Genomic DNA, 66,691 nt, shown 5'->3' with positions numbered 1-66,691 from the left:
AGGGTTTAAACACTGTTTCCCATGCATGTTCAATGAACCATGAATAGTTAATGAACATGCACCCGTGGAACGGTCATAAAAACACTAACAGCTTACAGACAGAGGCAATTAAGGTCATAGTTATGAAAATGTAGGACTCAAAAGAGGCCTTTCTACTGACTCTGAAAAACACCAAAGGAAAGATGCCCAGGGTCTCTGCTCATCTGCGTGAATCTGCCTTAGGCATGCTGCAAGGAGGCATGAGGACTGCAGATGTGGCCAGGGCAATAAATTGCAATGTCTATACTGTGAGACGTCTAAGACAGCGCTAGAGGGAGACTGGATGGACAATTGATCATCCTCGCAGTGGCAGACTACGTGTAACAACACCTGCACAGGATCGGTACATCCGAACACCACACCTGCGGGACAGGTACAGGATGGCAACAACAACTGCCTGAGTTACACCAGGAATGCACAATCCCTCCATCAGTGCTCAGACTGTCCACAATAGGCTGAGAACGGCTGGACTGAGGGCTTGTAGGCCTGTTGTAAGTCAGGTCTTCACCAGACATCACCGTCAACAACGTCGCCTACGGGCACAAACCCACCGTCGCTGGACCAGAAAGAACTGTCAAAAAGTGCTCTTCACTGACGAGTCGCGTTTTTTTCTCACCAGGAGTGATGGCCGGATTTGTGTTAATCATCTAAGGAATGAGCGTTACACCGAGGCCTGTACTCTGGAGCGGGATCGATTTGCAGGTGGAGGGTCCGTCATGGTCTGGGGCAGTGTGTCACAGCATCATCGGTATGAGCTTGTTGTCATTGCAGGCCATCTCAAAGCTGTGCGTTACAGGGAAGACTTCCTCCTCCCTCATGTGGTCCCCTTCCTGCAGGCTCATCCTGACACAACCCTCCAGCATGACAATGCCAGCAGCCATACTGCTCATTCTGTGCGTGATTTGCTGCATTACAGGAATGTCAGTGTTCTGCCATGGCCAGCGAAGAGCCCGGATCTCAATCCCATTGAACACGTCTGGGACCTGTTGAATCGGAGGGTGAGGACTAGGGCCATTCCCCCCAGAAATGTCCGGGAACTTGCAGGTGCCTTGGTGGAAGAGTGGGAAAACATCTCACTGCAAGAACTGGCAAATCTGGTGCAGTCCATGAGGAGGAGATGCACTGCAGTGCTTAATGCAGCTGGTGGCCACACCATATACTGACTGTTACTTTTGATCTCCTCTTTGTTCAGGGACACATTATTCAATTTATGTTAGTCACATGTCTGTGGAACTTGTTCGGTTTATGTCTCAGTTGTTTGCTGAAAATAAACGCAGTTGACAGTGAGAGGACATTTCTTTTTTTGTTGAGTTTATATATTAGTATTGTCATAACGTTGGCCTGGGGGTAGGTTTATGACCGTCATAAATACCTCTCCCCCCCTTTTCCTCTCTCTAACCTACTGATGTGACATTTGAAAATCCTTTGGTTAACAGAGATTCTGGGAACATCAGAAGGTGGGGGGAAATTAACTATATTCTGGTAATCTGACCAATTGAACATATGCGGTGGTACTTAATGAATATGATGTCAGTTCAGTTGTCATCTGAGATATTCTCATCAATAATAGGATGACATAAACTCTACAGTGGAAAGTCTGCACATAGTAGTTATCGGATTCACATGGAATTGTTGTTCAATTTAAATGTTGGAATATAAAATTATTGGTGAAGAGATTAAATGTAATTTTAGCTTACAAATGAGAGATTTGGGTTTTCATAAGGTTAGGGCTCGGCTCAATCAGTGGCCCGCCCCTGTGAAGAGACACGGGTTATAAAACGTTTCAAACACACCCTTCTCGCACCACTGTATAAAGCCTTGACGAAAATGTAATCTGCTGTTCCGAGGATGTGAGGACGACGGTCCATACGTTAAAAGGACTAACATGTCAACTACAGAACTAAGCCAACCTCAGAATGAGCTTTGGTTGCGAATGGTATGAACTTTGAACTACAGAAGTGATACCTCCTAGCCGTTGAGTTAGCAACAGCAGCAACAAACGTGGGCTAGGAAAGAACAGAGAGTATCCCGTCTACCTAACAACGACGTTACTACAACGTATCCAATTTACCACCAGAGACATTCTTCAAAGACAAAGGACTTGGTTGGGCAACACGGCCTTCCATCTCCCACCAACCTACCGAAGCACAGCTCAGAGTAAATATGTATTGCATTTTCCTTTTCCAAATGGGCTGTAATTTAGAATGCATAAGATACTGTATTTACGATAGAGACATCGCTTCTCCCTTTGTTCCTCAGTCTTCCCACGCTTTCACTAAAACCCAGCCCCTTTTCTTTGTGTAACTAGCTGTCATATCTGTTCCCTCCGCTAGGGACGTTTTCCTTCATGATATAATTTGTAATCAAGGTATGATTCATTCTGTGTATATGTAATTATGTGTGATTAGTTAGGTATTTAGTAAAGAAATAATTAAACCCAATTTTGTATTGCTGATTCAACTTGTTAGCCAGGGTTCGTGAAGATAACCAAGAATTTACAACTTTCAGATGAGACTGAAATAAGGTGACGATTAATATTGACTGCTATTGATGTAAAATATTACTAAGTCTTTAGGGGGGCGCATTGGGCTATGCAATGAAAAGTTGACAGGCAAGTCTTATTTTTTTAACCGGAAGGCTAGCCAACTAGTCAACTATCTAGTAAACACTTCAGATACGAGGTTGTCTCTTTTTTGAACAAAATTAAACAGATATATATCTTGTAATTGAACAAAATAGTAAGGTGGCCAGTAACTGGGGACCGTATGCAGATAATATTTCCACTGAAATGTCAAACATGCTAATTGCTAACTCGTTAGCTAATATTTTTACAACACCAATAATCACAAAATATTGATGGCTTGATCACAAGATAACACTGTTGAAGGTAATATATTTATTAAACGCTGTTGAATATGCCGATAATACTAGGGCTACTAACTTCAAAGAGGGAACTTTAGCTAGTAGCATGAAACCCACATGGAAAACTGAGATTCGGCAAATAACATATAAAGAGTGGCTTATTTGACGCCAAACCAAGAACAATAGTTACTAATAACATAATTGCTAATGTACGATGCAAAAGGTGGATTTCATACATTTATATCCTGGGACCACTACATTTTCAACTCGCCCACATCAATTCTACATAAATCTGCTGGGGATTACCGAGAATCCCATACTTATATCACTGATTGTATTAGACAATGTAAACACACTAATCTACCAGGAGGTGGCATAATACCCATTTTATGCAATACCCATTTGAACATTTAATTACACTGTTACATAGGCACACTTCAAACTGCAAGACAGGTCATTTACATATCCCCTTGACCTTCAACCTCGAGTGATACTGATTGGCTGTTAAACACAAGGGAGTTATCAGGGACTATCATTAAAAGTGTAGAGCTCCATATATTACAATTTTTTAAAAATACCTTTATTTAACTAGGCATGCCAGTTAAGAACACATTCTTATTTACAAAGACGATATAGGAACAGTGGGTTAAATGCCTTGTTCAGGGGCAGTAGGACATATTTTTATCTTGTCAGCTCTGGGATTTGATCGAACAACCTTTCCGTTACTGGATCAACTCTCTAACCACTCGGCTACCTCCCACCCGAAAGCAGTCCTCCCTCCTGGTCGGGAAATTGAACCCGTCTCCCGCGTGACAAGCGGGGATACTCACCACCATGCTAATGAGGAGCAGGTGGTACAATACCAGGAGTCACTGGTATATTTGACAGCGCATAATTCTACCTCCGATACAACCAAAACAACTGCTATGCGGATGTCGGTTCAAGCGGATGTGATTGAATAGAGCCCCCGGTTTTCAAGCTGTCATCAAGTTCTCTTTGGATGATTTGATATGTTACTATGGAGCTATATATCAAATCAAAGTTTATTGGTCGAGTACACAGATTTGCAGGTGCAGCAAAATGCTTATGTTTCTGCATTGTTGCTAGAAACAAGCTTTTCGCTGCACCTACAATAACATCTGCAAATCTGTGTACACGACCAATAAACTTTGATTTGATATATAGCTCCATAGTAAAACTTTGCACTTGTGCTAGTATCAGGCAAGTTGGCTATGTAACTGTTGGGATTTCCTAAATGACTGGGGCTTTTCCTAGAGGGAGGTGGCACATTGTGTAAGTGTAAATGTCACAATGTCTGACATCATTGGGAAGAGATTATCAATTATAACTCCAATGTCAAGAGTCTGTTTATTTGTCTACACTCTTAGAAAATAAATGGTGCTATCTAGAACCTAAAAGGGTTCTTCAGCTGTCGCCATAGGAGAATCCGTTGAAGAACCCTTTCCACAGAGGGTTCTAAATGAAACCTAAATGGTTCTACCATGAACCAAAACAGTTTAAAATGTATAAGGACTGCCAAAGAAACCTTTTGGAACCCTTTATCATAAGAGTGTATAAATAAACCTATTACACTTCTGCTCCTACCCCACTGCTCTCAGTGAGCGCTTTGCCATCTGCTGCCCAGCAACCGGCGGGTAGTTCCTACTCAGGTACATCTTCACCTGCTTAACTGCTATTCTCCTTATAGAGCCTTTTGATGTGGTCCTGTTTACATATATAAGGTAATATCTTCAGACACAATATAGCAGAAATTATTACAGTTACATGGAATGTGTTTGTTATGTCTGCTCTTCCTCTTCAGAGCCCTGTGTGCTGCATCAAGAGGTGAGTTCAGGCTTCTGGCAGGCCGCCCTCAACCTGTCCACGGAGGTCCACCAACACCAGCACACCTCTACCCTCTTCCAACATCAGCCCCCTGGCATACTACCCACACCTGTTCCACCAATGCTGGCGACACCAGACAGAAATGTATGGAGAAGTACTACTGTTTTATCACTGTTTTATATCAATTATATCGATGATGCCTGTTTAAGCCAAGATACAAATTTAATGAACACATTTGTTTTTTATTCTATAGCTGCCCCATCCCCATGTGATGCTGAGGTTGGCCCCTATGGCAGCCACCGTTGTCCCCCTCCTAGGACCCTTCGGCTCCCTCCATGGGGCCTTCCAGCCAAAGACATGCCCTCCCCAGGTACCAGGGGAAAAGGGAGTGATGGGACTAGGAAGTTGGGGCTGAGGAAAAATACATAGTATTTATGTATCATCACATTATGGTATAATCAGTGGTGGCTGGTGCTATTTAAGATGAGGGATGACACTTTGTTTTACCAGCATGGCCTTATTTATATTACAGCATATTGGATGACTGTCATTCATATTCCATTCACCTGGCTCAATGTAACGTCGATAGGTTTAGGCAACTACATGATGATCGAATTTGCCCTATACCCATCATGAGGTTGCTACAACCTAGCCTAAGAATGAAAGTTTACAGCCAGGGTTGGGTAGGTTACTTTCTAATTTGAATCCATTATAGTTACCTGTCCAAAATTGTAATCAGTAACATACATTTTGGATTATCCAAACTCCGTAACGTAATCTGATTACATTCAGTTACTTTGAAATTACTTTCCCCTAGAAGAAGACGACACAAATGTATGTTACCAATTGAACCATGTCTATTGCAGGATAAATCAATGTTACATTTTACATAGCTGGCCATATATGGATGTTAAATGTTCTTTATGGGTTGGTTGTGTAGGCTTCTTCTTACCCATCGCTTTCTACTACGTATAATAATATGATTACAGAAGAAACAGGAGACAAAGAGCTGTGAGACAGGTTAAATCCCAGACACATGAAAAGTGGGATGTACACGGAGCGTGTGGGGCAGCAGAAGACGAACAGCAGAGGGGCTAAGGATTTTTTAGATGGGGAAAGGGACGATGAAACGGGAGAAAGTTTACGGGACTCCACCCGGAGGGGCAGGTCCTGAGTGGAAAGCCATACCCTCTGCTTCCAGGTACGGCGACAGCGGCGGACGAACATCTGGAAGAGGGTATGTTGACTTCTTGCTCAGGGAAGAGCGCGGACTGATATCCCAAGGAACACTCGAAGGGCTAGAGACCAGTGGCAGAGCAGGGAAAGGTGAAATGGGTGAATAACAGGGCCTGACGAGCCTGCCTAGAGTTCAGGCGCTTGGCGGTGCAGAGATATTCCAGGTTCTTATGGTCAGTCCACACAAAGAGTGGGTGTTCCACCTCCTCCAACCAGTGCCTTCACTCCTCCAATGCCATCTTTGATGGCGAGGAGTTCTCAATTTCCCACATCATAGTTCCTCTCAGCAGGGGTAAGACGATGGGAGAGAAAAGCTCAGGGGTGAAGCTTTTTGTCCTGGGCAGAACGCTGGGACAGGGCAGCCCCCACTCTGACATCCGAGGCTCCACCACAAACTGACGGGACGGGTCGGATGGATTAAGATGGGGGCTGTAGTGAATCAATGTTTGAGAGCCGAGAACACCTGGTCAGCTGCTGGAGACCACATGAATGGAACCTTGTTAGAGGTGAGTGCTGAGAGGGGGAAGCCAGGGTGCTGTAACCCCAGATGAAGCAGCGGTAGAAGCTAGCAAAGTTGACCAGGGCCTGGAACACAGCGGGAGCATTAGTCAGTCCAAATGGCATAACCAAGTACTCATGGTGCCCGCTAGCCGAGTTAAAGGCTGCCTTCCACTCGTCTCCTTCCCGTATCCGAAGCAGATTGTAGGCGTTCCGAAGGTCCAACTTTGAGAAGATGAAGAAAAAAAAGCCCCCGATGTGGTGTAGTGCCCAGGAGACGGTCAATGGCACAGTCGTAGGGTCGATGCAGAGGGAGAGATGCCAGGGGGCTGATGTTGGAAGAGGGTAGAGGTGTGCTGGTGTTGGTGGACCTCCGTGGACAGGTAGAGGGCGGCCTGCCAGAAGCCTGAACTCACCTCTTGATGCAGCACACAGGGCTCTGAAGAGGAAGAGCAGACATAACAAACACATTCCATGTAACTGTAATAATTTCTGCCATATTGTGTCTGAAGATATTACCTTATATATGTAAACAGGACCACATCAAAAGGCTCTATAAGGAGAATAGCAGTTAAGCAGGTGAAGATGTACCTGAGTAGGAACTACCCGCCGGTTGCTGGGCAGCAGATGGCAAAGCGCTCACTGAGAGCAGTGGGGTAGGAGCAGAAGTGTAATAGGTTTATTTATACACTCTTATAAAAAAGGGTTCCAAAAGGTTTCTTTGGCAGTCCTTATACATTTTAAACTGTTTTGGTTCATGGTAGAACCATTTAGGTTTCATTTAGAACCCTCTGTGGAAAGGGTTCTTCAACGGATTCTCCTATGGCGACAGCTGAAGAACCCTTTTAGGTTCTAGATAGCACCATTTATTTTCTAAGAGTGTAGACAAATAAACAGACTCTTGACATTGGAGTTATAATTGATAATCTCTTCCCAATGATGTCAGACATTGTGACATTTACACTTACACAATGTGCCACCTCCCTCTAGGAAAAGCCCCAGTCATTTAGGAAATCCCAACAGTTACATAGCCAACTTGCCTGATACTAGCACAAGTGCAAAGTTTTACTATGGAGCTATATATCAAATCAAAGTTTATTGGTCGTGTACACAGATTTGCAGATGTTATTGTAGGTGCAGCGAAAAGCTTGTTTCTAGCAACAATGCAGAAACATAAGCATTTTGCTGCACCTGCAAATCTGTGTACTCGACCAATAAACTTTGATTTGATATATAGCTCCATAGTAACATATCAAATCATCCAAAGAGAACTTGATGACAGCTTGAAAACCGGGGGCTCTATTCAATCACATCCGCTTGAACCGACATCCGCATAGCAGTTGTTTTGGTTGTATCGGAGGTAGAATTATGCGCTGTCAAATATACCAGTGACTCCTGGTATTGTACCACCTGCTCCTCATTAGCATAGTGGTGAGTATCCCCGCTTGTCACGCGGGAGACGGGTTCAATTTCCCGACCAGGAGGGAGGACTGCTTTCGCGTGGGAGGTAGCCGAGTGGTTAGAGAGTTGGTCCAGTAACGGAAAGGTTGTTCGATCAAATCCCAGAGCTGACAAGATAAAAATATGTAAAAAGTTTATTGGTCGTGTACACAGATTTGCAGATGTTATTGTAGGTGCAGTGAAAAGCTTGTTTCTAGCAACAGGCCTTATTGACGACCTCGTCAAGGTCCGTGTACTCCGCGGGAATGGCGGGGAGATCTGAGGCTTCTCCCAAGCCTGCAGGAAGACGTCCAGGGTCAGGCTGTGCCGACTTAAGACAATGCACATGGAAAAACGGGATCCAACCCAAGATAGAACCAGTAGCCCAGTTGATCAGGGGATTGTGCTTCTGGAGCCATGAATACCCAAAAACCACGGGTACATGGGGAGATTCTATGAGCAGGAACTGCATACACTCACTGTGATTTCCTTGATAGGAACCGTATTGCGGGTGACTCGACCAATAGAGCACCCATCCAGCGCTCTGACGTCCATGGGAAGGGAGAAGGGTTGAGTGGAGATAACGAGCTCCGACACCATAGCATCGATGAAGCTCTCGTCGGCCCCATAGTCAATCAGGACTCGGAGAGATTTGCCCCGGTCACCCCACAACAGGTTGACATGAAGAGGGGTACGAGTAATGAAAGATTGGAAAATCCCGTACGGCTCAGAGTCCTCGTACCTACTGATGAGCCTGGTATTTTTATTGGACAGGTAGAAATATAATGTCCTGTAGTCCTGAAATACAGACAGACAATCTGCGTGCATGTTCATCCGGAGGCAATCTAGCACTTCCTAGTAGCTTGGGCTCTGGAGGAGGTGAGTCGACCGCCCTTGGTGATTCTCGTGGGAACTCGGGTGACATTGGGAGTGGGCAAATGTGACCGGGAACAGACCTCTCCCTCCTATGTTCCCATAGCCGCCCATCGATCCGTAAGGTCAAGGCGATGAGGGAGTCAAGGTCCATGGGAAGCTCCTGGGCTGCAAGCTCGTCTTTAACCTCCTACAATAATTAGTGAATGAACGTGTCGAAAAGAGATTCCGGGTTCCAGACACTCTCAGCGGCCAATGTACGAAAATATACCACACTTTTTTTTTTTTTATTTTTTTATTTTACCTTTATTTAACCAGGCAAGTCAGTTAAGAACAAATTCTTATTTTCAATGACGGCCTGGGAACAGTGGGTTAACTGCCTGTTCAGGGGCAGAACGACAGATTTGTACCTTGTCAGCTCGGGGGTTTGAACTCGCAACCTTCCGGTTACTAGTCCAACGCTCTAACCACTAGGCTACCCTGCCGCCCCAACTCACTACGGGAGTTGACACAGCTGGAGTAGCTTCAGAGCAGCCGCTCTCCCGGACAGAGAGTCAAACACCTTCCTACCCTCTGCCACAACCTCCTCCATACTGAGGCTAATGGTGGATTGTTGCTCACACACTGCTGTCGCACAGGCGAGAACCCTCCCGGTCTTCAGCGTTATAAGATACTCTATCTTTGAGCAATCTGAGGCAAATGAAGAGGGCTGCAGCTCGAAGATGAAGGAGCACTGGGAGAGAAACGCTCTGCAGTTTCCTGGATCTCCAGCATATCGCTCCAGAGGAGGTAAAGCAGGGTTCTCGTAAATCTTGGATAGGCTGGGGAGAAGCGTCGCTGGTAGGGGGGTTACTGAAAGTCTGGGGGTAACCGTAGAGGCTTGCTGCCGAGTAGAATATCTGCGGAATTTCTCCAGCAATGCATTGAAAGCGCGGTCGTGGTTTTCTGCCAACTTCTGGAGTCCTTCCATGAGGTTTTGAAGTAACTCCTTGTGTCTTCCAATGGTGGCTCCTTGGGAGGAGACAGCGTTGCGAAGCTGGTCCGAGTCCGCTGCGTCAGTCAGGGCCAGTTCATACTATCAAGGCTCAGGCTAAGACCCAGATGAAGACAAAGGACGTGGATAGTACGAGTCTCAGAGTTTATTAAAGTACAAGGGGCAGGCAAAAGGTAAGTCAAAGCAGGCAAAGAGTCGTAATCCAAATCTGAGTCAGGCAGGTACAGGATGGCAGGCAATTGGTAGGTCGAGGACAGGCAGAGGTTCGTAACCAGGCCAGAGTCAGAAAGGTACAGGACGGCGGGCAGCTTGGGGTCAGGGCAGGCCGAATGGTGTGGCAGGCGGGCTCAGGGTCAGGGCAGGCAGAAAAGGTCAGAACCGGGAGGACTAGAAAACAGGGACTAGAGAAAACAGGTGTACGGAAAAACACGCTGGTAGGCTTGATGAGACGAACTGGCAACAAACAAACAGAAAATGTAACCACTCTCAGATCTATCTATGGATGCAAGGACTGACCATCCATGATATCAAAATGATTGTTTTAACCATGGTATGAGGCTATACAGTGTTTGTTTACAAACATTGGATAAAAACAAGCTCATATTTTGGGTTCTCATGGAGTTTGACAGTTGAACTAAGCTCATGAGGCATTTATATATTCTTCAAGAATCAATGGATATATATATATATATATATATACACACACACACACTACCGTTCAAAAGTTTGGGGTCACTTAGAAATTTCCTTGTTTTTGAAAGAAAATCCAAATGTTCGTCCATTAAAATAACATCAAATTGATCAGAAATACAGTGTAAACATGGTTAATGTTGTAAATGACTATTGTAGCTGGAAATGGCTGATTTTTAATGTAATATTTACATATGACACCAAAGGCCCATTATCAGCAACCATCACTCCTATGTTCGTTGTTAGCTAATCCAAGTTTATCATTTTAAAAGGCTAATTGATCATCAGAAAACCCTTTTGCAATTATGTTAGCACAGCTGAAAACTGTAGTGTTGTGATTAAAGAAGCAATTAAACTGGCCTTCTTTAGACTAGTTGAGTATCTGGAGCATTAGCATTTGTGGGTTCAATTTCAGGCTCAAAATGGTCAGAAACAAATACCTTTCTTCTGAAACTCTAGTTTCAGTCTATTCTTGTTCTGAGAAATGAAGGCTATTCCATGCTAGAAATTGCCAAGAAACTGAAGATCTCGTACAACGCTGTGTACTACTCCCTTCACAGAACAGTGCAAACTGGCACTAACCAAAACAAAAAGATGAGTGGGAGGCCTCAGTGCAGAACTGAGCAAGAGGACAAGTACATGTCTAGTTTGAGAAACAGACGCCTCACACGTCCTCAACTGGCAGCTTCATAAAATAGCACCTGCAAAACACCAGTCTCAACGTCAACAGTGAAGAGGCAACTCCGGGATGCTGGCCTTCTAGGCAGAGTTGCAAAGAAAAAGCCATATCTCAGACAGGCCAATAAAAAGAAAATATTAAGATGGGCAAAAGAACACAGACACTGGACAGAGGAACTCTGCCTAGAAGGCCAGCATCCTGCAGTCGCCTCTTCAATGTTGACGATGAGACTGGTATTGTGTAATATACAGTTGAAGTCGGAAGTTTACATACACTTAGGTTGGAGTCATTAAAACTCGTTTTTCAACCACTCCACACATTTCTTGTTAACAAACTATAGTTTTGGCAAGTCATTTAGGACATTTTCTTTGTGCATGATAAAAGTAATTTTTCAAACAATTGTTTACAGGCAGATTATTTCACTTATAATTCACTGTTTCACAATCCCAGTGGATCAGAAGTTTACATACACTAAGTTGACTGTGCCTTTAAACAGCTTGGAAAAGTCCAGAAAATGATGTCATGACTTTAGAAGCTTCTGATAGGCTAATTGACATAATTTGAGTCAATTGCAGGTGTACCTGTGGATGTATTTCAAGGAGTACCTTCAAACTCAGTGCCTCTTTGCTTGACATCATGGGAAAATCAAAAGAAATCAGCCAAGACCCCAGAAAATAATTGTAGACTTCTACAAGTCTGGTTCATCCTTGGGAGCAATTTCCAAAACCCCTGAAGGTACCACATTCATCTGTACAAACAATAGTACGCAAGTATAAACACCATGGGACCACACAGCCATTATACCGCTCAGGAAGGAGACCCGTTCTGTCTCCTAGAGATGAACGTACTTTCATGCGAAAAGTGCAAATCAATCCCAGAACAACAGCAAAGGACCCTGTGAAGATGCTGGAGGAAACAGGTACAAAATTATCTATATCCACAGTAAAATTAGTTCTATATCGACATAACCTGAAAGGCCGCTCAGCAAGGAAGAAGCCACTGCTCCAAAACCGCCATAAAATAGCCAGACTACGGTTTGCAACTGCACATGGGGACGAAGATTGTACTTTTTGGAGAAATGTCTTTTGGTCTGATGAAACAAAAATAGAACTGTTTGGCCATAATGACCATCATTATGTTTGCTGGAAAAAAGGGGAGGCTTGCAAGCCGAAGAACACCATCCCAACCGTGAAGCAAGGGGGTGGCAGCATCATGTTGTGGGGGTGCTTTGCTGCAGGAGTGACTGGTGCACAAAATAGATGGCATCATGGGGGATGAGAATTATGCGTATATATTGAAGCAACATTTCAGTCAAGAAGTTAAAGCTTGGTCACAAATGGCTCTTCCAAATGGACAATGACCCCAAGCATACTTCCAAAGTTGTGGCAAAATGGCTTAAATACAACAAAGCCAAGGTTTTGGAGTGGCCATCACAAAGCCCTGACCTCAATCCCATTGAAAATGTGTGGGCAGAACTGAAAAGGCGTGTGCGAGCAAGGAGGGCTACAAACCTGACTCAGTTACACCAGCTGTGTCAGGAGAAATGGGCCAAAAGTCACCCAACTTATTGTGGGAAGCTTGTGGGAGGCTACCCAAAATGTTCGACCCAAGTTAAACAATTTAAAGGCAATGCTACCAAATACTAATTGAGTGTATGTAAACTTCTGACCCACTGGGAATGTGATGAAATAAATAAAAGCTGAGATATGTCGTAGCTGAATCATAATTAGTTATGTAACATTGATAAATAAGATGTTTTATTTACTTTCATAATATGCTTATGTGAGATAGTCATTTGGGGCCCAGAGAGGGGAGAGGTCAGGATTGTCTTCATATTTGTGTCTGTAACTGTTCCTAAACCATGTGAAGGGCTCCACCGTCTCTGTATTCCAGTCAATCCCTCCTTTTCCCATTGGGGGGAGGAGTATGGCAGTGTCTGGAACCATTGTATTACCCCTCTGATGTTGCATGAATCTTGACCTAGTATATGACCTAGAGGCTCACTTCCCTCCGTGAGCTTGTCCAGGAGGGGGTGTATTTGAGATGGTAGTATCTAGAATTGATATATGCCATTGGATGAGGTAATGTTTTGGTATTATGAAGTACCAAGAACGAGAAGTAGAACCTCGTCTAAGAGACCAAACTGAACGATAATTTATAGCTAATGCTATCTGGCTATGGGATACTCCTCTCTCAAGTAAAAGGCCCTTTGTGATGTTCCTAAGATCTTTGGTTCATCATGTGAGTAGTTGAAGAGGGGTGTATCTTGGCTATAAAAGATACTAAGTATTATTTTGTAAGGACTCTGAGAGAATCCATTTATAGACAGAATTGATCTGAGAGTCACAGGGCTATGGTGAAGCTCATGTTATTAAAATATGAAGTTTAAGTATAACTCTGATTGGTGTGTGGTTTGCAACTCTGATCATTTAGTAATACAGGAAATTACCATGACAGATAATCATTCTATCTACTATTAATCTGACATTTCAAGTAAAGTGGTGATCCTAAGTGACCTAAAACAGGGAATTTTTACTTGGATTACATGTCAGGAATTGTGAAATTCTGAGTTTAAATGTACTTGGCTAAGGTGTATGTAAACTTCAGACTTCACTGTATATACAGTGGGGCAAAAAAGTATTTAGTCAACCACCAATTGTGCAAGTTCTTCCACTTAAAAAGGTGAGAGAGGCCTGTAATTTTCATCATAGGTACACTTCAACTATGACAGACAAAATGATTTTAAAAAATCCAGAAAATCACATTGTAGGATTTTTAATGAATTTATTTACAAATTATGGTGGAAAATAAGTATTTGGTCAATAACAAAAGGTTATCTCAATACTTTGTTATATACCCTTTGTTGGCAATGACAGAGGTCAAACGTTTTCTGTAAGTCTTCACAACGTTTTCACACACTGTTGCTGGTATTTTGGCCCATTCCTCCATGCAGATCTCCTCTGGAGCAGTGATGTTTTGGGGCTGTTGCTGGGCAACACGGACTTTCAACTCCCTCCAAAGATTTTCAAGGGGGTCGAGATCTGGAGACTGGCTAGGCCACTCCAGGACCTTGAAATGCTTCTTACGAAGCCACTCCTTCATTGCCCGGCGGTGTGTTTAGGATCATTGTCATGCTGAAAGACCCAGCCACGTTTCATCTTCAATGCCCTTGCTGATGGAAGGAGGTTTTCACTCAAAATCTCACGATACATGGCCTCATTCATTCTTTCCTTTACACGGATCAGTTGTCCTGGTCCCTTTGCAGAAAAACAGCCCCAAAGCATGATGTTTCCACCCCCATGCTTCACAGTAGGTATGGTGTTCTTTGGATGCAACTCAGCATTCTTTGTCCTCCAAACACGACTAGTTGAGTTTTTACCAAAAAGTTATATTTTGGTTTCATCTGACCATATGACATTCTCCCAATCTTCTTCTGGATCATCCAAATGCTCTCTAGCAAACTTCAGACGGGCCTGGACATGTACTGGCTTAAGCAGGGGGACACGTCTGGCACTGCAGGATTTGAGTCCCTGGCGGCGTAGTGTGTTACTAATGGTAGGCTTTGTTACTTTGGTCCCAGCTCTCTACAGGTCATTCACTAGGTCCCCCCGTGTGGTTCTGGGATTTTTGCTCACCGTTCTTGTGATCATTTTAAACCCCACGGGGTGAGATATTGCGTGGAGCCCCAGATCGAGGGAGATTATCAGTGGTCTTGTATGTCTTCCATTTCCTAATAATTGCTCCCACAGTTGATTTCTTCAAACCAAGCTGCTTACCTATTGCAGATTCAGTCTTCCCAGCCTGGTGCAGGTCTACAATTTTGTCTCTGCTGTCCTTTGACAGCTCTTTGGTCTTGGCCATAGTGGAGTTTGGAGTGTGACTGTTTGAGGTTGTGGACAGGTGTCTTTTATACTGATAACAAGTTCAAACAGGTGCCATTAATACAGGTAATGAGTGGAGGACAGAGGAGCCTCTTAAAGAAGAAGTTACAGGTCTGTGAGAGCCAGAAATCTTGCTTGTTTGTAGGTGACCAAATACTTATTTGCCACCATAATTTGCAAATAAATTCATAAAAAATCCTACAATGGGATTTTCTGGATTTTTTTCTTCTCATTTTGTCTGTCATAGTTGAAGTGTACCTATGATGATAATTACAGGCCTCTCTCCTCTTTTTAACTGGGAGAACTTGCACAATTGGTGGCTGACTAAATACTTTTTTGCCCCACTGTATATAATTAATAAGTCCAAAAATGGATGTAGCAACTACATATTGCGCCTTTAAGTCTATCAAAAGTTTGTGAGTTTAAGCATGTGTCCATTAGGCCTATGGATTTTTAAAATAATTTTTCATCAGCATGAATTAGATTGAGTAATAAAAGCCCCACTTTTATTCCATAGGCTGGGATCCGCACTATGCAGCTGTTGCAAGAGCACATTTTCCACTGGCTGTCCACTGGTTTCAAAAACAATTATTGATAGGCAGTTTAAACTTCTTAAATTCAACCATTATTGGGTTCAAATACACATTTAGATTTGTGAAAAGCCATCTACAACAATTACAATCCGTATGGCGCAAATAGCTAAATGAGAGAGCAGTAGTGGGATTCACATTTTTTATTTATTTTTTATTTAACCAGGAAGGCTAGTTGAGAACAAGTACTCATTTACAACTGCGACCTGGCCAAGATAAAGCAAAGCAGTGTGACACAGACAACAACACAGAGTTAACATGGAAAAAACTATAAACAAGCCAATAACACAATAAACAAGTCAATGACACAGCAGAAAAAGTAGAGTCTATATACAGTGTGTGCAAAAGGCATGGGTAGGTAGCCAATAAATAGGCCATAAAAGCGAAGAATTACAATTTAGCAGATTAACACTGGAGTGATAAATGATGATGTGCAAGTAGAGATACTGGTGTGCAAAAGAGCAGAAGAGTAAATAAAAACAGTATGGGGATGAGGTAGGTAGATTGGATGGGCTATTTAAAAAAAATATATATATTTATTTTTATTTCACCTTTATTTAACCAGGTAGGCTAGTTGAGAACAAGTTCTCATTTGCAACTGCGACCTGGCCAAGATAAAGCATAGCAGTGTGAACAGACAACACAGAGTTACACATGGAGTAAACAATTAACAAGTCAATAACACAGTAGAAAAAAAGGAGAGTATATATACATTGTGTGCAAAAGGCATGAGGAGGTAGGCGAATAATTACAATTTTGCAGATTAACACTGGAGTGATAAATGATCAGATGGTCATGTACAGGTAGAGATATTGGTGTGCAAAAGAGCAGAAAAGTAAATAAATAAAAACAGTATGGGGATGAGGTAGGTAAAAATGGGTGGGCTATTTACCGATAGACTATGTACAGCTGCAGCGATCGGTTAGCTGCTCAGATAGCAGATGTTTGAAAATGGTGAGGGAGATAAAAGTCTGGGGATGAGGTAGGTAGATTGGATGGGCTATTTAAAAAAAATATATATATTTATTTTTATTTCACCTTTATTTAACCAGGTAGGCTAGTTGAGAACAAGTTCTCATTTGCAACTGCGACCTGGCCAAGATAAAGCATAGCAGTGTGAACAGACAACACAGAGTTACACATGGAGTAAACAATTAACAAGTCAATAACACAGTAGAAAAAAAGGAGAGTATATATACATTGTGTGCAAAAGGCATGAGGAGGTAGGCGAATAATTACAATTTTGCAGATTAACACTGGAGTGATAAATGATCAGATGGTCATGTACAGGTAGAGATATTGGTGTGCAAAAGAGCAGAAAAGTAAATAAATAAAAACAGTATGGGGATGAGGTAGGTAAAAATGGGTGGGCTATTTACCGATAGACTATGTACAGCTGCAGCGATCGGTTAGCTGCTCAGATAGCAGATGTTTGAAAATGGTGAGGGAGATAAAAGTCTCCAACTTCAGCGATTTTTGCAATTCGTTCCAGTCACAGGCAGCAGAGAACTGGAACGAAAGGCGGCCGAATAAGGTGTTGGCTTTAGGGATGATCAGTGAGATACACCTGCTGGAGCGCGTGTTACGGGTGGGTGTGACCAGTGAACTGAGATAAGGCGGAGCTTTACCTAGCATGGACCTATAGATGACCTGGAGCCAGTGGGTCTGGCAACGAATATGTAGCGAGGGCCAGCCGGAGATGTTTGATATGAGTCTGGAAGGAGAGTTTACAGTCTAGCCAGACACCTAGGTACTTATAGATGTCCACATATTCTAGGTTAGAACCGTCCAGGGTGGTGATGCTAGTCGGGCGGGCGGGTGCGGGCAGCGAACGGTTGAAAAGCATGCATTTGGTTTTACTAGCGTTTAAGAGCAGTTGGAGGCCATGGAAGGAGTGTTGTATGGCATTGAAGCTTGTTTAGAGGTTAGTTAGCACAGTGTCCGAAGAAGGGCCAGAAGTATACAGAATGGTGTCATCTGCGTAGAGGTGGATCAGGGAATCGCCCGCAGCAAGAGCAACATCATTGATATATACAGACAAAAGAGTCGGCCCGAGAATTGAACCCTGTGGCACCCCCATAGAGACTGCCAGAGGTTCGGACAACAGGCCCTCTGATTTCACACACTGAACTCTGTCTGCAAAGTAGTTGGTGAACCAGGCGAGGCAGTCATTAGAGAAACCAAGGCTATGGAGTCTGCCGATAAGAATACGGTGATTGTCGAAAGCCTTGGCCAGGTCGATGAAGACGGCTGCGCAGTACTGTTTTTATCGATGGCGGTTATGATATCATTTAGTACCATGAGAGTGGCTGAGGTGCACCCGTGACCTGCTCGGAAACGGGATTGCACGGGTCCAGGTTTTGCAGCTCTTTCAGAACATCTGCTATCTGGATTTGGGTGAAGGAGAAGCCGGGGAGCCTCGAGTGAGTAGCTGCGGGGGGGGTTGGAGTAGCCAGGAGGAAGGCATGGCCAGCCGTAGAGGAATGCTTATTGAAATGTTTGATTATCATGGATTTATCGGTGGTGACCGTGTTATCTAGCCACAGTGCAGTGGGCAGCTGGGAGGAGGTGCTCTTGTTCTCCATGGACTTTACAGTGTCCCAAAACTTTTTGGAGTTAGAGCTACAGGATGCAAATTTCTGTTTGAAAAAGCTAGCCTTTGCTTTCCTGACTGACTGCGTGTATTGGTTCCTGACTTCCCTGAACAGTTGCATATCGCGGGGACTATTCGATGCTATTGCAGTCCGCCACAGGATGTTTTTGTGCTGGTCAAGGGCAGTCAGGTCTGGAGTGAACCAAGGGCTATATCTGTTCTTAGTTCTGCATTTTTTGAAAGGGGCATGCTTTAAAGAACAAGCAGGCATCCTAGACTGACGGGATGAGGTCAATATCCTTCCAGGATACCCAGGCCAGGCTGATTAGAAAGGCCTGCTCGCAGAAGTGTTTTAGGGAGTGTAATGACAGTGATGAGGGGTGGTCGTTTGACCGCGGACCCATAGCGGATACAGGCAATGAGATAATGATCGCTGAGATCCTGATTGAAAACAGCAGAGGTGTATTTGGAGGGCAAGTTAGTCAGGATAATGTCTATGAGGGTGCCCATGTTTACGGATTTAGTGTTGTACCTGGTGGGTTCCTTGATGATTTGTGTGAGATTGAGGGCATCTAGCTTAAATTGTAGGACTGCCGGGGTGTTAAGCATATCCCAGTTTAGGTCACCTAACAGAACGATCTCTGAAGCTAGATGGGGGGCGATCAATTCACGTATGGTGTCTAGTGCACAGCTGGGAGCGGAGGGGGGTCGATAACAGGCGGCAACAGTGAGAGACTTATTTCTGGAGAGATTCATTTTAAAATTAGGTCGGGTGATTGTGGAGGCCAGGTCATCTGATGCAGCACTCCATCACTCTCCTTCTTGGTCAAATATCCCTTACACAGCTTGTGTTTTGGGTAATTTTCCTGTTGAAAAACATGAGTACCAGTAAGCGCAAACCAGATGGGATGGTGTATCGCTGCAGAATGCTGTGGTAGACATGCTGGTAAAGTGTGCCTTGAATTCTAAATAAATCACTGACAGTGTCACCAGCAAAGCACCATCACACCACCTCAATGCTAAACGCTGGGAACCACACATGTGGAGATCATCTGTTCACCTACTCTGTGTCTCACAAAGACACGGCGTTTGGAACGAAAAATCTAAAAATTTGGACAGATCAGACCAAAGGACAGATTTCCACCTGTCTAATGTCCATTGTTCGTGTTTCTTGGCCCAAGCAAGTCTCTTCTCATTGGTGTCCTTCAGTAGTGGTTTCTTTGCAGCAATTTGACCATGAAGGCCTGATACACGCAGTCTCCTCTGAACAGTTGATGTTGAGATTTGTCTGTTACTTGAACTCTGGCACTGCAATCTGAGGTGCAGTTAATTGTCGATTTCTGAGGCTGGTCACAAATGAACTTATCTTCCTCAGCAGAGGTAACTCTGGGTCTTCCTTTCCTGTGGCGGTCCTCATGAGAGCCAGTTTCATCATAGTGCTTGATTGTTTTTGCAACTGCACTTGAAGAAACTTTCAAAGTTCTTGAAATTTTCCACATTGACTGACCTTCATGTCTTAAAGTAATGATGGACTGTCATTTCTCTTTGCTTATCTGAGTCTTTCTTTCCCTAATATGGATTTGGTATTTTACCAAATAGGGCTATCTTCTGTATACAAACCCTACCTTGTCACAACATAACTGATTGGCTCAAATGCATTAAGAAGAAAAGAAACACCTGTTAATTGAAATGCATTCCAGGTGACTACCTCATGAAGCTGGTTGAGAGAATGTCAAAGCTGTCATCAAGGCAAAGGGTAATTACTTTGACGAATCTCAAATATAAAATATATTTTGATTTGTTTCACACTTTTTTGGGGGTACTACATGATTCCATATGTGTTATTTCATAGTTTTGACATTTTCACTATAATTCTACAATGTAGAAAATAGTAAAAATAAAGAAAAACCCTTGAATAAGCAGGTGTGCCCAAACTTTTGACTGGTACTGTATATATACTTCAAAATGTTTACTTAACAAAAATATAAACACAACATGTAAAGTGTTGGTTTCATGAGCTGAAATAAAAGACCCCAGAAATGTTCTACACTCACAAAAAGCTTATTTCACAAAAATTGTGTGCACAAATTTGTTTCATCCAGTGAGCATTTCTCCTTTGCCAAGATAATCCATCAACCTGACAGGTGAGGCATATGAAGAAGCTGATTAAACAGCATGACCATTACACAGGTGCACCTTGTGCTGGGGACAGTTAAAGGCCACTCTAAAATGTGCAATTGGCATGATGACTGTCACCAGAGAATTTAATGTTAATTTCTCTACCATAAGCCACCATCAATGTCATTTTAGAGGAATTGAACAAAACCTTCAGCTGGTCTCCCAACCACAGACCACATGTAACCACGCCAGCCCAGGACCTCCACATATAGCTACTTCACCTACAGGATTGTTTGAGACCAGCCACCCTGACAGCTGATGAAAATGATGAGTATTTATGTCTGTAATAAGCCCTTTAGTGGGGAAAAACAAATTCTGGATTGGCTGGGCTTTGCTCCCCAGTGGGTAGGCCTGGCTCCTAAGTGGGTGGGCCAAATAAATCAAACACATGGTTTGCAGGTGTTTGATGCTATTCCATTTGCTCCATTCCAGCCATTGTTACGAGCCGTTCTCCCCTCAGCAGCCTCCTGTGGTGTAAGTGTGTGGAAGGTGTGAGAACCATGAGACTCCTAGGTTTGGTATTGTAGTCAATATACCCAGAGGAAGACAGAAGCTAGCTGTCCTCCGGCTACACCACTACAGAGTGCTGCTGAGGCTACTGTAGACCTTCATTGCAAATCAGTGTGTTTTAATCAATTATTTGGTGACTTGAATATATTTTGTAAATCTAAAGGGGATAACTTTTTTCATGTTTCACTTTTTATTTTATTTTAATTCTGAAATTCACTGAGGATTATCCTCCCCTTCCTCCTCTGAGGAGCCTCCACTGTGTGTCATGAGTTACTAGTGTGTAATCAACAGTCTATATTTCCTTGTCTTTGTCAGACATCAAACATTCTAGACATGGCACCTAGACCTAGGACTGGGTCACACAAGCTGCTCCAGAAGGATCCAAGAGTGAGTATCCTTTTGATTATTTGCAATTTAATATCTACATATATTGCCAAAATGTTCTCATTTGGAAAGTGTTTTGAGTTCTGTTTCTATTCTGACCTATTGAATTTGTTGTTCTCTCAGAGACCAGGAAGGTGGAATACAATGCATGTCCGCATTGCATGGCAGATCCACCACCATAAGCTGAGAGTTAAGGTATGAAAACATGTTGAACATCCACTAAAATGTGTATGAAACCCTATAAATATTATTTGTATCCAAACCAAACATTATAACTGAAGCTATTTTTCTGTCTGTCCGTCCTTCCATTTCTCAGCAGAAGATGCAAGTGGACACAAATGCAATCAACTTCGGTGTCAAACCGGAATTTCTGACTCAGCCTCCTGGTTCTGACCTGATTCAAGCCATCCCCCATCAGCGGGACCTTATTCAGTACTCCACCCCACTCTCTAACCCAGGTGAGGAAAGGGACCAAAGACTAAACCTTAAAAATATGACTTGTCTTACTATAGTACTGTCTAACATAGAGAAATTACTCAACATAGCATTTTTCCATTATTCTCCTGCTCCAGAGTCACACAGTAGACATCCTTTATTTGGAGGTTTGGGATCACTGAGGGTCTCAACCTTTGGTGGACTGCCAAACCTAGCACTAAGTGAGTAGCACCTTCAGTCTCCCTTCAGTGTTGGTTCAGTATTATGTTAAAGACAATATAATCATAAATGAGGGGATTGCGTTTTCAAGCTCACACATTTCTTTGACTTGCTTATTCTTCCTCCTCTTAAAAACAGACTATCCCATGATCTATCACAAAGACAATCTAAATGTACCAAGTGGAGAAGAAGGAGGAACTCCTGAGTGGTGGAGCAGGAAGCAGAAGACACCCCCATCCTCTGTATGTCAACCTGAACGCTCTACAGAACCTGAACAACCAGGAAGAGATTCGATCAGGGAACCTCAGGACAGAGAATGGGGACAGCAGCTACACCTAACCAGAGAGAAGATGGAGGAGAAACAGTACATAGTGGAGAAACACCAAGGCCACAATGCTGCAGGGACTCATGACAGTTCACCTGCTGAAGACAAGTCTGTTCCTCAGACAATAACCTTGGAACATGGTCAGCGGTCCAATGGCAGCTGGAGCTGGGAGTCAGGTGACAGGAAGAGAATGCTTGAGTGTAAGAACTACATAAAGGTCAAGAAGATTAAGCGGCAAAGAGAGGATGAACAGGAGGATTTCAATGAAGGTCCTCAACCCACAGAGAAACCATCCCTGGTCCCACTTACGCCAACACTCACGCCATCCTCCATGTCGATGCAGCACATGACCATAGGGAACATTATTCCAAGGCTCTACCCAGTAAATAGTGTATGTAATCTGGCCCGGACTCAGGTTGGCCCTCCTAATATGGGGCTCATCCCCTACCATGCACTTCCCTGGGACACCCCAAGAGACGCACTGTGGGATGTATACAGGGGTATGGACCTCCCTGTTTCCTCCTGTCAAGAGCTGGTCATGAGGGCTGATCCTCTGCATGGTGTGGTGGGCGCCAGGCTGTTGGAGGCAGCAGACTGTTCATATAGAGACCCTCATCACAGCTTTCCACACCCACCCCATCACTCCCCACTGGTCCTGAAGCAGCAGGAGAGGGCTTACCTCATGGAAAGAGAGCGTCTGCACCTGCGCAGAGAGGAATACTGCGAGCACAGCCTCTATTCTGCCACCATGGGCGACCATCTCCCCCATCCCAGCCTCCTGACCTCCACCTATTCCAGGTCACATATCTCCAGGGTGGGTCTCACCCAGAGTAGCCTCCCGAACAGAACTCTTACCCCTGGGTTCTTAAGCACACTGCCGCCTTTGGTCCCCTTCTCTCTCCCCTTGTCTGGTGCTCCCCACAGAACTACCTCGTAATGACAGAAATCAGAAGACCCTACTCTGTGTGCTTGCTTGCTTGCCTTAGAACTATAACTCAGTACTGCTTCAAGACAAATTCTGCCTCTATGACACAGATAAAAGACAAACTACTATGTTGAATTACATCCCTTAAAAACACCTGTAAATTGATGAACAATGACATTGCTCAACAACAAAGTGCGATCCAACAAATGAGTTCATAAAATGGACAGACAAAAAATACAAATAACTGACAAAACTTAACAAATGTAAAAATAAAAAAACAAGAACTAGGTCAAATAAAAAGCTATAGCATTAATTAAATCAGAATAAAGGAAAATCTAAGATCTATGACTTAATGGAAAAGCGTTTCAAAAACATCAGAAATATGACCTGACACCACAAAAGTTATTTCAAAACTGCTGTCAGTGGGGTCACATTCTGAGGCTGAACTAAAAGCGCAGACTATTAAAGCGCATTCTGTAAAACACTAACAAACAAAAACACACTTTATGAAAATAATACAATCTTGTCACATCTCAACCGGAGATACTAACGTTTAGTAAACTTTAATAAACAGTCCATCCCAGGTTAAGCCCAGCCATCATACATTCAGCACAGCTGTAACAGAGAGATTCAGTACTGCCACATTAGTGGTCTCCAACACTGGTACTGAGAAGATGCTGGATCTGATTTCGTTTTTTTTAAAGCTAAGCGCTCATTTCATAAATGAATGACATGGTGCGTTAAATATTAACGGCTGCATTGATCGGCTGAAATATTCCTATTCATTAAGATACAATTCAAGTTGGTATCATTACTTTAGTCAAGGTTGGAGACAACAATGGTGGCAGCGTTAAGAATGAACTTGGACTACTAGAATATTGAGGGTCAGTGTGTGTGATTACACCACATCCATCCCCAGACCCCTGGCCACCTCAGTCAGGGCCCTCACAGCACCTGAGGGCCCGCAGGAGTCAGAGCCGTCCCGGGTGGCGTCAGGGTTATCCCCCATATCAGACACATTACTCAGGACGCAGTACACAGGTGAGTCACTGCCCCTGGGGCTGGGCTGGCATCTCCTCCCCTGCAGAGAGCTCTGAGGAAGAGGTGGAGCAAGAGAAGGAGGAGGAAGGGGGAGACCCGTGACTCCTGGCTGCCCTGTTGGCAGCTCTCTTGGCTCGGCTGCTGGACCCGGGGCCCTGATGGAGCGTCCTCTTCTGAGCCATGTTCTTCATGATCTCCTGAGTCACCTCTACCGTCTCGTAACGCACCATGTTCAGCCTCAGGTAGCCATCTACAACCACCTCCTTATGGTAAAACTGAATAACTCATGTTAACTCATCACATAAGGGAAAGATAAAGTGTTGTTCATACCTGAAGCGAGAATGTCCAGAGGGCCATTTCAGGTGGTGTTTCTTGCGCAGGTGAAGAGTGAGTGTGTAAAGTTGTCACAGAGATGACACTTGTATTTCGTGACCATTCCACCCTACAGAGGAGAATTATGCAAGTGTCGAGTAGAGCACACTTGATCAAAATTCCAAAAACATTTTTGCAAATTAAAAAGTCTAGCTTTGACACGGATATTGATTCTGTAGTTCTATTGAGCACGGAGTGACTGTTTGGCGCCCCCTGCAGCCAGTCTGAAGTACCTAGTGTACTCTCTTGTAGTGCTGGTTCATGGAGTGTGCCATGTGGTAGTAGTAGTCACAGCCCTCTACAGAGCAGTGGTAGACCGCCCCCTCATTATGGGTCTCCATGTGCTTCCACAGGTCGTGCTGGTTCTTAAAGCTGGGAGACATACATTATAAACAACAGAGTGTAAGCAAAATAATATGTGCACAATATGTACAGTCCATAAGGGTCAGCAAGTTGTGGGGACTCTGATGAGTCTGTGGGACAACAACCTGCTCTCACAGAAGTTACAGGGAAAGGGTCGCTCGTCACAGTGGCGGAACTTGATGTGGATCTTCAGAGTGGCGAGAGAGGTGCAGGTCATGTCACACAGGGGACACTTGATATGGTTCACTGAAAGGCAGGATAGATCACTCATAAGGTTTACAGTGAAGGAAACTGGACACAGACAACAGCCATCATCAGCTAATCAAAATATCTTATTGATAGCAATACAACTAAAATAAATCTGCTTGACTAATAGAGGTACATGTCGAAGCCAGACTAGAAAAATGAGCTAAATATGAGCTAAATCAAGACAAAAGGAGATGATTGTGGACTACAGGAAAAAGAGGACAGAGCACGCCCCCATTCTCATCGATGGGGCTGCAGTGGAGCAGGTTGAGAGCGTCAAGTTCCTTGGTGTCCACATCACCAACAAACTAACATGGTCCAAGCACACCAAGACAGTCGTGAAGAGGGCACGACAAAACCTGTTCCCCCTGAAGATTTGGCATGGGTCCTCAGATCCTCAAAAGGTTCTACAGCTGCAGCATAGAGAGCATGGTTGCATCACTGCCTGGTATTGCAACTGCTCGGCCTCTGACCGCAAGGCACTACAGAGGATAGTGCGAACGGCCCAGTACATCACTAGGGCCAAGCTTCCTGCCATCCAGGACCTCTATACAAGGCGGTGTCAGAGGAAGGCCCTAAAAATTGTCAAAGACTCCAGCCACCCTAGTCATAGACTGTTCTCTCTGCTACCACACGGCAAGCGGTACCGGAGCGCAGAGTCTAGGTCCAAGAGGCTTCTTGTTACGGTGCGTGAATGAGGACCCAAAAGCGAATTAACTTAAACAGAGCTTCTTTAATTACCAAACATAGGTAGGCTCAGACGGACCGGCAGATTCCGACAGGACAAGACAAGGTTACAGCAAACATGACGACAGTCTGGTTCAGGCATGAAACACAACAAACAAGAATCCGACAAGGACAGGAGCAGAAACAGAGAGAGATATAGGGACCTAATCAGAGGGAAAAAGGGAACAGGTGGGAAAAGGGGTGACGAGGTGGTTAGGAGGAGACAAGGCACAGCTGGGGGAAAGAGGGGGAGAAAAGGTAACCTAACAACGACCAGCAGAGGGAGACAGGGTGAAGGGAAAGGACAGAGACAAGACACAACATGACAGTACATGACAGTACCCCCCCACTCACCGAGCGCCTCCTGGCGCACTCGAGGAGGAAACCTGGCGGCAACGGAGGAAATCCTCGATCAGCGCACGGTCCAGCACGTCCCGAGAGGGAACCCAACTCCTCTCCTCAGGACCGTACCCCTCCCAATCTACGAGGTACTGGTGACCACGGCCCCGAGGACGCATGTCCAAAATTCTACGGACCCTGTAGATGGGTGCGCCCTCGACAAGGATGGGGGGGGGGGGGGGGGAGACGAGCGGGGGCGCGAAGGACGGGCTTGATGCAGGAGACATGGAAGACCGGGTGGACGCGACGAAGGTATCGCGGAAGAAGAAGTCGAACTGCGACAGGATTAATGACCCGAGAAATACGGAACGGACCAATGAACCGCGGGGTCAACTTGCGAGAAGCCGTCTTAAGGGGAAGGTTCTGAGTGGAGAGCCAAACTCTCTGACCGCGACAATATCTAGGACTCTTAGTTCTACGCTTATTAGCAGCCCTCACAGTCTGCGTCCTATAACGGCAAAGTGCAGACCTGACCCTCTTCCAGGTGCGCTCGCAACGTTGGACAAAAGCCTGAGCGGAGGGGACGCTGGACTCGGCGAACTGAGATGAGAACAGCGGAGGCTGGTACCCGAGGCTACTCTGAAAAGGAGATAGCCCGGTCGCAGACGAAGGAAACGAGTTGTGGGCGTATTCTGCCCAGGGGAGCTGTTCTGACCAAGACGCAGGGTTGCGAAAAGAAAGACTGCGTAAGATGCGACCAATAGTCTGATTGGCCCGTTCTGCTTGACCGTTAGACTGGGGGTGAAAGCCGGAAGAGAGACTGACGGAAGCCCCAATCAAACGGCAAAACTCCCTCCAAAATTGAGACGTGAATTGCGGACCTCTGTCCGAAACGACGTCTGACGGAAGGCCATGAATTCTGAAAACATTCTCGATGATGATTTGTGCCGTCTCTTTAGCAGAAGGAAGCTTAGCAAGGGGAATGAAATGAGCCGCCTTAGAGAACCTATCGACAACCGTAAGAATAACAGTCTTCCCCGCTGACGAAGGCAGTCCGGTGACAAAATCTAAGGCGATGTGAGACCACGGTCGAGAGGGAATAGGAAGCGGCCTGAGACGGCCGGCAGGGGGAGAGTTACCGGACTTAGTCTGCGCGCAGACCGAACAAGCAGCCACGAAACGACGCGTGTCATGCTCCCGGGTGGGCCACCAAAAACGCTGGCGAATGGAAGCAAGCGTACCCCGAACGCCAGGGTGGCCGGCTAACTTGGCAGAGTGAGCCCACTGAAGAACGGCCAGACGAGTAGGAACGGGAACGAAAAGAAGGTTCCTAGGACAAGCGCGCGGCGACGGAGTGTGAGTGAGCGCTTGCTTTACCTGCCTCTCAATTCCCCAGACAGTCAACCCGACAACACGCCCCTCAGGGAGAATCCCCTCGGGGTCAGTGGAGGCTACTGAAGAACTGAAGAGACGAGACAAAGCATCAGGCTTGGTGTTCTTAGAGCCCGGACGATAAGAAATCACGAACTCGAAACGAGCGAAAAACAGCGCCCAACGCGCCTGACGCGCATTAAGTCGTTTGGCAGAACGGATGTACTCAAGGTTCCTATGGTCAGTCCAAACGACAAAAGGAACGGTCGCCCCCTCCAACCACTGTCGCCATTCGCCTAGGGCTAACCGGATGGCGAGCAGTTCGCGGTTACCCACATCATAGTTACTTTCCGACGGCGACAGGCGATGAGAAAAATACGCGCATGGGTGGACCTTGTCGTCAGAGAGGGAGCGCTGAGAAAGAATGGCTCCCACGCCCACCTCTGACGCGTCAACCTCGACAACGAACTGTCTAGAGACGTCAGGTGTAACAAGGATAGGAGCGGATGTAAAACGATTCTTGAGGAGATCAAAAGCTCCCTGGGCGGAAACGGACCACTTAAAGCACGTCTTGACAGAAGTAAGGGCTGTGAGAGGAGCTGCCACCTGACCGAAATTACGGATGAAACGACGATAGAAGTTCGCGAAGCCGAGAAAGCGCTGCAGCTCGACGCGTGACTTAGGGACGGGCCAATCAATGACAGCTTGGACCTTAGCGGGATCCATCTTAATGCCTTCAGCGGAAATAACAGAACCGAGAAATGTGAGAAATGTGACGGAGGAGGCATGAAAAGTGCACTTCTCAGCCTTCACAAAAAGACAATTCTCTAAAAGGCGCTGGAGGACACGTCGAACGTGCTGAACATGAATCTGGAGTGACGGTGAAAAAATCAGGATATCGTCAAGGTAAACGAAAACAAAGATGTTCAGCATGTCTCTCAGGACATCATTGACTAATGCCTGAAAGACAGCTGGAGCGTTAGCGAGGCCGAAAGAAAGTGCCCTAACGGAGTGTTAAACGCCGTCTTCCACTCGTCCCCCTCCCTGATGCGCACGAGATGGTAAGCGTTACGAAGGTCCAACTTAGTGAAAAACCTGGCTCCCTGCAGGATCTCGAAGGCTGAAGACATAAGAGGAAGCGGATAACGATTCTTCACTGTTATGTCATTCAGCCCTCGATAATCTATGCAGGGGCGCAGAGACCCGTCCTTCTTCTTGACAAAAAAAAACCCCGCTCCGGCGGGAGAGGAGGAGGGGACTATGGTACCGGCGTCAAGAGCTACAGACAAATAATCTTCGAGAGCCTTACGTTCGGGAGCCGACAGAGAGTATAGTCTACCCCGGGGGGGGGTGGTTCCCGGAAGGAGATCAATACTACAATCATACGACCGGTGTGGAGGAAGAGAGGTGGCCCTGGACCGACTGAACACCGTGCGCAGATCGTGATATTCCTCCGGCACCCCTGTCAAATCACCAGGCTCCTCCTGTGAAGAAGAGACAGAGGAAACAGGAGGGATAGCAGACATTAAACATTTCACATGACAAGAGACGTTCCAGGAGAGGATAGAATTACTAGACCAATTAATGGAAGGATTATGACAAACTAGCCAGGGATGGCCCAAAACAACAGGTGTAAAAGGTGAACGAAAAATTAAAAAAGAAATGGTTTCACTATGATTACCAGAAACAGTGAGGGTTAAAGGTAGCGTCTCACGCTGAATCCTGGGGAGAGGACTACCATCCAGGGCGAACAAGGCCGTGGGCTCCTTTAACTGTCTGAGAGGAATGTCATGTTCCCGAGCCCAGGTCTCGTCCATAAAACAGCCCTCCGCCCCAGAGTCTATTAAGGCACTGCAGGAAGCTGACGAACCGGTCCAGCGTAGATGGACCGACAAGGTAGTGCAGGATCTTGAAGGAGAGACAGGAGTAGTAGCGCTCACCAGTAGCCCTCCGCTTACTGATGAGCTCTGGCCTTTTACTGGACATGAAGTGACAAAATGACCAGCGGAACCGCAATAGAGACAGAGGCGGTTGGTGATTCTCCGTTCCCTCTCCTTAGTCGAGATGCGGATACCTCCCAGCTGCATGGGCTCAGCACCCGAGCCGGCAGAGGAAGATGGTAGTGATGCGGAGAGGGGGGCAACGGAGAACGCGAGCTCCTTTCCACGAGCTCGGTGACGAAGATCAACCCGTCGCTCAATGCGAATAGCGAGTTCAATCAAGGAATCCACGCTGGAAGGAACCTCCCGGGAGAGAATCTCATCCTTTACCTCTGCGCGGAGACCCTCCAGAAAACGAGCGTGCAAAGCCGGCTCGTTCCAGCCACTGGAGGCAGCAAGAGTGCGAAACTCAATAGAGTAGTCTGTTATGGATCGATTACCTTGACATAGGGAAGACAGGGCCCTGGAAGCCTCCTCCCCAAAAACAGATCGATCAAAAACCCGTATCATCTCCTCCTTAAAGTCCTGATACTGGTTAGTACACTCAGCCCTTGCCTCCCAGATTGCCGTGCCCCACTCACGAGCCCGTCCAATAAGGAGAGATATGACGTAGGCGACACGAGCAGTGCTCCTGGAGAAAGTGTAGGGCTGGAGAGAAAACACAATATCACACTGGGTGAGGAACGAGCGGCATTCAGTGGGCTCCCCAGAGTAACACGGCGGGTTATTGATTCTGGGCTCCGGAGATTCGAAAGCCCTGGAAGTGGCCGGTGGATCGAGGCGGAGATGGTGAACCTGTTCTGTGAGGTTGGAGACTTGGGTGGCCAGGGTCTCAACGGCATGTTGAGCAGCAGACAATTCCTGCTCGTGTCTGCCTAGCATCGCTCCCTGGATCCCGACGGCTGAGTGGAGAGGATCCGAAGTCGCTGGGTCCATTCTTGGTCGGATTCTTCTGTTACGGTGCGTGAATGAGGACCCAAAAGCGAATTAACTTAAACAGAGCTTCTTTAATTACCAAACATAGGTAGGCTCAGACGGACCGGCAGATTCCGACAGGACAAGACAAGGTTACAGCAAACATGACGACAGTCTGGTTCAGGCATGAAACACAACAAACAAGAATCCGACAAGGACAGGAGCAGAAACAGAGAGAGATATAGGGACCTAATCAGAGGGAAAAAGGGAACAGGTGGGAAAAGGGGTGACGAGGTGGTTAGGAGGAGACAAGGCACAGCTGGGGGAAAGAGGGGGAGAAAAGGTAACCTAACAACGACCAGCAGAGGGAGACAGGGTGAAGGGAAAGGACAGAGACAAGACACAACATGACAGTACATGACACTTCTAAACAGCTTCTACCCCCAAGCCATAAGACTCCTGAATACCTAGTCAAATGGCTACCCAGACTATTCGCATTGCCCCCCCCCCCCCCCCCTCCACTCACCACTGCCACTCTCTGTTGTCATCTATGCAGTCACTTTAATTAACTCTACCTACAGTGCCTTGCGAAAGTATTCGGCCCCCTTGAACTTTGCGACCTTTTGCCACATTTCAGGCTTCAAACATAAAGATATAAAACTGTATTTTTTTGTGAAGAATCAACAACAAGTGGGACACAATCATGAAGTGGAACGACATTTATTGGATATTTCAAACTTTTTTAACAAATCAAAAACTGAAAAATTGGGCGTGCAAAATTATTCAGCCCCCTTAAGTTAATAATTTGTAGCGCCACCTTTTGCTGCGATTACAGCTGTAAGTCGCTCGGGGTATGTCTCTATCAGTTTTGCACATCGAGAGACTGAAATTTTTTCCCATTCCTCCTTGCAAAACAGCTCGAGCTCAGTGAGTTTGGATGGAGAGCATTTGTGAACAGCAGTTTTCAGTTATTTCCACAGATTCTCGATTGGATTCAGGTCTGGACTTTGACTTGGCCATTCTAACACCTGGATATGTTTATTTTTGAACCATTCCATTGTAGATTTTGCTTTATGTTTTGGATCATTGTCTTGTTGGAAGACAAATCTCCGTCCCAGTCTCAGGTCTTTTGCAGACTCCATCAGGTTTTCTTCCAGAATGGTCCTGTATTTGGCTCCATCCATCTTCCCATCAATTTTAACCATCTTCCCTGTCCCTGCTGAAGAAAAGCAGGCCCAAACCATGATGCTGCCACCACCATGTTTGACAGTGGGGATGGTGTGTTCAGCTGTGTTGCTTTTACGCCAAACATAATGTTTTGCATTGTTGCCAAAAAGTTCAATTTTGGTTTCATCTGACCAGAGCACCTTCTTCCACATGTTTGGTGTGTCTCCCAGGTGGCTTGTGGCAAACTTTAAAATACACTTTTTATGGATATCTTTAAGAAATGGCTTTCTTCTTGCCACTCTTCCATAAAGGCCAGATTTGTGCAATATACTGACTGATTGTTGTCCTATGGACAGAGTCTCCCACCTCAGCTGTAGATCTCTGCAGTTCATCCAGAGTGATCATGGGCCTCTTGGCTGCATCTCTGATCAGTCTTCTCCTTGTATGAGCTGAAAGTTTAGAGGGACAGCCAGGTCTTGGTAGATTTGCAGTGGTCTGATACTCCTTCCATTTCAATATTATCGCTTGCACAGTGCTCCTTGGGATGTTTAAAGCTTGGGAAATATTTTTGTATCCAAATCCAGCTTTAAGCTTCTTCACAACAGTATCTCGGACCTGCCTGGTGTGTTCCTTGTTCTTCATGATGCTCTATGCGCTTTTAACGGACCTCTGAGACTATCACAGTGCAGGTGCATTTATACGGAGACTTGATTACACACAGGTGGATTGTATTTATCATCATTAGTCATTTAGGTCAACATTGGATCATTCAGAGATCCTCACTGAACTTCTGGAGAGAGTTTGCTGCACTGAAAGTAAAGGGGCTGAATAATTTTGCACGCCCAATTTTTCAGTTTTTGATTTGTTAAAAAAGTTTGAAATATCCAATAAATGTCGTTCCACTTCATGATTGTGTCCCACTTGTTGTTGATTCTTCACAAAAAAATACAGTTTTATATCTTTATGTTTGAAGCCTGAAATGTGGAAAAAGGTCACAAAGTTCAAGGGGGCCGAATACTTTCGCAAGGCACTGTACATGTACACGCTACCTCAACTAACCGGTGTCCCCGCACATTGACTCTGTACTGGCACCCCCCTGTATATATTGCTATTTTTTACTGCTGCTCTTTAATAATGACTTCTTGCTTTTATCTCTTATTCTTATCTGTATTTTTTGAAACTGTAAGGTCTCCTCCAACTGTTGTATTCAGCGCATGTGACTAATAAAATTTGATTTGATAATTTGATTTGAATAATACTGAACAGAGAAGTGGTGGAAAACAGCACACTCACCATGCTGTCGTACTTGGTCTCTCAACAGTCTCTCATTGGCAAATCCTTTGTCACAATGCTCACACACCAGGGATTCTGTAAGAATCAGAGGGCATTCAATCAAAATAAAATGTACATGTCTAAACCAATAACATATCTGCCTGTGCTGTAAAACAGTGACTTCTGGCCAGGCAGAGCTGAGACCATTCACCCTCTGGCTCGGCCTGTCTTTGGATGTGGTCTAAGAACTTGGTGTTGCTGGAGAACATGCAGCCGCAGGTGAGGCAGGCCACCAGGCGCTCCTGAGTGTGGCTGCGCACATGCTCCCGCAGACGGTACTTGATCTTAAAAAATGCATCACAACCCGAGGAAACATAAAGAGGGTATCAGCTGAAGCAGACCAACAAACATCAGTATATTCAATACAGCACTACAGCAGGAAAGGCTGTGCTGATACAGTGTCATTGGAAAGTATTCAGACCCCTTGACCTTTTCCAAATGTTGTTACATTAGCCTTATTTGAAAATGGATTGAATTGTTTTTTTATCCCTCTCATCAATCTACACACAATTCCCCATAATGACAAAGCATAAACAGGTTTTTAGAAATTGTTGCTAATTGAAGTATCATAGTTACATAATGTTAGGTTCTAGTTTGAAATACTTACTAGACTAGAAGTTAATAGTTACATGTATGAGGAATGTATATGGTGGGGTCAATGGAGGACACGAGACAATTGTACAAGAAACAACGCTTCTATTGCGTTTATATTCTATTTCTATAGCTTCTTCAAGGTTTCCAAGATGGCGTAGCCAGACGTCCTTTGTCCTCGTCTTGTCCTGGGTACATATGCTTTGTATCTTTTTGTCTTTTTCTTCGCATATCGTTTTATTTATTTTTTCTAAAAACTCAACCTCAAAACACTCTCCTGCAACCCACCTCACCAAATGTGGTAAGGATCTGTTTTTTTCCCAAAAGTATTATTCACCTCGTATCCGAAATCCACAACAGAAGCTAGCCAGAAGTTAGCCAGCTCACTAGCTAACGTTAGTATTCAGCTAACCACGGCTAATGGTCATCAGCTATCCTTTAGCTCGGAAAGCTATCGCCAGTTTTGTACAACGCGACTCAGACCAGAGCATACCGGACCCATTTTCTCTCCATATTCCCGGATTTCTACTGCAAGCTCTGGACATTTACAACTGGATCTTGCAGCTAACTAGCTACTATCCGAGTGACTAGTGGCTAATGTCGATTCCGTAGCAAACACCAATTATCCCGGAGCTAGCCAGCTGAAGAGTTCCATCAGCCACTCCTGGGCTACAATCACCTATCCGGACCCGTTTTACTGCCGATGCGGAGCCCTACTGGGCCTTCACGACTGGAATACCGATGTTATCTGCCCGAGGGAGTTATTCAACTGGAACCTCCATCGGACGTAACCTGAACGCCCATCTGCGAACTGCATCCCGCTAATCGTTAGCTGTCTTGAGCATATCGGCTGCTATCTGAACAGGTCTATTGAACAATCTTCTTGGGCCACTATAACTATAACTATTTTGACAATTGGATTGGTCCCCTCTACCACACGGAACCCACTAATCTACCGACGGAAATGCACAGGGTAGCTAAAAACAGACCTCCATCCTCTGCCAGCTTGCTACCCATGGTTCGGCTAGCTATCTGAATTGCCGTGACCCCAACTAACCTCACTACTCACTGGACCCTTATGATGACTCGGCTAAGCATGCCTCTCCTTAATGTCAATATGCCTTGTCCTTTGCTGTTCTGGTTAGTGTTTATTGGCTTATTTCACTGTAGAGCCTCTAGCCTTGCTCATTATACCTTATCCAACCCTTCAGTTCCACCACCCACACATGCGATGACATCACCTGGTTTCAATTATGTTTCTAGAGACAATATCTCTTTCATCATCACTCAATGCCTAGGTTTACCTCCACTGTATTCACATCCTACCATTCCTTTGTCTGTACACTATACCTTGAATCTATTTTATCGCCCCCAGAAACCTGCTCCTTTTACTCTTTGTTCCGGACGTCATAGACGTCCAATTCTCATAGCTTTTAGCAGTACCCTTATTCCACTCCTCTGTTCCTCTGGCAATGTAGAGGTGAATCCAGGCCCTGAAGTGCCTAGCTCCACTCCTATTCCCCAGGCGCTCTCTTTTGATGACTTCTGTAACCGGTTTCATGCATATTAACATTAGAAAACTCTTCACTAAGTTTGTTGTATTCACTGCTTTAGCACACTCTGCCAAACCGTATGTCCTAGCCGTGTCTGAATCCTGGCTTAGGAAGGCCACCAAAAACCCTGAAATTACCATCCCTAACTATAACATTTTCCAACAAGATAGAACTGCCAAAGGGGGCAGAGTTGTAACCTACTGCAGAGATAGCCTGCAGAGTTCTGTCTTACTATCCAGGTCTGTGCCCAAACAATTTGAGCTTCTACTTTTAAAAATCCACCTTTCCAGAAACAAGTCTCACCGTTGCCGCTTGCTATAGACCACCCTCTTCCCCCAGCTGCCCCCCCCCCATCTAACTTCAGAGCTTGTGCTGTTTTGTGACCTAAACTGTGACATGCTTAACACCCCAGCCATCCTACAATCTAAGCTTGATGCCCTCAATCTCACATAAATTATCAATGAACCCACCAGGTACAACCCCAAATCCGTAAACACGGGCACCCTCATAGATATTATCCGAACCAACCTGTCCTCCAAATACACTTCTGCTGTCTTCAACCAGGATCTCAGCGATCACTGCCTCATTGCCTGCGTTCGTAATGGGTCTGTGGTCAAACGACCACCCCCATCACTGTCAAACGCTCCTTAAAACACTTCAGCGAGCAGGCCTTTCGAACTCGACCTGGCCCGGGTGTCCTGGAAGGATATTGACATTCCGTCAGTAGAGGATGCCTGGGTATTCTTTAAAAAGTACATTCCTCACCATCTTAAATAAGCATTGCCCATTCAAAAAAATAAGAACCAGGAACAGATATAGACTTTGGTTCACTCCAGACCTGACTGCCCTTGACCAGCACAAAAACATCATCTGGTGAACTGCATTAGCATCGAATAGCCCCCGTGATATGCAATTTTTCAGAAAAGTTGGGAACCAATATACACAGGCAGTTAGGAATGCAAAGGCCAGCTTTTTCAAACAGAAATTTGCATCCTGTAGCACAAATTCCAAAAAGTTCTAGGACACTGTAAAGTCCATGGAGAGTAAGAGCACCTCCTCCCAGCCGCCCACTGAACTGAGGCTAGGAAACACTGTCACCACCGATAAATCAAAGATAATTGAGAATTTCAAAAAGCATTTTTCTAGCACGGCTGGCCATGCTTTCCACCTGGCTACCCCTACCCTAGTCAACAGCCCTGCACCCCCCACAGCAACTTGCCCAAGCCTCCCCCATTTCTCCTTCACCCAAATCCAGATAGCTGATGTTCTAAAAGAGCTCCAAAATCTGGACCCCTACAAATCAGCCGGGCTAGACCATCTGGACCTTCTCTTTCTAAAATTATCTGCGGGGCTTGTTGCAACCCCTATTACTAGCCTGTTCAACCTCTCTTTCGTGTCGTCTGAGATTCCCAAAGATTGGAAATCTACTGCGGTCATCCCCCTCTTCAAAGGAGAGACACCCTAGACCCAAACTGCTACAGACCTATATCTATCCTACCCTGCCTTTCTAAGGTCTTCGAAAGACAAGTTAACAAACAGATCACCGACCATTTTGAATCCCACCGTACCTTCTCCGCTATGCAATCTGGTTTCCGAGCTGGTCATGGGTGCACCTCAGCCACACTCAAGGTCCAAAACGATATCATAACCACCAAGAGACCATAACCATAAGAGGCAATACTGTGCGGCTGTATTCATTGACGTGGCCAAGGCTTTCGACTCTGTCAATCACCACATTCTTATCGGCAGACTCAACAGCCTTGGATTTTAAATGACTGCCTCGCCTGCTTCACCAACTACTTCTCAGATAGAGTTCAGTGTGTCAAATTGGAGGTCCTGTTGTCCAGACCTCTGGCAGTCTTTACGGGGGTGCCACAGGGTTCAATTCTCAGGCGGACTCTTTTCTCTGTATACATCAATGATGTCGCTCTTGCTGCTGGTAATTCTCTGATCCACCGCTATGCAGATGACACCATTCTGTATACCTCTGGCCCTTCTTTGGACACTATGTCAACTAACCTCCAGAAAAGCTTCAATGCCATACAACTCTCCTTCCCTGGCCTCCAACTGCTCTTAAATGCAAGTAAAACTAAATGCATGCTCTTCAACCGATCGTTGCCCGCACCTGCACGCCACTCCAGCATCCCGACTCTGGACGGTTCTGACTTAGAATATGTGGACAACTACAAATACCTAGGTGCCTGGTAAGACTGTAAACTCTCCCTCCAGACTCAAATAAAGCATCTCCAATCCAAAATTAAATCTAGAATTGGCTTCCAATTTCTCAACAAAGCATCCTTCACTCATGCTGCCAAACATGCCCTCGTAAAACTGACTATCCTGCCGATCCTTGACTTCGGCAATGTCATTTACAAAATAGGCTCCAACATTCTACTCAGCAAATTGGATGCAGTCTATCACAGTGCCATCTATTTTGTCACCAAAACCCCATTTACAACCCACCACTGCGACCTGTGTGCTCTCGTTGGATGGCCCTCGCTTCATATTCGTCGCCAGACCCACTGGCTCCAGGTCATCTATAAGTCTTTGCTAGGTAAAGCCCTGCCTTATCTCAGCTCACTGGTCACCATAGCAGCACTCATCTATAGCACGCGTTACAGCAGGTATATTTCACTGGTCACCCCCAAAGCCAATTCCTACTTTGGCCGCCTTTCCTTCCAGTTCTCTGATGACTGGAACGAATGACTGGAACGAATTTCAAAAATTACTGAAGCTGGAGACCCATATCTCCCTCGCTAACTTTAAGCACCAGCTGTCAGAGCAGCTTACAGATCATTGCACCTGTACATAGCCCATCTGTAAATAGCCCATCCAAATACCTCATCCCCATACTGTTATTTTTTTGCTTCTTTGCACCCCAGTATCTCTACTTGCACATTCATCTAATTGCACATCTATCACTTGTGTTTAATTGCTAAATTGTAATTAATTTGCCATTATGGCCTATTTATCTTACATCATTTGCACACACTGTATATAGACTTTTTCCTAGTGTGTTATTGACAACTCTGTTGTTGTTTGTGCCGTACTGCTTTGCTTTATCTTGGCCAGGTCGCAGTTGTAAATGAGAACTTGTTCTCAACTTGCCTACTTGGTTAAATAAAGGTGAAATAAAAAAATAAATTGACATCATTTGAGTGAATTGGAGGTGTACCTGTGGATGCATTTCAAGGCCTACCTTCAAACTCAGTGCCTGTTTGCGTGCCATCATAGGAAAATCCAAAGAAATCAGCCAAGACCTCAGAAAACAAATTGGAGAAAAAATTGGAAATTGGTTCATCCTTGGGAGCAATTTCTAAACGCCTGAAGGTACCACGTTTATCTGTACAAACAATAGTACGCAAGTATAAACACCATGGAACCACTCAACCGCCATACCGCTCAGGAAGGAGGCGCGTTCTGTCTCCTAGAGATGAATGTACTTTGGTGTTTAAAGTGCAAATCAGTCCCAGAACAACAGCAAAGGACCTTGTGAAAATGCTGGAGGAAACAGGTACAAAATTATCTATATGCACAGTGAAACGAGACCTATATCGACATAACCTGAAAGGCCGCTCAGCAAGGAAGAAGCCACTGCTCCAAACTGCCATAAAAAAGCCAGACTACGGTTTGCAACTGCACATGGGGACAAAGTTCGTACTTTTTGGAGAAATGTCTTTTGGTCTGATGAAACAAAAATAGAACTGTTTGGCCATAATGACCATCGTTATGTTTGGAGGAAAAAGGGGGAGGCTTGCAAGCCGAAGAACACCATTCCAACAATGAAGCACGGGACTGGCAGCATCATGTTATGGGGGTGCTTTGCTGCAGGAGGGACTAGTGCACTTCATGAAATAGATAGCATCATGAGACAGGAAAATTCTGTGGATATATTGAAGCAACATCTCAAGACATCAGTCAGGAAGTTAAATCTTGGTCGTAAATGAGTTTTCCAAATAGACAATGACCCCAAGCATACTTCCAAAGTAGTGGCAAAATGGCTTAAGGTCAACAAAGTCAAGGTATTGGAGTGGCCATCACAAAGCTCTGACCTCAATCCTATAGCAAATGTGTGGGCAGAACTGAAAAAGTGTGTGTGAACAAGGAGGCCTACAAACCTGACTCAGTTACACCAGCTGTGTCAGGAGGAAAGGGACAAAATTCACCCAACTTATTGTGAGAAGCTTGTGGAAGGCTACTTGAAACATTTGACCCAAGTTAAAACCTGTTAAGGATATGGCAGACATACGCCCCCTTTGGAGAGATTGGGTACCCCTAGTAAACTGGAAAAAAAATCTGTCAAAAATTGCTAATATATGCAAATTATTATTGGATAGAAAACACTCTAAAGATTCTAAAACCGTTGGAATTATGTCTGTAAGTATAGCAGAACTCACAGGGCAGGCATTCTTCCAAACTAGTTTTTGTGGCCATGAAAGTTGGAGCAACTTTGACGTCATGGCCCCCACCCTTCCCAACCAGCTATGATTCTGGGGACTCTTCCGCTAGATGTCCTCTTTCATTAGAGCTTCAAATCGTTCAAATCCCGCGAGAATTGACCCTATGGGAGTGAAATTAGTGCGTGCCACGAGAGAATAGGCTGTGCGTATGGGCGCGAATTGGTCCCAGCCATTCCTTTGTTTCCAGCACTCAAGAGAAGGGCAGACGATGGCCGATTGAATTGAAGTTTGTTTTGCACGTCTAAAACATCATAAAGCTTGCTTCTGCACTTAGTTTGACCTGTTTAGTCGACATATAATGTGTAATTTTGAAGTTTTGATGCGCAACTTATCCGGACCAGAGGACGTTTTGGGTGCATTTCAGCTGATGTTATTAGCAGTAGCCAATACAAAGACGCAAGACTTGAAACCAAACGATGTATTGGGTAAGTATGAAGCCTTCCAGAACATTCTGAACGAAGACCATCGAAGGTAAGGGAATATTTATGCTTAAATCTGTGTTTCTGTTGACTCCAACATTACGTGGAAATGTAGCTTGGAACTGAGCGCTGTCTCAGCATATGGAATAGTGTGCGATTTCTGTAACGTTAAAAATAAATCTAACACAGCGGTTGCATAAAGAAGCAGTGTATCTTTCTAACTATATGTAGAACATGTATATTTAGTCAAAGTTTATGATGTCTATTTACGTTATCTTGCCGCGCTACATAGATTTCCTGCGGGCATTTTTGAGTAATTTCTGAAGGTGAACTCACTGTAAATGGACATTTATGGATATAAATGGCATATTATTGAAAAAAAAAATATGTACTGTGTAATATGTCATATTACTGTCATCTGATGAAGATTTTCAAAAGGTTAGTGAGTGATTTATTTTTTAATCCTGCGTTTGTTGATTGCATGTTTTGGCTATTGAAATGAGCTGTGTCTGGTGGTGGTTTTACATATATATGTGCTATGTTTTCGCCGTAAAACATTTTAGAAATCTGACTTGCTGGCTAGATGAACAAGATGTTTATCTTTCATTTGAGCTATTGGACTTGTTAATGTGTGGAGGTTAAATATTTTTAAGAATATTTTTGCGTTCCATGCGCCACCGTTTCAGCTGAACGTGGGAGGGTTGATTCCCAATTGGGAACCAGTATCGTAGACAGGTTAAACAATTTAAAGGCAATGCTACCAAATACTAATTGAGTGTATGTAAACTTCTGACCAACTGGGAATGTGATGAAAGAAATAAAAGCTGAAATAAATAATAATTATCTTTACTATTATTCTGCCATTTCACATTCTTAAAGTGGTGATCCTAACTTACCTAAGACATGACATTTTTACTCTGATTAAATGTCAGGAATTGTGAAAAACTGAGTTTAAATGTATTTAGCTAAGGGGTTTGTAAACTTCCGACTTCAACTGTAGTTACAGTGTGCCTGTGCCACCTAGCATGGCCGTACAAAGCTAACTAGCTGGCCATTTTTTATAACGTTAGCTAGCTAGCTGGAATTTCCAACCTTGGAAAGAGACGTAAACATTAGCTAGCGAGTAACGTTAACATTAAGTTACTGTAGTTAGTAAATGCTAGCCCTTTATCGTTGTACAAATACTGATACAATTGGAATGCTCTCTAAACATTACTGTAATAAACATTGTTAACTAATTTTCACATTTGAACTTACTTACTATGTTGTCATTTTCCCTCCAATGTTTTGATCCACTTCCGTCTTTGTCTTCTTCTTCTTGAAGATTAGGTTGGTGGATCGCATCCAACATTTAAGATGCATACACAGCCACCTACTGTACTGATGCCAGTCACTCCGGACTGTGATGCCAGTCACTCCGGATATTTTGGAGGCATTTCTGAACATGGCGTCAATGTAAACCGAGATTTGTGGATATAAATATGCATATTATCGAACAAAACATAAATGTATGAGTGTCATCTGATGAAGATTATCAAAGGTTAGTGATTAATTGTATCTCTAATTCTGCTTTTATGACTATCTTTGGCTGGGAAAAATTGCTGTGTGTTTTTGGGGATTTGGTGGTGATCTAACATAAATATATGTTGTGTTTTCTCTGACACAATGGGTAGATTAACAAGATGTTTATCTTTCATTTGCTGTATTGGACTTGTTAATGTGTGAAAGTTAAATATTTCTAAAAAATATTTTTGAATTTCCCTTGCTGCCTTTTCAGCGGAATGTTGGGGGGTGAGGGTTCCGTTAGCGGAACGTGTGTCCTAGACAGGTTTTAACCTGTCTGGGATATGTGCTAGCGTCCCACCTGGCCAAAAGCCAGGGAAAATGCAGAGAGCCAAATTCAAATAAATTACTATAAATATCAAAACTTTCATTAAATCACACATGCAAAATAGCAAATTAAAGCTATACTTGTTGTGAATCCAGCCAACATGTCAGATTTCAAAAAGGCTTTTCGGCGAAAGCAAACAATGCTATTATCTGAGGATAGCACCTCCGTAAACAAAGAGAGAAACCATATTTAACCCCGCAGGCGCGACACAAAATGCAGAAATAAAAATATAATTCATGCCTTACCTTTGACGAGCTTCTTTTGTTGGCACTCCAATATGTCCCATAAACATCACAAATGGTCCTTTTGTTTGATTAATTCCATCGATATATCCAAAATGTCCATTCATTTGGCGCGTTTGATCCAGAAAAACACCGGTTCCAACTTGCGCAACGTGACTACAAAATATCTCAAAAGTTACCTGTAAACTTTGCCAAAACATTTCAAACTACTTTTGTAATACAACTTTAGGTATTTTTTAACGTAAATAATCGATAAAATTGAAGAAGGGATGATCTGTGTTCAATACAGGAAGAAAACAGACAGTAGCTAGCTTTCTGGTCATGAGCTTCTATCTAACAGTACACTTCAAGTGACCCTCGTTCAAGATGGCCGTACTTCTTCATTACACAAAGGAATAACCTCAACCAATTTCTAAAGACTTTTGACATCCAGTGGAAGCGATAGGAACTGCAAGAAGGTCCCTTAGAAATCTGGATTCCCAATGAAAAATTATTGAAAATAGAGTGACCTCAAAAAAAATATCTGAATGGTTTGTCCTCGGTGTTTCGCCTGCTAAATAAGTTCTGTTATACTCACAGACATGATTCAAACAGTTTAAGAAACGTCAGAGTGTTTTCTATCCAAATATACTAATAATATGCATATCTTATCTTCTGGGGATGAGTAGCAGGCAGTTGAATTTCGGCATGCATTTCATCCGGACGTGAAAATACTGCCCCTGGTCACCAAGAAGTTAAGTATTGAGTGAATGAGAGCTGTCAGGGGACTAGCTTACATGTGAAAGAGGTGAATGAATGCCACAACCAGTTCTGTGTGAGCTGATCTGTAATGTTATCTAGGGGTCTGTCCAACACCGCTGTTGGTAGAGGATAACAGGTATCAGAAATCTCATACATAACATGTCTTGTTAGTAACGAGGATTAAATGTCTGAGGTTAAGATGACTAGATTATATGAGGATAACATGTCTCATCAGGGAAATTTGATGGTATTACATTATGGAGAGCTATTTCTTAATATTCTGTTAAATAGAGCTAGTGTAAATATTTTCACCCCTGTATGAATAGAACACTAGTCTAAAGGAGGAATTTGTAATGTAACAAATGTATAATGGGTTACTACAGTTAAACTAACATAATATTGAGTATAATGAGTTAATATGATGATCTGATGAAGTATGAATAGAAAAATATACAATTTGCACACCCACACTGTTACGGATACAGGTATCCTGTGTGTGTGTGTGTGTATCCTATGTGTATTTCTTTTCTCTCCTTCTCCTCTCACAGGTGGCAATCATCATTCCCCAATCAGTCATCATTCAGAAGACACCTGCTCCTTTTCCATTACCCTATCACATCCCATTTCCCTTAGTTTAAAAACCCATTCAGTTGTTTCTTCTGGAGCTCGATCTCTTTGTGTTTCATTCTCTCTGTGTCTCTCTCTTAATCTCTCTCAATATCTCGCTCTATATCTCTCTCTCTCTGGATTGAGCTCTTTTGTTTTTGCAACTACATGTCACTTTGTCCCCACCTGTGAGTATTGTTTTGGTTATGGTGTTTGACTGTTTGTTTGATGGTGGGAAAAGGGGGTACCAAGACAAGTTGCCCATGGGCATACATTACCTGTAGGAATACTTTGTCTAAATACCCTAGTTAGAACTGGGCGGACCACCCGCTGTATTTTTGGTTAGTTAGCTGTATAGTAGTAGGCTAGTCTAGCTTAGGGGTGTTTTTGGATATTTGTTTCTTTCCTTGGGTCCAGCTCAGCCCCTTTTCCTGCCCCCCCCCCCCCCCCCCCCCCCCCCCCCACCCCCCCTTTACCGTGTGTTTAGAAATAAACCATGAGAGTTTGACAGTAAATTAGTTAGTCTGTGGTTTTTGTTCTCACTGTTACTTTTTCACTGTTATATTTTGCATTATGTTACGGGTCTCGATACCATCCCCCCTAGACTGCCGGGTTAGTACAGAATAGTACTAGTACAGAATAGTATGTCAATGCAACAGGTCTAAAAGATTACAAGTGAATTGTTTACTTTAGGTATCCAATTCAGCGTCACAGGACACTGTATCATCTGATTTGTTTGAAGTATAATTCTGTATACGTATGGGTTTATTAAGACTTCCTGCCCAAGATGCTGTAAACTCGATTAATGATTAAGAATTTTTATGACTGATTAAAATGAAGGATAGTGAAAACTAAGTACATGTTTATTTTCTTTCTTCCAGGACTGATGGATTGTCACCCACCATGTTTCTCTTCATGTTTATCAATGACTATCTCTCCCTTTGAAAGGCTTCCTGAGGCAGGTGACTTGGGAGAGTCGTCAACAGCTGGAACAGTATCAGGCTCCGCCTCCGAGGGAAACAGGGGGGGGGGGGGGGGGTGTTGGTAACCAAGTACGCACTGAAATGAAGTAAGGCGGAGGGATGAATGCATGAGTGAGTTCTGGGTGTATTCGGCCCAGGCCATATACTGACTCCAGTTATGTGGCGAGGCAGAATATTGTTGGCGGAGGTACTTCCCCCATTTCTTGGTTCAGGCATTCTGTCTGTCCGTTGGTCTGGCGATGGTACCCGGAGGAGAGGCTGAGGGCGACCCCCAGTTGGTCACAGAAGGCTCGCCACACCCGGGAGACAAACTGGGGCCCACGGTCAGAGACCACATCCTCCGGAATCCCATACAGCCAGAACACCTGCTGGAACATACACAGCCAATTCCATGGCGTTAGGTAAATGAGGAAGCAGAACCAGACACATTTTTGAAAAATGGTCTACTATGGCAAGGATGGTGGTGTTACCAGAGGATTCAGGAAGGTCTGTGACAAAATCAACAGCTATGTGGGCCCAGGGTCTGTGAGGGACTGGCAAAGGTTGAAGCTTACTGGAAGGGAGATGACGAGGTCTTTTGGTTTGGGCGCAGACTGGACAGGAGAGTAAGTAATCCCTTACGTCGGATGCCAGTGAGGACCACCAGAATTTACGGGCTAGAAGTTCTGTGGTTTGTGTAATGCCCGGATGTCCTGACCCCAAGGACGTGTGACACCATTGCATCAGTTAGGGGTCTAACAGCTGCTGGTATGCAACTCCTCCCAGCTGGTGTCTCAGGAGGAGCCAGGTCTGAGGTTAAGGATTCTTGTATGGCAGAGTGAACTTCCCCCTGTACTGGTCCCCTAATGCAAGAGGAAGGAAGAATGGGTGTAGGGTCTGAGTTACTGGTCGGAAGGTCAAACAGGCAGGAGAGAGCATCGGCTTTTACGTTTTCCTTTCCAGGGATGTAAGGAACATGAAAATGGAAGTGTATGAAGAGCCCAGTGGGCTTGTCTGGAGTTTAACCTCTTGGCCCCTCTGATATTCCAGATTACGATGATCTATTTGGATGAGAAAGGGTTGTTGGGCGCCCTCCAACCAGTGGCGCCACTCAGAGGTCCAGCTTGATGTCGAGGAGTTCTGTTCCCCACATCGTAATTCCTCTCAGCAGAGGATAACTTCCTGGAAAAGAAGGCACAGGGGTGTGACTTTGGAGGTGTTCCCACCAGCTGAGAGAGTATGGCGCCTACTCTTACTTTGGAGGCATCCACCTCCAGGGTAAAAGGAAGGGTTGGATCAGGTTGGAGAAGGACAGGAGCTGTGGCGAAGAGGCGTTTCAAGTTCTTGAAAGCAGTCAGGGCGGTATCAGTCCATTGAAGGGTCCGGGTCTTTTGGTTGGTAAGGGCAGTGAGGGGAGCGGCAGTAGAACTGAAGTTCTGAATGAACCGCCGATAGTAGTTGGAGAACCCAATGAAACGTTTTTTTGAAACGCTCTCAACCATGTCCGTAATTGATTTAGGCTTATCCAAACATTTTTATTTGGGGTAACAGGTAGATTGTGGAAGTCTGCACACTGCAAAATGTATAGTAATTTAGACTAATGCATTGAAATACCAATCTGTCATTACCACAGATTAGGTGAAGTTAATGCTAGAAAAATAAATTCAGTGCCACTCTGGCTGATAAGAGTTCAGCAGCTATGTTTTCTGCTACTCCAGAGGATGGTGACACTAATGAGCTGCCTACTCTGGATGAACTCCCATTTCCACCTGTAGATACGGATAATGGTAATCTAAACCCTTAACCTGTTTACATTATTTGGAACACTGAGCTGATGAGCAAGCACCAACCTGTTCTAATAACCAATTTCTCTGTTCATGCAAGTGGCTGACTGAACAAATCCTCGTGATCAGTAGCTGCAATTTGGTAGTACGCCCAGACCTTGTCCTGAGAACGAAAAATATCTCAGTTTCAAGGTCTCAGCTTATAAGTAGCCTTTTGAGGTACATGTTATGAACCAGTATTGGTCGGTCACATTAATGAAAAAAAACAGTAATGATTCATTAATTATGCAAAATCATGCAAATATGACTTGTCTGTGTACAGTCGTATATAAGACAACTGCTGGGACTGCCCCAAGCAGAGCTCCCCGATTGACTTGTGTACTATAGTGTGTAATGGCGTCTTACATGGCTCTTTGACATAGGACAGTGTTGTTCTCTTTCATGATTTATTCTGTGAATACATACAACACTGTGTAAACTTCAGCACAACTGCTAACCCACCATGCAATCTCCATCAAAGTTTAACAACTCTTTGGCTGGCGGATCTGTAATAATTTCAGAAAAGTTAAATGTATATTTACACTATACATTTTGTACGTTATTACATTTATAACATGACTACAGAGGAGCTCTCAACTTATAATGACTCTGTCTGATGGCCTAACAAATCACCACAGCACATGGGCTACACGTGTAAAGTAACATATCATAATTCCAAGTCATTTGGGAGCACATACCTGTGAATACATACACAACACTGTGTAAACTTCAGCACAACTGCAAACCCACCATGCAATCTGAGTGACATGAAACATAAAATAAAAATACATTTACAGTTCGAGGTGACTAGCCTCATTAGCAAAGAAAGTACAAGGCAAATGTTAGTTAGCCTTTAGCATAACGCAACGTGCAAGTTTGATAAATGTCCATAAAATGTTAAATACATGACAGCTCTAACACTATCATGTGTCAACATCGATATCGATTATAAAACAATATGGTTTTCAGCCTAACATGCATTAGATATCATTTTTAAAGTGTGAATACTGAGTGCAGCATGGATCATGATACATACCTCCATCAAAGTTGAACAACTCTTTGGCTGGATGCTGTGTGATCATGCCTACTACATACATTTGTTTTCCCAGAGCTAAGAAACCACTGATCTGGTGGTTCTCCAGCCACACCTTGATTGACCTGGCTGTGTGGCATGGAACATTGTCCTGCTGGAAAAAACTATCCTCAGAATTGGTGAACATTGTCAGAGCAGAAGGAAGCAAGTTTTCTTCCAGGATAACCTTGTACGTGGCTTGATTCAAGCGTCTTTCACAAAGACAAATCTGCCCGATTCCAGCCTTGCTGACGCACCCCCAGATCATCACCGATCCTCCACCAAATTTCACAGTGGGTGCGAGACACTGTGGCTTGTAGGCCTCTCCATGTCTCGCACCCACTGTGAAATTTGGTGGAAGATCGGTGATGATCTGTGGATGCTTCAGCCAGCCCAATCTCCAGACCTGAACCCGATTGAAAACCTCTGGAATGTGATCAAGAGGAAGATGGATGGTCACAAGCCATTAAACAAAGCAGATCTGCTTGAATTTTTGTGCCAGGAGTGGCATAAAGTCAGCCAACATCAATGTGAAAGACTGGTGGAGAGCATGCCAAGACGCATGAAAGCTGTGATTGAACATTTCTGAACTCTTCCTAAGTTAAAAGATTAGTATTCGGTTTATAAATGTATATTAACTTATTTTCTTTGCATTATTTGAGATTATTTTCTGACAACACTGCATATTTTTTGTTATTTTAACCCGTTTTAATTTTCTGCAAATAAATGCTCTTAAATTACAAATATTTTTATTTCGGAGAAATGTTGTCAGAAGTTTATAGTATTAAACAAAATGTTTAGTTTTACCCAAACACATACCTATAAATAGTAAAACCAGAGAAACTGATCATTTTGCAGTGTTCTCCTATTTCTTTCCAGTGCTGTATATAGATACTCACGGGAATGCAGTTACTCAAATAATACAGCAGGTGGCTTCACAACTATACATACGTAACCCGACTGCTTAATTGTCTATTTCAACCTTGTCACAGGTGCATTGAGTTGGTTGGAACCTCTCTAGCACGCTGACAAAAACAATTATTCATATTAAGATTGACTTTGAGTGTCTCTGTGTAAGAATTTCCACAACACCACATTGACAATTCTGACAACACCCTGTATGACCCGATCAAACAGGAAGTTCATAATCCAGTTATTCAGACGTCCCCTAATTTCTTCCTTTTCTTTTTGTTAATCGTTCTTCTCGCCATTGCTCTCTTTCTTTGATACTCCGTTTCTGTCAATCCATTCTTAAGTGCCCGTGGAGCTATATCCCTTTCCTGCACCACCTTTGAGCACTCATCTGTCCACCATGGCACCACCCACCATCTTCTTCCCCCTGCACCCACTGGAACAATCACATCTGCAGCTGTTATAATTACAGACGTTACTGCCTCAGCGCACTCATTCACAGACTCCTCCATTGATAACTTTTGTCCCGCCCATCTTCCAGTTAGCTTTCTCAAAGCGCCACCTCATGTTATTGTCTCTATTCTGCATGCACATATCCGTATTGAACTTACATCGAACCGGAAAATGATCACTTAGCTATCTTGGCTATCTGACTGAATGATGGAGATGAGTGTTGGTTCCTGCCAAACTTTGGGGTCTACCATCCACAAAAACCAAGCCAGATCAGGGTGGTTTTTGACTGCAGTACACAGCAGTATAGTCTTTCCCTCAACAATGTGCTGCTCACAGGCCCAGACCTAAACAACAGCCTCCTGGGAGTTCTAAACCGCTTCAGGAAAGAACCTGTAGCAATAACAGCACACATCCAGCAGATGTTAAATTTCTTCATTGTGAGAGAAGATAACAGAAACTACCTGAGATTCCTCTGGTACTGAGAAAACAATGTCACAAAAAGACATCATCGAGTACAGGATGAAGATTCCACGTCTTCGGCAAAAGCCCATCTACTGCCGTCGCCATATACAGGCTCAGGCGAGCTACACAAGAAGGTGAACAGGACCATGGGGCAGGCACCCGACAATTTGTTGAGAGTCTTCTATGTCGAGGATGGGCTCAAGTCTCTGCCCACAGATACAGAGGCCATCGGCTTGTTACAGAGAACACAAACATAACTAGCAGTGTTAAACATACGACTGCGCAAGTTCGCATTGAACAGTGCAACCATGATGGAAGCATTCCCCCCCAGAAGATCATGCCGAGGGCATTAAAGACCTAGGGCTCGGAGGAGAAACCACGCACATGCAACACAGTTTTGAATTATGCTGGAAAATAACCAAGGACCCCTTTACCTTCAGAGCATCAGTCAATGACATAGCATTCACGCGTCGCTGAGGCCTGTCAACAGTAAATAGCCTCTTCGACCCTCTCAGCCTGGTAGCTCCGGGAACCATACAGGGAACTCTCCTCAGACACTTGTGATTGGGATTCACCACTCTCTGAAGAAAAGCTGAAAGAATGGGAAGCATGGAGGGACTCACTACAGGATCTGAAGCAACTTCATATCCCACACACCTACACCACAAACTCCCTCTCAAATAGAAACACACAGAGCTACATATGAGTGTTTTTAGATACTTCCAAGATGTGGGCTTCATTCTAGGGAAAGCCAGGCTAATCCCTCAGTCTGATCCTACTATACCCCGGCTCAAACTATGTGGAGCAGTGTTGGTAGTAGAAATGGCAGCGCTCATGCTAGATGAAACAGACCTCAAACCAGACACCATCAATTTATACTGTTACAGCAAAGTAATCCTCAGGTACATATACAATGAGACTAAATGCTATCTGTATGTGCACAACAGAGTCCAACACATCTGACCATCAACATGGCCGGAACAGTGGCACTACGTACCTACAGAACACAATCCCATTGACCACACCTCAAGGTCAGTTCCCACTTCCCATCTCACCAGTACATCATGGTTCACAGGACCAGTATTCCTGTACAAACCTGATCATGCTCAGCCAAAGACACAAGTGTTCGAGCTGGTCAGTCCAGGCTTGGATGTCGAATTCCGCCCCTGGTAACAAGCCTCATCACGCAAACCAGATACAGAAAACTTACATCAGAACGCTTTGAGCACTTCTCCACATGGAATTCACTACTGAGAGCCGTTTCAGTCCGACTCGATGGGCCAACTGAACAAATGCATAGGCTGGCATCAGCGCAACAAACTCGGACTCCAGAAGAGCTGTCTCAAGCCAAGAAAGTCATCATCAGGTCAGATCAAAAAGAAATCTACTCTGAGGAGTTCACTGCATTTGAAGAGAAAAGAGACCTTCTTAAGAGCAGTTGACTCACAAAGCAGAATCCCATCCTGGACGAAGGTCTCATCAGAATAGGAGGCCGTCTGAAACATGCACAGCTGGACAGTAGTGAGAAAAAGTCCCTTCATCCTATCAAGACACAACCACATATCTACACTGCTAGTACGGCACTACCATGAACAGGTGAAACATCAGGGCCGCCACTTCACAGGAGCAGCAGTCCAAGCAGCAGGCCTGTGGATCGTTGGGGGTAAGAGGCTCATCAGCTCTGCACTACACAAGTGTGTCACATAGTGGAAGCTCTGTAGGAAAATGAACAACAGAGAATGGCAGACCTTCCTCCCGAAAGCCTCAAGACAACCCCTCCCTTCATATACTTGGGGTTGGATGTCTTTGGCTTTTGGACAGTCACCATTCGCCGTACCAGAAGAGGTCAAGTTCAACGCAAAGCTGGGTGATGTTGTTCACCTGCATGAGCACTAGGGCAGTGCACATCAAAGTCATCGAGTCCATGGACACCTCCAGATACATCAATGTTCTCAGGAGTTTCTTTGCCATCTGTAGACCAGAAAAAAAGCAAAGATTAGATTGTGGAACAAACTTCATAGGGGACTGTAAGAAGTTGGAACTCGGAAAGGAGAAACATCAGAGGCCTGGTGTCCAGAACTACCTCAGTGAACAAGGCTGTACATGGGAAGTCAACTCTCCTCACTCTTCACACATTGTAGGTGCCTGGGACCACATGATTGGGGTGGCACACAGAATCCTCAACTCCATGCTGCTACAAAACAAGTTGTTTCACTTCTCACACAAAGTCCTGTGCATCCCTATGGCTGAGGTCACAGCTGTAATCAACGCCAGACCTCTCGTTCCTGTCTTCACCAATCCAGACTCCCCATTCATCCTGACTCCTGCTATGCTACTTACCCTAAAGGTTGGTTCACCCACTCCTCCTGGAGATTTATACTGACAGATATCTTCAAGAGCCAGTGAAGACAAGTGCAGAGTCTCACCAGCAAGTTCTGGTCTAGCTGGAGCTGTGAGTACCAACCTACCTTGCTGAGCCGACAAAAGAGGACTGAAGATCATCACATCCTACAAGAGGGAGATCTTGTGTGCTTCTAAGAAGCCAACCTTGCTGATGCACAAACTCGTATCACTCTTTATTGGCCTAGGCCTACTACTCACCCTTGGCCACCCACATAATCCTCTACTCTCTTCACTGTCTCAGCATACGACACATTCTGTTCTACTCTGACCCTGGCAACCTCAACCTCGGTCTCTCTCGCACCGGACACTTCTGATCCCCAGCGAAATTGACGCACACTGTTTATTCCATACTACACATTCATTTGTCCCATGCCCTCCTGCACACTTCTCACATCTCAGAACCTCCCTCCAACACACTGCTGCAACATGACCATAAGCTTGGCATCTGAAACACCTTAGTGCGTTCGGCACAAAAGCTCTCACTGGATAACTGACATATTCTAATATGACTTTATCAGGTAAAGACTCTAAATTCAAAAGGACAGACAGTGTCTTCTCAGTTTCACCATGGTTGCCACTGGGTCTGTGTTGCACCAAACGACCAAGCGTCACACACACAGGGAATTAAACATTTTAGTTGCTCCACCTCAACTCCCAATGGGCCTGAATAATCCTTTGCATGACCATCGGGGCGATGCTCTTCACCACACCTGCCACCCACCTCAAATAATTCAGGTTCAATTTCTGAGCCTTCAGAGACAGCAGAATACACATCCTCAACACACATCTGCCCACTGGACTCAGCTCTTCTCTTTCTTCCTCACTGTCCACAACCATGTCCATCTGTTCACCATGCTTATGCCTCGTCTTCATCTGCTGTACAGCTTCTCCAATACCCACCTTCTGTTCCTTAGCCCAATTTACTAGTCTAGCTATCTCTGGACTTTCCAAGCTTCCAATCTTCCAAGCTCCAAAAACGTGCCACAGTCATCAGCCAGGTCTCCTCCTCATCATCCATCGCAGTTTCTCGATGCCATGGTCACATTAAACTTCTTCTTCTACACTGCAGTAAAATTGATGACATGCGAGTCATGAAATGTAGCCTATACTAAAATATATAGAAAATAACTCAAATGAATACAAACAAATACAAAGCAGGGGAATAATCTGCATAGAAATGTGGACTCAATTAGGAGATTCATGTCAATTCAGTAAAACTATTTCTCTGGCTTTGACTGTACATTTTGTGTGCCAGTGTTAACATTTCCATTAAAACAAACATGCAAATGATTGTGCTGTTGTGTGATCTTAATCTAGTGTCATCACAAACCACAAAACACCAGATGTATTTTTTTTTTCACTGAGCAGTGTGAATTTTACTATGAAGATATTATATTCACATAATTTCTTAACCATGCATTTCTGTGGTTCTCCAGTGGAAGATCCATTATGGGATTTTGGCATTGAAGCCCTTTATCTACTTCCACAGAGTCAGATGAACTCTTGGATAGCCTACCATTTTTATGTCACTGTGTCCTGTATGAAGGAAGTTAGACGCAGTTTCGCGAGCCAATGTTGTTAGCGTTAGCGCAATGACTGAAAGTCTACAAGAAAAATGGGAACTAGATAAAGGGCTTCATTGCCACAAACCCGAAGTATCCATTTAATGCCCCTGTAGGCACAAAGAGTGATGAAAATTACTTTGACTGCCACACTGTGGACTGTGTCCTACATGGGCATAGATGAATGTCTCTGAAAGCTTCCTCAAATTTGCTTCCAACTACATTACCGGTAGCCTATGTGAAAATATGTCTATTGAGAGCCCTTTGCTGACTATATCCAACTAGAAAAATGATTTTGCCTCTTGGTGTTTGATTTCATGTTTCCCGAGTGGCGCAGCAGTGTAAGGCACAGCATCTCAATGTAAGAGGTGTTACTACAGTCTCTGGTTTGAATCTAGGCTGAATATCATCTGGCTGTGATTGGGAGTCCCATAGGGTAGTGCACCATTGGTCTGGGTTAGGCTGTCATTGTAAATAAGAATTTGTTCTTAACTGACTTGCCTGGTTAAATAAAGGTTAAATAAAAAATGCATGATCATTATCATATTGTGATTATTTTTAAATCAGTATAATTATCACTTTTCCCACTCTCCTATAGTAACACCATCAGGGATATTGTGTTCAGGAGCCTTTTCAAGGTGATCTGTTAAAGGATTTGCTGTGTCGAACAAAACAACAACTTCTCTCTACCAGTTAGCATGATTGCTCCACCAATACCCTTGTTTAATTAGTAATCAGTCATTGAAATAGTTTGGAGCTGGAATAATTGGAACATTAAAATTGATAGTTACACTACAAAATACTTTTACAGTACATGTACACTACCTTACAAAAGTTTGGCATCATTTAGAAATGTCCTTGTTTTTGTCCATTAAAATAACATCAAATAGAACAGAAATACAGTGTAGTAATTGTTCATGTTGTAAATGACTATTGTAGCTGGAAACAACACATTTTTTACATCTACATAGGCGTACAGAGGCCTATTTTCAGCAACTATCACTCCTGTGGTCCAATGGCATGTTGTGTAATCCAAGTTTATCATTTTAAAAGGCTAGTTGATCATTAGAAAACCCTTTTGCAATTATGTTAGCACAGCTGAAAACTGTTCTTCTGATTAAAGAAGCAATACAATTGGCCTTCTTTAGACTAGTTGAGTATCTGGAGCATCAGCATTTGTGGGTTCGATTACAGGTTCAAAATGGCCAGAAACAAAGAACTTTCTTCTGAAACCCGTCAGTCTATTCTTGTTCTTAGAAATTAAGGCTATTCCATGTGAGAAATTGCCAAGAAGCTGAAGATCTCGTACAACGCTGTGTACTAACTACTCCCTTCACAGAACAGCGCAAACTGGCCCTAAACAGAATAGAAAGAGGAGTGGAAGGCCCTGGTGCACAACTGAGCAAGAGGACAAGTACATTAGAGTGTCTAGCTTGGGAAACAGATGCCTTGCAAGTCCTCAACTGGCAGCTTCATTAAATGGTACCCGCAAAACACCAGTCTCAACGTCAACAGTGGAGAGGTGACTCTGGGATGCTGGCACGGTCTACAATATGCAAAGCTGAGGTTGAGTGTTTTTGTAAGCAGCCTGTTTTAATATTTCCATCCATGTTTTTACCAGGAGTTGCATCATGCAAAGTTTCTAATGAATGACCAACTGTGGCTACCATGGTGTTCTACCCTCAGTCCTGCCATAACATATCAAAGGTCTCTTTGTGAATTCAACACTTCCCTGATCCATCCTACAGGTTATACTTGAATGTGAGAGCAAAATGGGTTGTTCCAAACAAAACAGATTGCCATACACACCTTGCTTTTGCATCTCTGCCTCACATCACATAGCAGGCTACCTGGGCTGGGTTAAAAGGAGATGTGCCTGGGAAAGAAAAATATATATTTTTAAAATGCAAGAAAGAATATCCACTTGGCTTATCAAGGTTGCCTTTATGTTATGTAAGTACCACTGATTTAATTATGTCGCATAGTAGCTGGAACCGAAACGTTTTTGTTGTCCATCCTTTCCTTATTACTTGAACTTATTACTGAATAAATCGACAGCATGATGACACGGATTACAAAATAATAAAATAGAGACCTTATGTGTAAAAAATAATAGATCTCTGTTAAATTTTGGTACATGTTTTATTATGTATGGTTTCATGAAGCTTTTAATTAGATAACTGCTAACTTTAACCCAGTTGTTTCCTAGGTGATAAACTTTAAGTAGACTATAGTTTATGACTCAGCTTTCCACTGTCATAAACCACATAACTGACTTAGAGGCACTTCAGTCGTTCCTGTCTGAGGTCAAAGCAGTTTAAAATGAACTAATGCTAAGTATTTGAATGACATTTAAAAAGTAAAGAGCAGTGTGACGTTTTTGTCATGGTTAATATACTACATTGAGTGTACAAAACGTTAAAAACACCTACTCTTTCCATGACATAGACTGACCAGCTGAATCGAGGTGAAAGCAATGATCCCTTATTGATGTCACTTGTTAAATCCACTTCAATCAGTGTAGATGAAGGGGAGAAGACTGGTTAAAGAAGGATTTTTAAGCCTTAAGACATGGATTGTGTATGTGTGCCATTCAGATGGTGAATGGGCAAGACAAAAGATTGAAGTGCCTTTGAACAGGGTTTACTAGTAGGTGCCAGGCGCACCGGTTTGTGTCAAGAACTGCAACGCTGCTGGGTTTTTCATGCTCAACAGATTCCCATGTCTATTGAGAATGGTATACCACCCAAAGGACATTCAGCCAACTTGACACAACTGTGGGAAGCATTGGAGTCAACATGGGCCAGCATTTTGACAACTTGTTTAGTCCATACCCCAACAAATTGAGGCTGTTCTGAGGGCTAAGGGGGGGGGGGGGGGGGGGGGTTGTACTATTGTTTCTATTATTTATCCAGCTTATCAGCGTACACCCAACATGTTCCCCCTGTTGATGATGCTTATTATGCATTATGGCTGAACTAAGAGATTACATGTCACAATAACACTTAATTCATACTAATCAACCTAATAATAATGACACGCCCCTCACTATTGTCATTGGTTGCAATAATTGCACTGTTTGTCTACACAACCTGTTTCAAGCATTCATGAATTACCCTGAAGAAGGCACAGTGATGCCGAAACGTTGTTTTTTTACCCAATTTATATATAGAGTGTGCGACTCTCTTCAAATAGATACATTGTTGTTGTTTTAATTCACAGTTGTCACATACATTACATCCGTGTCAAGTGATGCCACTACTCCCTCAACACCCACTTCAAGTGATGGCACCACTGCCTCAACTACATCAATTGTCACTCCAAGTGATACTACATCAGCAGTCACATCAAGTGATGCCATCACTCCCTCGACTACATCAACAGTCACTTCAAGTGATTCCACCACTCCCTCAACAGTCACTTCAAGTGATGCCACCACCACCTCAACTATATCAACAGTCACTTCAAGTGATTCCACCACTCCTTCAACTACACCAACACCCACTTCAAGTGATGGCACCAATCCCTCAACTACATCAACAGTCACTTCAAGTGATGCCACCACCACCTCAACTATAACAACAGTCACTTCAAGTGATTCCACCACTCCTTCAACTACACCAACACCCACTTCAAGTGATGCCACCACTCCCTCAACTACATCAACAGTCACTTCAAGTAATGCCATTATTCCCTTAACTACATCGACAGTCAATTCTAGTTATGCCACCACTCCCTCAACTACAACAACACCCACTGCAAGTGATTCCACCACCACCTCAACTATATTAATAGACACTTCAAGTGATGCCACCAATCCCTCAACAACATCAACAGTCACTACAAGTAATGCCATTATTCCCTTAACTACATCGACAGTCAATTCTAGTTATGCCACCACTCCCTCAACTACAACAACACCCACTGCAAGTGATTCCACCACTCCCTCAACTACATTAACAGTCACTTCAAGTGATTCCACCACTCCCTCAACAGTCACTTCAAGTGATGCCACCACCACCACGACCTCAACTATATCAATAGTCACTTCAAGTGATGCCACCATTCCCTCAATGACATCAACAGTCACTACAAGTGATAGCATCATTCCCTTAACTACATCAACAGTCACTTCAAGTGATGCCACCACTCCCTCAACTGCATCAACAGTCACTTCAAGTGATGCCACCAATCCCTCAACAACATCAACAGTCACTACAAGTAATGCCATTATTCCCTTAACTACATCGACAGTCAATTCTAGTTATGCCACCACTCCCTCAACTACAACAACACCCACTGCAAGTGATTCCACCACTCCCTCAACTACATTAACAGTCACTTCAAGTGATTCCACCACTCCCTCAACAGTCACCTCAAGTGATGCCACCACCACCTCAACTATATCAATAGTCACTTCAAGTGATGGCACCAATCCCTCAACTACATCAACAGTCACTTCTAGTTATGCCACCACTCCCTCAACAGTCACCTCAAGTGATGCCACCACCACCTCAACTATATCAATAGTCACTTCAAGTGACGCTACCAATCCCTCAACTACATCAACAGTCACTTCTAGTTATGCCACCACTCCCTCAACAGTCACCTCAAGTGATGCCACCACCACCTCAACTATATCAATAGTCACTTCAAGTGACGCTACCAATCCCTCAACTACATCAACAGTCACTTCTAGTTATGCCACCACTCCCTCAACTATGACAATAGTCACTAGAAGTGATGCCACCACTCCCTCAACTACATCAACATCCACTTCAAGTGATGCCACCACTCCCTCAACTACATCAACATCCACTTCAAGTGATGCCACCACTCCGACAACTACATCAACAGTCACTTCAAGTGATGCCACCACTCCCTCAACTACATCAACAGTCACTTCCAGTTATCCCACCACTCCCTCAACAGTTACCTCAAGTGATGCCACCACCACCTCAACTATATCTATAGTCACTTCAAGTGATGCCACCACTCCCTCAACTACATCAACATCCACTTCAAGTGATGCCACCACTCCCTCAACTACGTCTACAGTCACTTCAAGTGATGCCACCACTCCCTCAACTACATCAACAGTCACTTCTAGTTATGCCACCACTCCCTCAACAGTCACCTCAAGTGATGCCACCACCACCTCAACTATATCTACAGTCACTTCAAGTGATGCCACCACCACCTCAACTATATCAACAGTCACTTCAAGTGATGCCACCACTCCCTCAACTACTTCTACAGTCACTTCAAGTGATGCCACCACCACCTCAACTACATCAACAGTCACTTCCAGTTATCCCACCACTCCCTCAACAGTCACCTCAAGTGATGCCACCACCACCTCAACTATATCTATAGTCACTTCAAGTGATGCCACCACTCCCTCAACTACATCCACATCTACTTCAAGTGATGCCACCACTCCCTCAACTACTTCTACAGTCACTTCAAGTGATGCCACCACTCCCTCAACTACATCAACAGTCACTTCTAGTTATGCCACCACTCCCTCAACAGTCACCTCAAGTGATGCCACTACCACCTCAACTATATCAATAGTCACTTCAAGTGATGGCACCAATCCCTCAACTACATCAACAGTCACTTCAAGTGATGCCACCACCACCTCAACTATATCAACAGTCACTTCAAGTGATTCCACCACTCCTTCAACTACACCAACACCCACTTCAAGTGATGCCAACACTGCCTCAACTGCATCAACAGTCACTTCAAGTGATTCCACCACCACCTCAACTATATTAATAGTCACTTCAAGTGATTCCACCACTCCCTCAACAGTCACTTCAAGTGATTCCACCACTCCCTCAACAGTCACTTCAAGTGATGCCACCACAACTACCTCAACTATATCAATAGACACTTCAAGTGATGCCACCATTCCCTCAATGACATCAACAGTCACTACAAGTGATAGCATCATTCCCTTAACTACATCAACAGTCACTTCAAGTGATGCCACCACTCCCTCAACTGCATCAACAGTCACTTCAAGTGATGGCACCACTGCCTCAACTACATCAATTGTCACACCATTTGATACTACATCAGCAGTCACATCAGGTGATCCCATCACTCCCTCAACTACACCAACACCCTCTTCAAGTGATTCCACCACTCACTCAACTATATCAACAGTCAGTTCAAGTGATTCCACCACTCCCTCAACAGTCACTTCAAGTGATGCCACCACTCCTTCAACTACACCAACACCCACTTCAAGTGATGCCACCACTCCCTCAACTGCATCAACAGTCACTTCAAGTGATTCCACCACCACCTCAACTATATTAATAGACACTTCAAGTGATTCCACCACTCCTTCAACTACACCAACACCCACTTCAAGTGATGCCACCACTCCCTCAACTGCATCAACAGTCACTTCAAGTGATTCCACCACCACCTCAACTATATTAATAGTCACTTCAAGTGATGCCACCACTCCCTCAACAGTCACTTCAAGTGATGCCACCAATCCCTCAACAACATCAACAGTCACTACAAGTGATGCCATTATTCCCTTAACTACATTGACCGTCAATTCTAGTTATGCCACCACTCCCTCAACTACAACAACACCCACTGCAAGTGATTCCACCACTCCCTCAACTATATTAACAGTCACTTCAAGTGATTCCACCACTCCCTCAACAGTCACTTCAAGTGATGCCACCACCACCACGACCTCAACTATATCAATAGTCACTTCAAGTGATGCCACCATTCCCTCAATGACATCAACAGTCACTACAAGTGATAGCATCATTCCCTTAACTACATCAACAGTCACTTCAAGTGATGCCACCACTCCCTCAACCTCATCAACAGTCACTTCAAGTGATTCCACCACCACCTCAACTATATTAATAGTCACTTCAAGTGATGCCACCAATCCCTCAACAACATCAACAGTCACTAAGAGTGATAGCATCAGTCCCTTAACTCCCTCAACAGTCACTTCAAGTGATGCCACCATTCCCTCAATGACATCAACAGTCACTACAAGTGATAGCATCATTCCCTTAACTACATCAACAGTCACTTCAAGTGATGCCACCACTCCCTCAACTACATCAAAACCCACTTCTAGTGATGCCACCACCACCTCAACTACATCAACATCCACTTCAAGTGATGCCACCACTCCCTCAACTACGTCTACAGTCACTTCAAGTGATGCCACCACTCCCTCAACTACATCAACAGTCACTTCTAGTTATGCCACCACTCCCTCAACAGTCACCTCAAGTGATGCCACCACCACCTCAACTATATCAATAGTCACTTCAAGTGATGGCACCAATCCCTCAACTACATCTACAGTCACTTCAAGTGATGCCACCACTCCCTCAACTACATCAACAGTCACTTCTAGTTATGCCACCACTCCCTCAACAGTCACCTCAAGTGATGCCACCACCACCTCAACTATATCAATAGTCACTTCAAGTGACGCCACCAATCCCTCAACTACATCAACAGTCACTTCTAGTTATGCCACCACTCCCTCAACAGTCACCTCAAGTGATGCCACCACCACCTCAACTATATCAATAGTCACTTCAAGTGACACCACCAATCCCTCAACTACATCAACAGTCACTTCTAGTTATGCCACCACTCCCTCAACTACATCTACAGTCACTTCAAGTGATGCCACCACTCCTTCAACTACATCAACAGTCACTTCAAGTGATGCCACCACTCCCTCAACTACATCTACAGTCACTTCAAGTGATGCCACCACTCCCTCAACAGTCACCTCAAGTGATGCCACCACCACCTCAACTATATCAATAGTCACTTCAAGTGACACCACCAATCCCTCAACTACATCAACAGTCACTTCTAGTTATGCCACCACTCCCTCAACTACATCTACAGTCACTTCAAGTGATGCCACCACTCCTTCAACTACATCAACAGTCACTTCAAGTGATGCCACCACTCCCTCAACTACATCTACAGTCACTTCAAGTGATGCCACCACTCCCTCAACTACATCAACAGTCACTTCAAGTTATGCCACCACTCCCTCAACAGTCACCTCAAGTGATGCCACCACCACCTCAACTATATCAACAGTCACTTCCAGTTATCCCACCACTCCCTCAACAGTCACCTCAAGTGATGCCACCACCACCTCAACTATATCAATAGTCACTTCAAGTGACGCCACCAATCCCTCAACTACATCAACAGTCACTTCAAGTGATGCCACCACTCCCTCAACTACATCAACATCCACTTCAAGTGATGCCACCACTACTTCAACTACGTCTACAGTCACTTCAAGTGATACCACCACTACTTCAACTACGTCTACAGTCACTTCAAGTGATGCCACCACTCCCTCAACTACATCAACATCCACTTCAAGTGATGCCACCACTCCCTCAACTACATCTACAGTCACTTCAAGTGAAGACACCACTCCCTCAACTACATCAACATCCACTTCAAGTGATGCCACCACTCCCTCAACTACATCAACAGTCCCTTCAAGTGATGCCACCACTCCCTCAACTACATCCACAGTCACTTCAAGTGATGCCACAACTCCCACTGCTACATCGACAGTCACAAGTGATGTCACTACTCTAAGACCAATAATGCCATCAACAAGTGGTACTACTACAGTAATAACAAGAACCTCAACATTTGTAGCAGTATCCACTCCCTCAACTCCCTCACAGGGACTAACTTTCAGAGACACTACTTTGGTGACAACAATGAAAACCACTGTTGCAGAATGCGGTAAGATTATATGCACTCATTCTCAAAAACCATCATAAGATAATAACATAATAACATAAAACATATCATTCTTAATAACAAAAGTAGTAGACATAGTATAGAATTATTTATTTTTTAACTTACAAATTGATACCAACGACTATTGAAATGTGTGAAAATATTGCTGTACATACACAGAATTATTTGACCTTTATTTATTGTCATTTGTTTTCAGTGTCAGAAACTCTGGTGAATGTCATCAGGCTGGAGAATATCACCAGTAAGTTAATCAGTGTGAGTTGGACAGGTATTAACCTGGACCAGCAGATACAGTACAAAGTGAAGCTGGAGTCTGGTTCCAACTCAAGCCAGAGTGAGACCTCAGCCACCAAAGCTGTTTTCTCAGACCTTACTCCTGGAACCATGTACACTCTGATTATTGAGTACTTATCCTGCAGTATCAAGAAATACATTTCAGCAAACATAATCACTGGTATGTCAAAATGTTTTCAAGTAATCTGCTTAAATTCACTAAGAACCTACTTTTGTTAAAAAAAAATACATAGATCAAATTAGTACAATGGGACATTTCTTTTGGTGAATGTTAATTTATCTTTTTTCTCCAAAAGCTGGAAAGGTCTATGAATCTTTCACTCGAATTCCAGGCAGAGATTTTGTGTCTGATTATACAAATCAATCCAGCAAACTTTACAAAGACTTTGTGACAAATTTCACCATGCAGGTAAGTAAGTATTCACTAAGCATTTTTTATAATTGCTTTTTCATTTGAGTCATATAATGTAACCCTGTATGATTTAAATGCACATATTTCTTTAAAGGTTGAAAACAATCTCCCGAAAGAATACCAGGACCTTATCAGAGATAAAGAAATGGTGATTGTTGTGACTGGTGTTCGCAGAGGAAGTGTGATCGTTGACTTTGATCTGGTCACTGCTCTGGAGGTCAACCTGTTAACCTCTGACGTGCAGAACAGCGTCATCAATGCGCTGAAATCATCTGCACTCGGAGTGGATCTTAATATCACCTCTGTAAAAGGTTCAATTCCAATAACTACGTACAATGATATTTTCTATGCTAGTTAATAAAACAAGTGATTTTGGAATAAATATTTAAGAAGTAACAGAAATATTGACGCTTTGGATCAATTGAATGATAGATTTGTATATCTAGGTATAAAACAAGTCTATATTCACACCAGGTGGTTATCATATCGCCATGTGTATTTAGTGGCTTTTAGTAACTTCATTCATTACTTCATTACAGAGGCAGATATCTGTCAAAGAGGCAGTTACACATGCTCAAAAAATGCCAGCTGTGTCAGAGAGGGACCTTCACATACATGTGAATGTAAGGCAGGATTCTACGACGAAAACCCAACCGTACCGGGTACTGACTGCAAGAGTAAGAAAACTTTGTTGCTTGAAATGTGCGCTACACTTTACATTAAATAAGTACTTTGTACAAGAGTAATTACCAGTGGAATAGCATTTGTTATTACCCTGTAATACCCTAGTAAGTACCTCCAGTTAAGCAGTATTTACTCACTATTTTGTAGGAAATATCACTCCAGGTGCAGATCCATGCAAAGCTTTGTGTTCATCACTTGCTCTGTGTGTGGTTGGTCCTGGAGGCAGCCAGCAGTGTAGCTGCTATCCTGGTTTGATAGATCAGAATCCTGTTAATCCTGGGAAGCTGTGCATAGGTACACTAACGTCCTCTGCTTCAAAATGGATGTAGACATCTACTTTACAATTTTTTTAAATCCAGGTTGTCCCCAGAATACGGTGTGTTCTGTCAGAGCCATCCTTTGACATGACAGTGGTGGGCTTTCAGAGGGGTAGTGTGGTAGTTAGGATGATGTGTGGTTTTAATGAGAATATTTACACTGATGAAAGAGCTCTCCAGACTGCTCTACAGGACACTATCTGTAAACACCTGGACATAACCGCCATAACTACCTTGAAAAGTATGTTTAAAACATATAATTTTTTTGTGTGAATTGGCATTACATAGCGATGGTGTTTGTTTTGTTCAATTAATGTATGTGACTTAGTTGTGGTTTCACTAATTTCTTCTGTTTTATTTTATGTGGGATGCTGCTTATCTAATATTGTCCTTTCAGTAGTTACTTACAGACATTGACCAAACATTTGTTTTTCCCTGTAGGAGTTTCCCAGATATCAACGGCCCCGGGAGAAGGCTGGAAAGTGGCGACCATAGTCCTGGGAGTTCTGCTGGGCTTGATTTTGTTAGTCGGGGTTGTCGTTCTGATCAGCACCGCAGTGAGGAAAGCAACTAGCAAGCTGACCTCATACAACCTCCAGCACACAGAGCACAACAGACAGGTGGTGTCCAATGACTATTTACAAGGATGTTATTCTTACCAGATCAAAAATATCAAGATATTGAAAATTAATAACATTTGAATTATATATTTTGATAGACAAAAGTATCAGCTATCACACCATGTAAAGGAACAACATCCTAATTCTTTAATTGTTTTATAAAATGCAACTGGATTGATGTCAACTCCGTCAGACAAATATTTATTATCCAACAAGTGTTAAATAATGGCCTTGATTGTTTAATTCTAACATTAGATTATTCAAATATGATATGATAATGCTCCACGGCTAATTTCGTTAGCATTTTGACATGTTTTTCTAGATTCAGAACATAAAACAACATTTAGAAGCAAACAATAACCCTTAGGTCTAACACAGCAAATAAGTCAGTAGTTTAAGCATATGTTGCAACAATGTTAAAATATTTTTTTCTGAATATTGACATAAAGATCGATATTAAGAGGTTTAGCCATCAGTGAGTTGACAAGCCATTGGCAAGGCTGACAACAAATACTCAAAACAGCCTCTAAAAATAAATGTTTAATACAAACACTTGTAAAAAATATAACCATTCTGTCAGATCTTTCAGCACTCTGACGAAGTAGACTTTAGACAAAAATCTGACGGAGTTGATGTTTTACGGAGTTGACAAAAATAAAATATTTCTTCTTCAATCAAGTAATATGCAAAGTTTATCCTCAGTTTCTTTATGACTCTAAAACCTAATCATATAATGTCCTATCTTAATCTATTTGGCAGATGGAGTTGACAGTTTATGATTGTGACAATGGTGATTTTAATATTGTTTGTTTAAATCTATCAAAAGGAGAGAACTTTACAGACCATGAGTTGTCATGTTGCACTACAGGTAATGAGGACATGAAGAAGGTGTCCTGATGGTGAAGCTGTCCCTGCGGCAGGGGCGGCAGGGTAGCCTAGTGATTAGAGCACTGGACTAGTAAACGGAAGGTTGCAAGTTCAAACCCCCGAGCTGACAAGGTACAAATCTGTTGTTCTGCCCCTGAACAGGCAGTTAACCCACTGTTCCTAGGCTGTCAATTGAAAATAAGAATTTGTTCTTAACTGACTTGCCGAGTTAAATAAATAAAGGTAACATTAATGATTCATTTAGGATTTTAGACAAATCTGCCAATGTTGACCAAATCTCCTAGTTTTGAGAGAAATATTCTTTAAAGTCAGAGAGTGGTATTGGATATTTTTTCAGTCAGTATTCATTATTGCTTGTTTTTAAAAATGTTAAACACTTTTTTGGAGAGTTTGAAATTGGGATCCTTTGTAAGGGCATGTCACGTTCTGACCTTAGTTTCTTTTTATGTCTTTGTGTTGGTCAGGTTGGTCAGGGCGTGAGTTGGGGTGGGTAGTCTATGTTCTTTTTTCTATGTTATATTTCTATGTCTTGGCCTGGTATGGTTCTCAATCAAGGACAGCTATTGTTGTCTCTGATTGAGAACCATACTTAGGTACCCTTTTCCCCCACCTGTTCTGTGGGAAGTTAACTTTGTCTTTGTTCAGGGCACATAGCACAAAGCTTCACGGTTTGGTTTTTGTTCTTTGTTTTGTCGGTGTAATTTTTGAATAAAGAGAAAATGTACGCTTACCATGCTGCACCTTGGTCCAGTCCTTCAGCCAGCCGTGACAGGGCATTTCCGGGCATAGAGCCGACATGGAAATGAATAATGTTACAAATATTTGGACAATTCCAAAATCAAATCTTTGCTCTAATAAAATTCCCCTAAATGTATTTTAAACTCAAATAATGCAAAATATATATATAAAAAATCAAGTATAAAAATCTAGTTTCCATGCCGGACAAGGATTGTCCCGACTTTCAAGAATCCCTGAATTAAGATTTGTCACTCATGAAAACAGGAATAATAAGGTTTGGATCTGGAGAAAACATTTACTATTGCAATGGGAATTAAATATATTGTTTTAAAGTGCTATTGTGTAAGTATGCAACTTCACTGAGTGCATAATGGCCTGGATCTTATTGCAGTGGATAAGAGTACTGAAGCAATCCACCAGAAGCCACAGTTGTCTGATAACTGAATATAGTACCATGATATCATCTGTGTCAGAGTGTGAGTGCAATGCCATGAACCCATAAAAAGAACAAAAAACGTTTTGTTATTTAACTATGCAAGCCAGTTAAGAGCAAATTATTATTTACAATAATGGCCTACTAAGGCCAAACCCGGGTGATGCTGGGCCAATTGTGCGTCAGATGTGAAGCAGCCTGGATTCAAACCAGAGACTGCAGTGATGCCTCTTGCACTGAGATGCAGTGCCTTACACCGCTGTGCCACTCGGAGACCTAAAACTCATAAAGGGCTCATTTTATTTTTTTTGCAGTCTTATTATTGTTC

General features: G+C 43.7%; 1 protein-coding gene and 1 pseudogene across 1 annotated transcript; one reads left to right on the top strand and one right to left on the bottom strand.

Moving 5' to 3' along the window:
- Positions 1-24,094: 24,094 nt before the first annotated feature.
- LOC110503367 lies at positions 24,095-45,975 on the bottom strand (annotated as a pseudogene).
- A 9,007-nt stretch (positions 45,976-54,982) lies between these two features.
- On the top strand, positions 54,983-65,706 carry LOC110503987 (mucin-2). The gene is made up of 7 exons (XM_021582701.2): positions 54,983-55,113; positions 56,383-61,959; positions 62,174-62,431; positions 62,568-62,680; positions 62,778-62,994; positions 63,223-63,360; positions 64,126-65,706. Exons 1-7 carry the CDS (start codon positions 55,065-55,067, stop codon positions 64,383-64,385), a joined length of 6,612 nt encoding a protein of 2,203 aa, XP_021438376.2. The 5' UTR covers positions 54,983-55,064; the 3' UTR covers positions 64,386-65,706.
- Positions 65,707-66,691: the final 985 nt, after the last annotated feature.

Source organism: Oncorhynchus mykiss, chromosome 24 (assembly GCF_013265735.2).
Source record: "Oncorhynchus mykiss isolate Arlee chromosome 24, USDA_OmykA_1.1, whole genome shotgun sequence".
Lineage (NCBI taxonomy): Eukaryota > Metazoa > Chordata > Actinopteri > Salmoniformes > Salmonidae > Oncorhynchus > Oncorhynchus mykiss.
Note: the sequence above shows the minus strand (reverse complement) of the source record. Positions and strands in the feature narration are given on the sequence as shown.

What these genes read in the sequence shown, in the direction of transcription:
- LOC110503987 (XM_021582701.2), top strand. Translation starts at nt 55,065, where the DNA reads ATGCAAGAAAGAATATCCACTTGGCTTATCAAGGTTGCCTTTATGTTA. An exon ending in CAAGGTTGCCTTTATGTTAT is followed by an intron (nt 55,114 to 56,382) that starts GTAAGTACCACT and finishes TTTAATTCACAG; the next exon opens with TTGTCACATACATTACATCC. An exon ending in TGACAAATTTCACCATGCAG is followed by an intron (nt 62,681 to 62,777) that starts GTAAGTAAGTAT and finishes ATTTCTTTAAAG; the next exon opens with GTTGAAAACAATCTCCCGAA.